Source organism: Mytilus trossulus, chromosome 3, assembly GCF_036588685.1.
Source record: "Mytilus trossulus isolate FHL-02 chromosome 3, PNRI_Mtr1.1.1.hap1, whole genome shotgun sequence".
NCBI lineage: Eukaryota > Metazoa > Mollusca > Bivalvia > Mytilida > Mytilidae > Mytilus > Mytilus trossulus.
In genome coordinates, this window is record NC_086375.1 from 84,713,906 (window position 1) to 84,774,853 (window position 60,948).

The 60,948-nt window shown below is 31.9% G+C and overlaps 1 protein-coding gene across 5 annotated transcripts; it reads left to right on the forward strand.

Annotated features, from left to right (window-relative positions):
* Positions 1-34,659: 34,659 nt before the first annotated feature.
* Positions 34,660-59,013, forward strand: LOC134712683 (monocarboxylate transporter 12-like). Of its 5 annotated transcripts, none has more exons than XM_063574462.1 (7): positions 34,660-34,830; positions 41,871-42,097; positions 42,833-42,976; positions 43,206-43,940; positions 45,527-45,577; positions 47,316-47,535; positions 56,842-59,013. In XM_063574462.1, exons 2-6 carry the CDS (start codon positions 41,878-41,880, stop codon positions 47,495-47,497), a joined length of 1,332 nt encoding a protein of 443 aa, XP_063430532.1. In that variant the 5' UTR covers positions 34,660-34,830; positions 41,871-41,877; the 3' UTR covers positions 47,498-47,535; positions 56,842-59,013. The 5 variants fall into 5 exon arrangements, with proteins under 5 accessions (XP_063430532.1, XP_063430527.1, XP_063430531.1 ...); XM_063574457.1 differs by having other exon boundaries at positions 47,316-47,493; XM_063574461.1 differs by lacking the exon at positions 34,660-34,830 and adding an exon at positions 34,877-34,986 and having other exon boundaries at positions 47,316-47,493.
* Positions 59,014-60,948: the final 1,935 nt, after the last annotated feature.

Consider the following 60,948-nt stretch of genomic DNA (forward strand, 5'->3'; position numbering starts at 1 on the left):
TTTGTACTGTGATTGTACAATCCAAGATGGCGGTATACCATCAATCTACCTTAATCAGATAAAAAATAGCCTATATGCAAATTTTCAAGAACTTGTAAATACAGGATCAAAACTGTATCGTATGCCCTTTTCTCTTACTTGTAAGACATTCGCCTTCAACTCCATTATATTAACAACAATGTGCATGTTACTTCGCTTATAACTAATATTATTTTTTGTATTTCAGTCTCCACTCTATAATTTGCGAAATATAACGTCTACGCGTTATTTAATTTCGTTTTATAAAAACAAGTCGAAAGTTCAACGAACGATCTAAAAGTGTATCAGAGACAAATTACATGTCATTAGAAAAAGTACTCCAGTTTCGTTTCAGTAACTGCCGGCATTCGTTTCAATTTTTCGCTAGGACATCTATCTGATAAGTATTCTAATTTCAAACTTAGATAAACTTAACTCTAATGCACTTAATATTTATTCTAGTATCTGATTATGTACAGAAAAATGCCAAACCTTACTGTTTTAATATACAAAAAAAATAAAATAACTGTATTAGTTTTGAATAAATAGTTATAAACATGAATTGTTAGTTACTCATTCTCGTCATGAGACGCATAAGCTTTTTATGTACCAGTTGTAGAACGCAATAGCTCCATCAATTTTGTAGTGTTTGTTTAATTCTCTGTATAAACAGATGTCTGTTGATTCTAACAATTCAATTACAAATCCAATATACTTCTCAATAGTGTACTTGACTCTTATTATAGCCTACTGATATTGATCTTAAATCATTCCAATGATAACTTCCTACCATATAAGTATGGGACATGTTTTTTTCCTTATTTTTAATTCAATAAGTCAGATACAAAAGGAAAATATGTACAAGTAAACGCATTTTGTCCAAATTTCACTATATGAACGCACTCTTCTTACAAAACTGCTAATTTACAAAATGATATGTATAAAAAAAAAGTGTAAACAAAAAAATGTGTTGATTTGGCCTTTAGCAACTGTGGCAATTTTTTGTAACAATAATAACGAATTTCTATTTTTTATACTATTTTTTATTGTATACAATACAGGTATCCATTAGTATTTAACTATCACAAAAACAAAGGTTCGACACTAGATTAGAGGGTGAAGTGAACTGATGTTCAAATTACATAAATCAACCAAGAAGATTCAAATTAAGGTAAACAAATAAAAAAATCAAATTAATTGAAACCTGATATGTCAACAGAACTGCAATCGTGTCTGATAGGAATGCGACTCAACACTTAATCAAAATGTGAGATCACCCCTAGTTTTAGGTGGGGTTCGTGTTATTTATAAAGTTGACCTATTCGCTTTTGTTTCTAGTAATTGAGATACAGACCTGAACACGAAAACTTAACCTTGATCATTGGTTCATAATCGATACATGCAATAGTAGCATGCCGCTGTTCGAAAGTCATAAATCGATTCAGAGAAAACTAATCCAGGTTACAAACTTAAATCGAAGGAAACACATGAACTATAAGAGTAGGGTAGAGGTACAGGTTAATTCTATTTGTTGGGTAAGCAGACCTTACAATATTCCTATTTGATAAACATAGCCAATCCATTACTCATAATAAGTGCATATTTTCGATATATATATATAAAAAAAAATATACATTTTTTTTTAAGCAGTTGCTGAAAAATGAAAACAAGATCAAGGACAATGTAAATCTGACAGACGGAAACTTCATGACATACAAAGTATAAAGAATCCGAGTGTTCTACCTTTTGAAAATTTTACTAAAAAAAATACGCTTCTTTCCACCAGATACCTATTCCTATGTGTCGCATTCTTTGACTTCCGTCGCAGGCGATACAATGTAAAAAACCCTAATAGAAATATAATTTTAATCATCCATCCGTTATAATGACAGGAGAATAATTCTTTTTGATAAATCCGAAATACTTGATCCATTGATAATGCATGTAGTTAACAGTTGTACAATTAGGCACATTGATCTAAGATATCTTATAAGGATCGTTAGGTGTATCATTAAACTGTTTACTTATTCCCTTCTCAGATAAATCATTTGTTATACTATTAATCAAGGAACACTTTCAAGATCAATCGAACTATATACTACTGTCGGCCTAATGTAGCCTTTTTCTGTGATTTCATTTCCAGGGTGACACCCTTTTCTAAACAAAAGCAACTGAAAGTATCACCTCGATAACTTTGATGATCGTCACTATGGATTTATTAGGGGTTATATCAAGTAAACACGAATGGAACCACTTTTCGTTTAACACCCAAATCAAAGTTATTACTAATGATATGTTTAATTGTTAAATCGATACGTTAAGGTATCGTCATGAAACAGTTTTAATATGTAAATCAAATTAAAAATAATCTAAATTAAAATTTATTAATTTCATAAATTGAAATGGCCCTGTCGGGCTTTTATTCTAATGTGTGGTGTTGTTTCTTTCAGCGTTGTAATACAGGTTGACCATTCTAGTCCGCTGTTGCGTGTGCAACATAAAGATGTCTGGTGCGTTTATTCAATCATGTAAGACAATTCAAAGTAAAAAAACGTTTTATTATCGTCTAGTCCCAAAAGTGAGTAAGTAAATATTACCTTTGGGTTTTCAAAATAATATAACCGTTAACATTGCAACATTATTTGGGCAAAAGGGATGTTCAACGTAAACTGATACAAAATATCGGTATTAAAAGTCAGGTCAGGGTCAAGTGATGGTATTAAAATCTGAACCTCTTTGGGGTATATTCTTTTCCAAAACAAGTTAGTCTTGTTTAATTGTCTTATTCCCTATTGTACCATTTTGACAGAGTTTGCATATCAAGAGATGCAGTCTGACGAGCACTTTGTCAGATTTGGAAATCAGTAAAATACTGCCGCCTTGATTAATTACACTAAATTTAGACTAGATAGACTATTGATTTTCATCTTTCTAATTTTTTCCTTCTAAAACTATAAATATTGTATCATTAAAGTCTGTCGGTACTGAATTGTATCTGCCTTTGGCAATTGAAAAAAAAAACAGCGTTGATATATAATCTTTTAATGATCATGCTGCTTTTTATAAGAGAAACGATTCATATTTAGAACTGTTTTCAATCTAAGCTTAAGTTACACTTAGTATGGAAGGTATTATAATTCAACATTATTGAGAAGAATGAAAGATGAACCGGAAATTCCTGTTGATTACTTTATCAATATATATTGTTCGTTCATAGTAATGTTTGCGCAATTTAAAATATGCCATTCCATGATTAATTACATTAATTTATTCAACATTTAAAATGTGTATGACTCCCGAGGTAAAATGGCCTCAAGATAACAATCTTAAAGTTTCGATTTCACTGTGGATTATTATGATGCGTCTAAATAGTATTCGTTAATTGTATGAAAACTAGGGGCAAAAAATGAACGAGCAAAAAATGTAGAAAAAAAATCCTATAAATATTGTCTCATTTCGGCATAACTCTTAAAGATAAATGATAACAAAATGGAAGTCTATCATCATTCGGATCGAGGATTGACAATAGGGAGGACATAGAAATGGGATTGATTCAATTGGAAATCGAATATATATCTAATATTGGTCTTTTTTTCAGACAATACACATCGTAAGACTCGGAGCATTATCAAACTTATCCTGCGTTTTACCTCATTTCTACTGGTTATCATTTCAAGTTTTAAAACAATAAATATTTCCAATGATAGTATGATTACAAAGTATATGAATGTGAAATCTGACAGTGCGTTTTCGTTAAAGCTTCCTTTTATGAGGCACCTCATTAAAAGTGTGAATAAAATAGTTCCTTAAAAATCATCAAATATACCAGGTTTAAAAGTACATCATAATGTTTGGTAAATACCAGTTACGGTGTTAAATAACATTACGTTATAGATAATGCATATTTTAAGGTTTTTCTTGTCATAGAACACCCCGAGGTGTGTTCTACGACAAGAAAAACCTTAAAATATGCATTATCTGACTTATATACCGTTAAAAAAATATTATTTTAATAAAGATTTGCAAAATTTAGTAATCTATATTACCGACAACACTAAGTGGGATATTCCTTTCTAATTTGTTCATGTTTTAATACGCCCTACGGCTCATTTAGAATGTGAAATAAAACTCACTAATAAATCTAGATATATACCTTTTAAAAAATATTATCCATACACATCCGATAACGGTTTTTGACAAATACAAGACACATTGTAAGTAATTTATTGTACCACTTAGTTCATGGAAAAGGGGGAGGGGTATGTTTTTTTTCCATTTGTATTGTCATATCTATCGCGAAAAAGTGGTTATTTTTTTAACGATTTTAATTGAATCGAATGAAAAATTCAGAAAGATTGTCTTTTGAATAGCAATACTTTTTATTAACAGATAAACAGGATATAATCATAAACCTTCCGCACCCGACCCTTTTCTGAGTTACGTTAATGTTATTCAATAGAATATACGATTATCTAGTTGACCATTTGATAGAGTAAAAGGTATACATAACTTTAAAAAAAAGTTGAGAACTGACACAAAGACGAATATAAATACATGTAGGTCACAGTATGATTTCCTATTTAGCGTTTATCGTCCTGAACATGAATGAAATATTTGCCACTGGACGTTAAGCAAGCAACCAAAAATCAACCAACCTATTCAGTGTGACTCATTTAAGATTTTCAAAATCTAACACACGAATATGTTAAATCTGGCTTTTCTTTATGAAAGTCTATATTAAAATTCATCTCACATATATGATAATGTTTCTTTCTCAGGAATAAAATTTTGAAGTAAATTATAGATTGCATTTTTATCAAGGAAAATAATGACCTTACACAGGTCACTATTTCATGCCTTTGAGCATATCTATACTATTAAACGAGAAGACCTCATTTTGGGTGTCGCTTCTCTTCTTTCCACAATAAATTAATCATCATGCCTCTGTATCCTATGGGTTCAGTGCATAATCGCATTTGTCATCCATTCATATGATTATTCAGATTGAGTTATTTTGGGTGAAAAAAGAGAAAAAAGACGTCCGGATATGTTTCCGTCATTGGGCGAAATTTTAAGTCAGATTAGACTTCCGGTTTGCGTTTTTCTGTATACTTTGAACATACATTAATACTACGAATACAGTGTATTTTCTGTCTTATATCCGTCATTGGACGAAATTTAAGTCAGATTAGACCTCCGGTTTGCGTTTTTCTTTTTACTTTGAAACAAATACATATACTACAAATAAAGTGTATTTTCTGTCTGATATCATTTTCAAGTTTACTATCCACAGCAGTCACAGGGTTTATTTAATAGGGAGGGTCTGAATAATATATCAATGACCACTGTGGATCAATTATTAAACTAAGAATTGACTGTAAAAAGAAAATACACTTTCAGGACGTCTGGAGCGGGTGTTTTTAAGATCGAAATTTCAGGATTGACCATTACAACACTTTACATCCTCTCAAATACGCTCGCGATTTCGCGGGTGTGTTCTAGTTTCATTGAAACATGGTATCGTCTAGGTTGATTCTGAAAAAGAATGACCTTTCGTTCTGAAAGAAAATAACTCCATATAGGTATATAAAATGCGATAGCTCTGTAAAAATCAGTTAAACGTTTCAATCGCGTTCTATTGTTAAGGATTTTTTTCAATCTTTGTCAAAGGGTTTAAGTGAATACTTTTATGCAATTAAAACGGGCAAAATAAATTTAGAGATAAGCCTGTTAAAATTGCATAATGTTTTATGCTGAGTGCAACATTTTAAAAGTGAAAGGACATATAGAACGAATGGCAAGGCAAATAACAAATATATTAAATTAAAGTTCATCGTTGTGAAATAGGACATCGGCCATGCAAAAGTTACTCTCAATTCCGTTCCATTTCTAAGGTAATGAAACATTTCTAAAAATTATTTGGGTTCATAATTGTACATAGAGTCAAATTTGATTTTGTGTAAATTAAACCATTAAAATACAATACAATTAATAGTTAATCTTCAATTTGGTTTGTACGTATATAAAACAAGTTAAAATATCAAATACTTTTTTTCAATATACCAATTATTAAATACGTATCAACTATAATCATAAATTTGGTATTTCATACACGCGATACATCCACAATGTTCACAAGACTTATCAATAGCACACTCATTATTAAAACCCTGCAGACGCATCAAATTTATAATGTGCGGTTTTCAGTTTTGTTTCATCAACCAGTAGGGAGTCCAAATCATATGCCTTTGAGTAGAAAAAAAAAAAGTATATCCAATATTTCAACATTTATAAAACCGTAGATCGTATCATTGATATATCATGTTAACAAAGACTTTTTGTTTGACTACTCATGTAATTATACCCTCGAAGACAAACAGTCGCATCAACAAAAAGTTAAAAGAAATCTTCAAAGATACCAGGCTTTACGTTTGGTATACCAGAGGCGCCTTCGTTCTAAAAGAGACATTCGTTATTTGCCATCGAATGAAAACGATTGAAGAGCCATATTACATATGGAGTCGGTTTATTCACAATGTGACAAGATGATGATATGTCGTATATTTCTGATTCCAACCAACTCTCACTTTTGATTTCTAGTAGACCTAGTTATAAAATTTAGAAAAGTCTTAGAAATTAAGCATTGCAGCTTGATTTGGTTATTTCTGCATATAACATAAGACTAAAGACCATTGTCAAACCGTTACAAGAAACAAGAGAACTTGTTATATGCTATTATGTGTATTTATAAAGTAATTATAGAAAATAGAAATGTTTAAAATGGCTATGTATAAAATAAGATAAGAAATAAGAGAACTGAACTAACATTTTTATTTTTTGGTAAGAAGTTTCAAATGCCTTGCATATATTATTTGCACTTGTACTTGTACAAAAAAGTTATAATTGTTTGTAATTTCCTTTAGGTAATGAGAAAGATAACCAAAAAAAAACCACATGTATGTTCAGGATACATTTTTATATTTCTAAACTTCGTTTGTCAAATCAAAAATTAATCAAAAACGTTCCAACAAAATTACCAAACTTTAAGGTAAACAAAAAGGAGAAGTCCATCAAAACTGACCAAATCGGACGTTCGACAATATTAACCAACGGAATGACTGGAAAACAACTGTAATATTCTTATCACAGACAAAGTTATACAACCAACAAATGCTCATTTTTTAGACAGGCCTCAAGAAACACAACATATAGCAGGAACACATGTTGATAGCAACAATGGGAAGGAACATCTAACAATAGCCTCCTATAACTGTAAAAACATCAAAACCTGTGGTCATGCAATCGATGAACTGAGAATATCAAATTATTTAACCTCTTTACAAGAACACTGGCTTTTTCCATCACAAATCAATATGTTATGCGATCTGCACTCAGAAATCAACTGTGTAGGAAAGGGAGTCGGTATTGATAACCCTTTACTTCGATGTATATGCCAAGAGGCTATGGCGGTGGTGCTATGATATGGCAAAAAAGTATAGATTATTTAATAAAACCATTACCCGAAGGACCAGAAAAGATGCAATGCATTGAAATAATAAACAATAGTGCACACAACTTGTTGCTTGTGTCAGTCTCTACCTACCGTCCAAAGGAATTCGAGACCATGTTGAAGAATTTCTGGAATGTATTGACCAACTCTACGAACTGTATCAAAACTATTATGAACCCACACGACATAATAATTGCCGGAGACCAAAATGATGACTTACACGATACTGCGACGTCAAGCAAAAGAAATAGATATCTGGGGAACTTTATCTCAAAGTGTAACTTGTCCTTTAACAATGCTGGAAAACACTTCATCAAAGCATCTGGGGTAGATCGTTCAGAACTTGACTATTTTTTTACACACTTTCAAAGATCAGACGTTATACACAAACAAAACAGTTCTACATTCCGTAAAACTTAATGCATCAGATCATCATCCAGTACAAATAACGTTCGTGCTCGATTTCACTCAAGTCACACTGAAGCAATGGAAGAGTAGCAATGTAGCCCCTAAAGTAAAATGGGTCAAAATGGACATGGACCTATATAAAAATATGGTCGACACATCACCAAAGGTGATATAGCCAATAATCAGATAGGACTGGAAGAATCTATTCAGACGTCTTGTGAGTAATGGCTAACTCAGCCATCAAATCTTCTAATATCAACCGTGTAATGCAAAACCGAAACTCAAAGTATGGACACATGCAATACAGGACACTCTTAAGGAGATGCAGAATAGCTACAATGCGTGGGTAAATTCTGGAAAACACGAAGATCTAAATAATATCTTTTTCTTTGAGAAACGACGTACACAACAACAATTTCGAAAAACAGTCCGAGTAGATATTGCAAAAAAAAGAAAGGAAAAATAGATCTGATCATGGAAACTAGAACCAGAAATATGAAACTATTTCATAGGCTAGTCAGAAATACCCGTAAAAAAGGCGAAGACATTATAATGGGCTTGAATGTGAATGAGCATGCTATACCGGAGACAAAAACTTACTAACTGGTTTCAAGGAATATTTCCGCACATTGGCAACTTACGATGAAACATTAACATTGTCCATGACTACCATGAAAATGTTGAACATGAAACTCGTATAATAAATGAGCTGGTCAAAGGCAATGACATTCCTGATCCGTCGAATGAAAAAAATTCAAACGCAATCAAAAATATGAACAAGGGTAAATCTGCTGACTATTATGGCATCACAATTGAACATATTGTTAATGTTGGAGAAAACATGGTCATCTTGCTTCCTACAAGGATAAGTGTCAGACTCCTCACTCAGGAAAGCTAGAAAAGTTCATACGGCCTATTTGATGAAAGATTTCATGGACATGATGGACTAGATCCAGTAGCAATGGTACATATGTTTAAAACATACATTAGCCCTGTGCTACTTTACGGAATAAAACTATTACTACCCAAAACAGCCACGCTACTTTAACAAGAAAAATTCCAGAAAAGGATACCACCGAAACAGTTGCTTTCACTTCATACATGAACACCAGACCCAGCGGTGTAACTACTATCAGGAATACTACCAGTCGAAGCGCAAATTGGCAAAAGAGAATTATTTAATAACATCTGTAACCAAGATGAGAGCCGCGAGGAAAAACAACTGGCGCTTAATGTACCACACTCATAAACCGAATTATCCCAAAACACTGAAATGACTCAATAAGAAGTATGGTCCCTTACTACAAAGGCTTACAACATTTTAATTACATGGAATTTACCAGGGAGACTACATCCCTTGCTTAAAATTAAATGTCAATCAGGTAGGGACTTAGGAAGAATTCCTTCAAAACTAAAAATGCTAACAGGCACATACATTCGGTAGTCAGACAGAATCAAAATGAATGAAAATGAAACAGACCCGATGTGTCTTATATGTCACCAAGGGGACGAAACGCTGTAACATTTCATCTTAGACTGAGATGGTCTATCCGATATCAGGAATCAAATTATGGATGAAGTTCTGAAGAGTTAAATAAATGTATACTTTCATGAGCAAAAATCAAAAGTAAAGATGCAAATTTTCTGGACATTACAACGCTGCGGGAAAATCTGAAACTGGACACAAAATTATAGTCCAAAATCTAATACTGTAGTCGCCGACTTCTCTTTTTGTTGCATACCACCAGATATAGTTTCCTGTCAAAAGGACGGGAAAAGGACAAGAAAACGCAAAGGTGTAATAACGCAACAATTATGATATAGAAAACGAACACTGTGTATATAACCTGTATATAAAGCAAAAATGCAATGATAATGGACAGTTACTGCACTATATATAAAGCACGCAGGTGTAGGATGTTTACCAGTAATCATACTGTTGCCTATGAGGACATTGGTGTGGTTCTCCTAAACAGGAGGTTAAAGATACAGAGATCAGGTCCGAACTACATGTATGTGCAAGCACTCTCAGAGGAAAATGATGAATATAAAGAAAGCTTAAACTCATTTGTTGGACAGTTGGTTTTACTGCAGTTATATTTACAAAGATAGATTAAAAAAACAAAACAGACACAATTATCAAATCTAATTTCGGCTTCATTTTTATCGTGCAAGAATGATATATTTTCACTACTTATCCCAAAAATTTGATGCAATACTAAATTCAAAATTATAATTGCGTATTCTTTCATTCCAAGTTCACATAGTCTAATAATAAATTCATTCTGCAATAGAAGTTTACCAATGCTTCAATATCATTAAACATGTGAAATATTCGTGCAAAATACCCAAATCAAAATATTTCTAAGTGGTAGATTTGTGATATATTTCTATTCCAATTTCTTTTATATATCACCATTTCGTATGATTCCCTTTGATTGTTTTTTAAGCTGATGGTCAAGTTAAAAAAAAGAAAACAACGAACATCTTTGGAGCCATCTAGCTCAGGAACTAATACGTCTTCAAAATTTAAAACTACGCCTACTGATGATATATATTAAACTTTATTATTGGTATCTGACAACTTTACTGAAAATCAAAACACACTTTAAAAAATTAAAAGATATCTATCAAACCTTTATGAATGTCTGCACGTATGACACAGGACACTCGTATATTATTCATCAGACACACTGGAAATTTAATATGTGCATACATCGACAGAACTATTAATCTATTTTTGTTCATATCACGATTTGAAATTTCAAAATGGGGTTTCTAAGTCTACAAAAAGCAGTAAAATCTTTCAATAAGAGCAATCGTAAGACAAACTGATTTTGTGTTTTCTCAGTATTGTTCAATCGTTGGTAATCTACCAATAAAACATAAACAGTAAGTTTCGTCAGTGAAACACAAACAGAAGCCTTATATAGCGCGAAAGGAAACATATTTGTTCAGATCATTGAGACGCATCTTTTCCATAAACGATTATATTTAATTATATTTATTTTTTTTATTTATTTTTTTTTTTTTTTGGGGGGGGGGGGACATATTGTTTGAAGTATCAAAATAAATAATGAAACAAAAATTTTTATTTGAACCAGACGCGTGTTTCGTCTACAAAACAAAAGACTCATCAGTGATGTTCGAATCAAAAAAGTAAAAAAGGTCAAATAAAGTACGAATTTGGAGATAAAACCAGGTTTTAATCCGACAATTTCTACATAACAAAATGCCTGTACCAAGTCAGGAATATGACAGTTGTTATCTATTCGTTTGATGTGTTTGAGCTTTGATTATGCCAATTGATAACGGACTTTCCGTTTCAAATTTTCCTTGGAGTTCGGCATTTGTGTTATTTTACTCTTTTTTTACTGAGAAAGGAAAACGAAACTATAAAGCATTTAACTATGCAGACGAATTTTTTTATCATTTCAATACGAACATTTGTTATCCAAATGGAAATTGTATGTACACTCTCGACAAACGATTGAGTGTTCTAATAAGTGACAATGAATGTCTTAATATATCAATAAACCTGTTAAATATCTGACATCACCATACTTTAGTTCCTTATCTTAAGATTATATAACTGATTTCTTTGGTACAGATATAAAAGAATAATAAATGTATTCGGTATTGTTTCAAACATTACTACTTTATAAACGTTTATTAACCATTATTTCAATCTTTAAAATGAATTTTATAGGCTTAATGTCTTTAACTATTCATACTTTCTATTTTACACTGAGAAATAATTAATTATGAAACCTTTTTTATTCTGCGCTTCCAATGCATTCAAATAGTTCCCATCTGTGAGTGTAACCTATACTGATTAAAGAATCATCATAGCACATACTTTAAATAGTATTTTCATTATAAGAAATGTTAAACATTTATTTAAACAACTTTCAGTATTTCAAAATATTCATATGCTTTTCTTGTTGTTAAACTTTTTTATTCAGTTTCTATATACCACTTAGTCTCGGTCGATAACAATTTTAGCAAATACCTTACTTCTAACTTTTTGAGAGACTCTTTTACTTTGTATGGTGGCTAGTTGCATACCGTACAAATATGTTACTTTTTGGATTTAAAAATTTTGAAGCACTATAGACGAGAAATTAAAGTCCGTCATTTGCAGTGGTATATTGATATAAGTTGTGTTTCAATTGTGAATTGTTACTTGCTCTATGTCAATTGCACTGCTTATCACCGAAGTCATCACGTGTCCGACATACACTTAGCTGTATCTGCTGGGTCGTGTTCAATGTCGAAGCGGCTACGTAGCTGCAACCAATATTCATAAATCGACGTAGCCCTGTGTAGCTGCTACAATATTGAACGCAACCCTGGTGGACCACAAGTCACGTGGTCAATAAAGTGTCACTAGTTTAGTGAACTAACGCTTTTCGAATTGAAACATAAATGCTGATCTTTGACAAATGTGTAATCAACTTTAGGTTACGATACGACTTTCAACCATGAAAAAGTTCATACCGTAATGTAAGCTCTAAAAATCCTCGGTATGACAAAGCAAAAGATTAAAGGTACCAAGGAAACATTCACAACTCCAAAGTAAAAAGAAACTGCAAAAGGCATGGGAAAAGAGACGACGAATAGACAAACAACATTGCATAGAAAACTAAATCAAACACCATTAAAACTAGGAATGAATTCATGCTTTAAGGTGGTATGGGAGTCTAAAAATAAAAATGATAGAATTTGTTCACACTTTGCCAAAACGTAGTATCTATTGATAAATGCTCTAAAATATAATAAAAATGATAGGTCACCTCGCATTTTCTCAAGCTACAGGACGTGACAAAATGATACATTTTGTATGGATTATACAGGAAAAAACACCATTTTGTGATTAGAAACTAAACAAATGATAGAATTGTTAAATACTTAAGAAAAAGATAGCTTTCAGACAATGTTTTGAGAATATCAAAAAAAAAAGATAGGGTCACAGTTCATTTTTTTCCGGCTAAAATACAAAATAGGAAAAATTCATGTAGAATCCTTCAGAAAATGCACTGTTTTAGAGTTACCTCCCCTTAAAGTGCAAATTGGTTTTTTTAAACAAACCAAAAATAATCAACATATGCAAAAATATTAATATGTAGAAGTTATAATCTTATAAATTGATTCTTTTAAATGAAATTTCACCTTAAATATCTGCATTCCTGCATCAAATTTTGCTAGCTTGATAGAACATATGGACCTTTGATTCTCTGTTTTTTACAATCCAAGATGGAGGAAGACACCCATACCACCTAAACTGTTGTCTTCGGATATTTTTCGGTAACACCTTTAGGTAATATGAACGGTTGTATGATGTCATACAACATTACTATAATAAGAAAATAAAAGATGTTTGAATGCGTCGATGAAATACGAACCAAAACGGATCAACAAAACTGTATACAGCTTTGAAAGTTCTAAATAGCCCAATCTCTGCAAAGGTATGGGTCAAGTTCTTAAAACGCCCGATGCTTTAAAAAAATATTTTTCAAGTTCTAAATCGCCTCTTGTCTACGAAAGTTATGCGTCAAGTTTTAAATCATGTGCAGTTTCACAACAATACCAATATTTCTGAAGGTGTACACTGGTAATTGTTATGATGCATGTTTAAATAGTTTAATGGCAAAATAATAAATATACGAGAGGACATACCGAAACGTTGTCCTAATCATGAAAAGTCATTTTGGATGAACAAAAACGGTTTCTCTGTTGTCCTGTGTAATAATCAGAACATTGATAGAACGCAAAAATGGTAAACTTGTCAATAAAGATTATCTGGTTGGATTAATCTGAATACTCAGAGGATTTCTGGGTAATAAATTCGTGCAATGAGAAGAATTCACCATTCAGTTATATTTCCGTTTCATTAAAATCAAAGTAATAATTTCTGAAGGAAAAAGTTCGAGAACTCCACCAATATATTAGCGTATTAACTTTCAAACAAATAAAGCAGACAACTGAAATTCTTTTGCGTAGATAAACCTCAGGGAGATTAACTTAAGCTAATGTGGTTATCTTTATATAATAAAGATTGTTCCATGATTAGCCTATAAATAGGCCTAGGGTTATCCCTTGTATAATATAGTGTTCAATGATTAGCGTATACAAAGGCTTAGGGTTATCCTTTTGTAGAACAATTGATCAATGGTAAGCTTATAAAATGTCTAGGGGCATCCTCTTGTATAAAAGGTTGTTCAATGAATGACTTATGAATAGGTCTAGAGTTATCCACTTGTAGAATATATTTGTTCCATGAACAGCTTATAAATAGGCCTATATTACCCTGTTGTAGAAAAGATTGTTCAGTGATTGGCTTATAAATAAACACAGGGTTTTCCTTTTGTAGAAAAGATATGTGAAGATTAACTTTGGCTGAAACGGGTTTTGGTTGGGTTTTATTTTCATTTCCTTTGTATGTAAAAGTGCATTATATATTCATCGTTTCAGCAATTGAACTTATTTTGTTTACTTGCATGAAGCTACGTTTTATTTGGAAAGCGATATCACGAAACATATTCCTAAAAAACGGGAATGAATTATGTTTCAAATAGGCGTCACATAAAATATTGATAGAATTTCTTAAGTGTGGGAGTGATGAGTACGATGCTAAGTAGAATGACACTTATTTTGTGATGTCTAAACACATATATCTAAATCGAAAACGAACGTAGTCCGATTTTCAGTGGTCAATGACCGATATCAATTGTCTAATCGAAAACAAACGTAGTCCGATTTTCAGTGGTCAATGACCGATATCAATTGTCTAATCGAAAACAAACGTAGTCCGATTTTCAGTGGTCAATGACCGATATCAATTGTCTAATCGAAAACAAACGTAGTCCGATTTTCAGTGGTCAATGACCGATATCAATTGTCTAATCGAAAACAAACGTAGTCCGATTTTCAGTGGTCAATGACCGATATCAATTGTCTAATCGAAAACAAACGTAGTCCGATTTTCAGTGGTCAATGACCGATATCAATTGTCTAATCGAAAACGAACGTAGTCCGATTTTCAGTGGTCAATGACCGATATCAATTGTCTAATCGAAATTTGTGTAACTTCAATCGTCAACGATGTGTTATACAGATCAAGTCTTACCAATATGTCTTACTTATAATATAAGATTACTCAATACTTTGTTTATGCATTGAACATAAACAAATGGCCATTTTTACACACATCAAAACCTTCAATACATGTTTTATAAGTTGAAATTACCATATCGTCAATGATTACATGTTAGGTTACAAAGAAATGTATACATGCTATATTTAAAAAATAATACTCTTACCTTTCCTTGGTACATATAAACTAAGCATCAGACAGTCTTCAGTTTGATGTAAGATATAACTCTCCATTCTTTTTAAATATTTCTTGTTATAACTCGAAGTATTTTTAGGTTGAGGACACACTCCACGATAACTTATATTTGAAACCACTCTATTTCCTAGCCATTTTTCTAATGAACTTGACGGAGGAATAAATCTTAACATTCGTTTTCTGGTTGATGCATATTGTAATCCGCTAAAGACTTCAACAGGTTGTAATAGTTCCTTGTTTTGCATTAACATCCCAATCAAATTTCCGTATCTTGTTGTGAATACTCGTGGTTCTAATACTTTCCTCTTACAATGGCATAATTTAAGAAGAAAAATAGTTTCTAAGAAAACTAATCCAAGAAATAGCTGATATTTAGAAAGGCAATCCATTTTGTCAGCTTTCTACTATGAACAATGTCATAATATAATTACATTGTATAAAGTGTGATCAATAAATTACTATCAGTAGCCATCTAAAATTATAGTTCGACACATGCTGATTTTTTCATTGTAGTTACTTTACTTCTTGATCCTAGTTTAAGAACCAATTAGTCCAACAATCAAAGTTATGGGATAAAAACAATAAACTGATTAACAGCAAAAACAATCTTCACTGATACTTTGCTTCTGCTAACATTGATTGATCAATAAAGTTTTCTGTCTTTTAAAGTATCACAATTTTACGTTATTGGAATATTTCTGTATTTAATTTAAATGAAGCCTCCCAATTTATCAACCATGTCATCCTATATGCATAAAACGGCAGATATGTACAGTGTTTAATTTCACTGGCGCAAAACAAACCAGAAGATAATTGAAAAGAACACAAGCAGAAAGGAATAGTTTCTTCAAACCGTGTACTCTGAATACACTTCTACATCTGCATAACAATTATTGCTCATTATTTTGTTCCTTTACTAAAAGACTTACTGAATATGTATTCAGAACATATGAATTACTGCAAACGCAAAGAAGTCTAGTTATTGATTTAGAGATCTTACTATAAATGAAGCAATGTAAATATTTGTTCTGGTATAGAGTTATCTGTTATTTCACGGCTATTCGGACATATAATTGATTGTTTCCTTACCTATATGTTAGCAGAAACAACCTCGTTTGCTATAATTGTTACGGTTTATCAGATTGTGTGTGTAACGTTGGTATTCTTCACACATGACGTCTACTAGTATGTGATATATCAAATGGGCTAAAACAAATGCTAGTGTTAAGATAGATGATTGGTCATAGATAATGAAAAAGACACTGTCTCCTCTTACGGGGATGACACACTACTCTAACACAGGGCAAAGCAGAAAATAGATTTGTCAATGTTGCCCTCTCGTGAAGACCAATAGTAATTTATGTACCAACTACTCATCTATGACGTATTATAAATATTTTTGTTAATATAAATATTTATCTTACCTCCTATACTTTTCCAGGAATATGATTGGTTAAATGCAACCGCATGGAGACCGTGCATATTCAATATTGGGTTAGTAAGGTTCCATGTTGGGTCATTCCAATGACGGAAAACAGTTTGAACAATTTGATCAAATCAACCGTAACAATTTGTTTTTGTTGTACTTCCGTGTTTCTGTTGTTTGCCTCTTATAGTTTGTATGTTTCCCTCGATGTTAGTTTCTTACCCGGATTTTTCTCTCTCAATCTCGTAATGACTTTCGAGCAGCATTATACTACTGTTGCCTTTATATAGAAGTGCTGTTATATCCCTTAATAAAAATAAACAAGGTGTTGAGGAAAAAATCTTAAGGTTTCCACAGTCGACAAAATTGATGATAAAAGATTGCAATAAATTCATCAAACAAATTTAAAGCTAACATTTGTTTTTGTATAGACCAAAGGAAGAATGTCCTTGATATTAGCGATTATAACGACTTGAACACTCTATGATAGGCCCTTATTCTAAATATCACAGGTTAAGGTAGTCGGGAAGAGAAAAGTGTGCTAATGACATGATTATGAAATAATTCCTTCATGTCATGCTCTATGCTCATTTTAACATGGGTAGGCATTATATTTGTCGATATTTTACACTGAGCGTTAGCGTAGAGCATGACATGAAGGAATTATTTCGATTCTAACATGACAAATACAATATATTCATAGGTCGAGGCGTACGAAAATACCGTAAGAATGTTTGGCTGTTCCCGTTTCCTCCCCGAGGAGTATTTTTTATTACATTTCATATTTTAAAAACTACGAGCAGGGTAAATATATGTTGTTTGATAAAAATATATAATAAAGTTTATGTTAGCTGCTAAAATGTAAATATTTCCAAAGGATAACGATGGAAATAACGTTAATATAAAAAGTTTGTGCGCATGTGTCAAACATATTTGTTGTGCTCATTAGAACACCGCTCTGTTAACAAACCCTAATAATGACGTCATATTAGAATACGATATATATGACAATATCGTGGTGATCAGTTTTTGTTGGTGGCAGAAGACGGAATGCACGGAGAGAACCATCAACCTTTGGCATGATAATCAAAATTGTCCTGTATCAATGTACCTATGTTTTACTTACACATACACGACACAGTGTACCTAAGATCTGTTTGTTCGTACTGCAATGTAAACCAGTATTGTGTTTGCTTTGCTCGATTTAAGCAATATGATGTTATTTCTTGGCAAAAGTCTAATCATCTTACTGCTATCAAAATAGACACAATAATTGGATACCGCTTGAAGTTTTTTTCTTTCAAATGACTCTTAATTGTTAATAAGGAGGACTCAAGGTTTCCTGAAAACATTTTTTCTGACTCACTCAACTACTTATTAACTGTATTTAAACTGTAATTGTTCTTATATAGTCATTTAATTAACCGTTTAATTTCTCAAAATCTTTCTTTATGTATAATTTCACATAAAAATGACATGCTTCGATAAACTTAGTAACAATTGCAGACACATTACAGTATCTCAAAGTTTACGTTCAAATATTGAAATAACAACGCGAGGAACAGTGTCGGGGGTAATATAATGTTTTACATCAATATTAATCTATATTTGCTAATAAGCGTTATTCAGGCAATTCCGATGTCAATCCAGTATTACAAAATTATCAATGTTAATATAAAACTTTTACAGTATACAACGAAAGACCACATTTATTCAATATGTTGTTACAATATATTTCTTTTAGTAGACTTTCTGACTTCCAAAATGGGATTACACAATTCTAACTTGATATTGCTCAGTTTTAACTTGACATCTTCAAGTTTAAGAGTTAACAATTTCCACTTTAAGAAACTTGACCGTTCTCAATTATTACTTGACATCTTCCAGCTCAAGAGTTGACAATTCTCACATAAAACTTGACCATTCTCAGTTTTAACTTAACATCTTCCAGTTCAGAGAAAACAATTCCCACTTCAAACTTCACCATTCTCAATTTTAACTTGACATCTTTCAGTTCAGAGACCACAGTTCTCAGCTCAGAGATCATAGTTCTCACTTCAAACTTAACATCTTCCATTTCAAGAGTTGACCATTCTCAGTTTTAATTTGAATCTTTCAGTCCAAGATGACAATTCTCACTTCAAACTTGACCATTCTCAATTTTAATTTGAATCTTTCAGTCCAAGAGGTGACAATTCTCGCTTCAAACTTGACCATATTCAGTTTTAACTTGACATCTTCCAGTTCAAGAGTCGACAATTCTCATTTCAAACTTGAACCCTCTCAGTTTTAACTCAGAGATGATAATTCCCACTACAAACTTGACCAGTTGCAGTTTCAATTATTAATTTGGAAGTACAAAATTTTAACAATTGAATGGGACTACAGGTCTTTCGTAGCGAAGCTACTATATTTGTTGTCTGAGTTTATGTATCAAAACAGAAATATCCAAATATCCAAAGGAACAACTCATTGTTTGATGATTTTTGTACATAAAAATGTTATTTTGATAAATTAACGACAAAAAGATTCAAAATTATTTCATGATTTTGGGAGAGGAATAAAATTTATTCAACGGTTTGGCCATTTATGATACAGATATCCTTTATTTGTGTAGGAAATAGTGTTTGCATACTCACTAAAATCCCCAATGATACTACACAAACGGATTGTACGCAAGACAATTAATATAAATTCTACGACAGAAGAAAATCAGAACATAAAAATAAGTACGGGAAACAGTGTGTTCCTGTTGTTCCTCTGCTTTCCTCCTTCAGTTGATGCATTTTCCTCGGTTTTGGTTTGTAACCTGGTTTTGTTTTCTCTCAATCGATTTAAGGTGGTACATAACACCTTAATTTTCTAAAAAAAATTGACAAAGTATTTAAATTGACCCTTTGACAAAAATATAAAAATTTCAAAACAATTGAACCAAGCGTTTTATCAGAAAAATTACACTGGTGACACAGCAGTTTGACACACACTTTTTTTATCATTGAGAAGCTTAACATTCCCGTAAGAACACAACGTCATTAAAACGATCTGCTGATTTTACAGAGTTATCTTCCTGTAGTCTTAGGCACCACCGTAATACTTTTGAACAGCGGTCAACTAATATTGTCTTTATTTATATCTATCGTGCCTTGAATAGGGAATGATGCTTCATAGCCTAGTTGTTATTCGTCATGAGAACAAAAATAGTTGTCCCTTCTGCAAACTCTTCCATTTGAAGGGGTTTCTAAAAATATATCAATTCAGTCGATTTCTTGATAACCAGAAGTCTTACAGCTTATTGGTATACAACACATTTTATATACAATATTAGGTCATTGTCATAAGAAAATAGACTTGTTTGTATGAGGCTGACAAACTAAGGAAAGGCGAGGTTGAACCGAGCCCTTGGATCCCCCCTAATGTTGTGCCGAATACAAAATTATTTTTTTTTTCGATCATGGACCTAATTTTGTTTTTATACTGCAGATTTAATAAATGCGTTGAAAGCTATTAGCAATTTTTACATAAATTTAAAACTTATTTAAGGCTTTTCTACCTCAGGCATAGATTACCTTAGCTGTATTTGGCAAAATTTTTAGGAATTTTGGTCCTCAATGCTCTTCAACTTCGTACTTTATTTGGTCTTTTTAACTTTTAGGGATTCGAGCGTCACTGATGAGTCTTTTGTAGACGAAACGCGCGTCTGACGTTTATACAAAATTTAGTCCTGGTATCTATGACGAGTGTATTTATATCCCTCTGATTGTGGAGAAAGTTATCCGTGATGGAATTGAAAATTGCTCAAAATATAGCTGTGTTACTATATATTTAAGATTAACAAGAGTGCACACGCTGAAATGTCTCGCCGTCTTTATTAATCATTGATATTATGTTGATAGTCCTAAATATAAAGCTTTTTAAAACTGTCACATAAACTTAACATGAACCAAGATAACTAAACATTGACCAATGAACCATGAAAATGAGGTCAAGGTTAGATGAACCATGCCAGACAGACATGTACAGCTTACAATTCTTCCATACAACAAATATAGTTGACCTATTGCTTATAGTTTAAGAAAAACAAACCAAAACACTAAAAGTCAACACTGAGCAATGAACCGTGAAAATGAGGTCAAGTTCAAATAAAACCTGCGCTACTGACAAATAGATCATAAAATATTTCCGTACACCAAATATAGTTGATTTATGGCATATAGTATTAGATAAAAACACCAAATCTCAAAAGCTTTACTTTGACCACCGAACCATGAAAATGAGGTCAAGGTCAGATGACATCTGCCCGCTAGACATGTACACCTCACAATCATTCCATACTACAATTATAGTAGACCTAGTGCATAAAGTATAAGAAAAACACACCAAAACACAAAAACCTAACTTAAACCACTGAACCATGAAAATGAGGTCAAGGTCAGATGACACCTGCCAGTTGGACATGTACACCTTACAGTCCTTCCATACACCGAATATACTAGACCTATTGCTTATAGTATCTCAGATATGACTTGGCCACCAAAACTTAACCTTGTTCACTGATCCCTGAAATGAGGTCGAGGTCAAGTGAAAACTGTCTGACGGGCATGAGGACCTTGCAAGGTACGCATATACCAAATAAAGTAATCCTATTACTAATAATAAGAAAGAATTTAACATTACAAAAAATTTGAACTTTTTTTTCAAGTGGTCACTGAACCATGAAAATGAGGTCAAGGATATTGGACATGTGACTGACGGAAACTTCGTTACATGCGGCATATATATACAAAGTATGAAGCATCCAATTAATTCTTCCACCTTCTAAAATATAAAGATTTAAAGAAGTTAGCTAACGCCGCCGACGCCGCCGCCGCCGCCGGATCACTATCCCTATGTCGAGCTTTCTGCAACAAAAGTTGAAGGCTCGACAAAAAAGTATGTGCGCACCCAAGAAACAACTTTAAATTTGGTGAGATAATGTCAATAGATATAATAAAGTTTCTGTCAATTTGTGTTGTTGCTTCTTGGCTGCGCACGATGTTTCCACAACCAAAATAAAGATGGAAAACTGCATAGATTCTGTATTATCGTTTTTGTGAAAACAGTACATATAATGACGTAATTGTACCGTCATCAGATAAAAATCTTGATGATTTTCATTTATATTTCTTGACCTTATGCATTTCTTAACTTTATGTGCCAATTTGAAACATTTATCAAACATTTTATTTTCTTGGGCCAAAACCAGGCCGTAATACCCCTACTCCTTTTAAATGTATTGCCTTATCGGAAGGAGCTCACAAATTCTAATAAAAAAAAGATTACCTGACCTTACCTAGTTTTCGATTACTAGTATACAGGCAGTTTCATAATCAACACTCTCACAAAGATTTACGACATAAGAGAAGATTTTTCAATCTCAATTGTTAATTTTGCCTATCAATTTCATATCAGCAGATAAAGAATTCAGTGAAAAGTAAAACCTACCAAAATGTCCACAAACTTTTAAAACATCAGCAATTAAAAAATGTCACATGCATCCATTTCTGATCGGCATTTCTTATAAATAAAAAAATATTGTAAGTATAAACTGCTAAAATATAGCAGCTTAACTAATGTGATATCATACACCCTTACTCTTAGTCATTTCCAGAGATAATTTCACAACCAAGAAAACTGTTAACTTTGACATTACCAGTAACAGCCAACTTTGTTTACATTTTTCAACAAGGTCATATTCATCCTTGGAATGCAACTTCAGTAATGCTATAATAACAGTATATCAACCAATTTTTGCCAGGGTGTAAGTCTTTTATGTTGTTTTTATTCTAACAAATTTGCGATACATCAGTTCGACATTCTTATGATGGTATAAATCATGTGATTTTCAATTAGGTATGCTTTTTTCACATTCTGTACATTGTATATCAAATCAACCGTAAACTCGGATTGACAACTTGTCATTCGGCTATTCTCTAATTAAAATTAATGTTAAAATGGCTTCGTATTAGCTGTTTGATAAATAACTCGTGATCAAAGGAGACAAATAATTCATTTATCTAGAAACTCAAAACTGCACTGTTAAATTTTGTACAATATGAATCACGAAAAATTTAGGAAAAATTATATGCATATTTAGATGCAACTATGACATCAATATAAAACTAGATAAAACCATGGGGATATGGGTATTATGTCATGGAGGCAATAGAATACCGTTAGTCTGTGAAAGACAGACAGTATCCTGAATAAAAGGAAGATGACAAAATGACAAACAGCTTTCAACAAAAATAATTTACTGAATGCTGAAAATTAAGTAACACGAGCCTTAGCTCGTATCGAAGCATTTGCGTTGACCTCGGGTGATATGGAAAGGTTCGCAATTATTACTTAACTAAAAGCACATGATGTGTCACTTATGTTTATAACAAAAAGTTCAGCTTTGAAGTTTTCTTTTAAATTACTCTTCGTACGATATACATGTTTATAAAAAAGAATATGTGGTATGATTGCCAATGGGACCACTCTTCACAAGAGACCAAATGATACAGTTATTAACACATATGGAACACCATACTGCCTTCAACATTGAGCGAAGCTCATACCGTATCGTCAGCTATAAAACTGAGGCACCAAAATCACAAAATGTAAAATGATTCAAAACTTGCAATGTAATTAATGTATAAGAAAGCTGATGAAAAACAAATTTGTAAAACAGCATCATACGAAAACCACTCAGGCTCCTGACTTGGGACAGGCACATACATACACCATGTTAGCGGGATCCTAACACTCCCCTGAACCTTGGACAGTGGTGTAACAGTACAAAAAAAGAACGGACTATACAAATCAGTTAAAAACAGTTTGATTCATCAGATATATACAAATATAAATGCATCTAACAAAAACACAGAGTGGATGTGGCTGAGTACTTTTACATCCTAACATCAAAAAGATACAAGTACAGATCTAAAGGTACTCACAGTTACTGACAGCTAGTTGAAGCTAACAACAACTTATTAAAAAATCAAGCATCTTACACTCAATTGTCAATCAATACACATCCAACATCCAATGGATTTAGTGTAAAGATGTCGTTAAGAGAAAGAAATTCATGTAGGTGCATATGTATCTAACAACAATATTTAGTTTGCAATTAATTTACTGATAGCAAAATCAATATTATTACCAATAAAAACAATATTCAAAGATATAGTTATACTGTTGATTTTGAAACCTTTTAGAATAAATTTATTTACAGGATCGATAAGTTTACCAGGATTGTTTCTTAAAGTTCGAGCACGATAAACAACATCTCCGTAAAAATGAGGATGCGCTATACCGTTTGAAATAAGTCCAACCTGAAAACTAAACCTTTACATCTATTGAAGAATTTAGTAAAATTTTAAGTAATTTGTGGTAACGAAATACCTGATTTAATGACTTGTCAGGTATACATGGATTGCGTTCTTTAAAATACAAAACGTCACAACAGACATGGGCATACTTTGGTATACCTTTCGTATGGCATTCCTTTATTTACTCTTCCTGTAGTATACCTTGGTTTTCCCTTCGAATGGTATACCTTGATTTACCCTTCGTATGGTATACCTTGATTTAACCTTCGTATAGTATACTAGGACCTTGATTTACTCTTCGTATGGTATACCTTGATTTACTCTCCGTACGGTATACCTTGATTTCCAATTCGTATGGTATATCTTGATTTACTCTCCGTACGGTATACCTTGATTTACCTTCGTACAGTATACTAGTACCTTGATTTACTCTCCGTACGATATACCTTGATTTACTCTTAGTACGGTATACCTTGATCTACTCTTCGTATGGTATACCTTGATTTACTCTTCGTATACTAGTAGTTTACCTTGATTTACCCTTCGTATTGTATATCTTAATTAACTCTTCGTGTTGTGTATCTTAATTTACTCATCGTAGGGTATACCTTGATTTACCTTTCGGACGCTATACCTTGATTCACACTGACAATGCGTGTTCGTCTTGAAAGTACATTTTTGTTTAAACATGTTGCTGGGTTGTTGAGTCATTTACAAATATTCCTTCTTTGCTTGTCTTTTTATATAAGGACTTTTAATCTCGTTATTTATACATTTCAAAATGACAAATAAAAGGACACACAGACATCAAAAAGACATTAAGAGGTCAACATACATTTGTCTTCGATTTTAATCAGACGTCTGTATATAGAAGTTAATCAGAAGTCGTTAAGTCTGAATATATAGCTTACCTTTGACCTTTTGATGGAACGAACAACACTAATCACCTCAATGATATCATTTAAACTTTCTTTGAATCTTTCAGACGTTTAAGTCAACTAATAGAAAATGTATTGCTGTTTTATTAATGGAAGATATAAACCATAGATGTATAGTCCTATAATATAAGCCTGCGTAGTAAATTCAATCAACGCCTATCAAAAAAATATAACATCAATGCTGAACCGGTGAACCGGTGATTGCATAAAAAATGTCCGATAAAACCGGTTCAGCTTTGTTAAGGAAAAAAATGTCCGCTAAAAACCCGGTTAAGCAATTAAAGAAAAAAGATCGAAAAAAGTTAACGTTAAAGACAAACGGTATGAACCTACGAAGCCTTATATTATTTAACTAGCTCGACCTGGCACACTCAAAGTGTGTCATCATTTGGAAGGAACAATTCCACTAGATATATAGATACAAACTAATTAATTATATATTAAATTACACAAGAAGTACAATTGTGGAAATTTGTAAATAGACAAATAACAGTTTAATTGTCTGTCATAATTGAATAATTCATTTATGAGTGGCCGTTCATGTCATTTGCGCGATTATATACGCGTATATAATTTTCAACGCGTATATATACGCGTATATTGTGGTTTTCAACGCGTATATTGTGGTTTTCAACGCGTATATTGTGGTTTTCAACGCGTATATTATCGTTTTATACGCGTATATTGTTAAAATAAACACGTTTATACTTTATTCCAATTTATTTATCATATACGCGTTAATATACGCGTTGAAAACCACAATATACGCGTATATATACGCGTTGAAAATTATATTATGAGTGGCCGTTCATGTCATTTGCGCGATTATATACGCGTATATAATTTTCAACGCGTATATATACGCGTATATTGTGGTTTTCAACGCGTATATTGTGGTTTTCAACGCGTATATTGTGGTTTTCAACGCGTATATTGTGGTTTTCAACGCGTATATTATCGTTTTATACGCGTATATTGTTAAAATAAACACGTTTATACTTTATTCCAATTTATTTATCATATACGCGTTAATATACGCGTTATTTGCATAAATATACGCGTTAATATACGCGTTAATATACGCGTTAATATACGCGTTATTTGTGTTAATATACGCGTATGAAATCGTTAATAAACATTCGTTTGTCTTATTGTTTTAACCAATGAAAGCTGCGTTCTTAAACTGGTTTGCATGTGACAATTGTATAACGGTCCGTGTAACACTTATCAAATCAAAGTTTTAAAAAGTTTTGAAATTTTAGATTTTTGGAATTTTGATCCAAGTTTTAAAATATCAAAATTTCAAATTGTGTTAAAGTTTTGAAATTTTGAAATTTTAACCAAATTATTAAAATATCAAAATTCTTAATATCGTTTATAAATTTGATAGTTTAGAAATTTGATCAAACTTCTAAAATACTAAATCTAACGCGCAATTTTAATTATTTCACTTTTTGAAAGTTTGATTTTTCAAATGTTTGCTTAAAATATCAAAATAGAAAAGGGGCAATAAGAGGGATACCTGTAAAAAGCGAAAGGAAATAAAAGCGGAACGATAAGAAACAATATGAATTAAAAACATACTGATACTTAAAAGTTTATGTATGAAATAAAACGGACAGTTGTAAGCGGTGAAAAAATAATGACAAAATTAATATTTCTTCAAAGAAGATACCAGACGTACGGCTCTGATATTGACCATTTTACCTGCTGGTTTTTCTAGCACCCATATTTTTGGAGAAACAGGAGTAACAGTAAAAACTGAACAACTCGCAGTAGTTCATATAGTATGGTTATGTTGAGCATGTATATATACATTTTCTACTAAACTCTTAAGCAATAAAAAAGCCCAATACACGATGTATTACTTCTTTTGATTTCATTTTTTTTTCTGTTTTGCTTTACGACTTCTTACTTTCTGCAATCATGTTGGCTAAAGAATATGTCATTTCATGTACAGAATGAACGATCATCTTAAACGTTTTTATCTATTCTTTGTAAGTTGTTTGCCCTAAATATTCAGCTTTAAGCGTTCCGTAAGAAGGTTGGTCAAGAAAAGCGCTTCATGATACTGAATGCACGGTGTCCTAATTAAGGTTGTGCTAGTCCACAACGTGGGAGGTTTTTAATATAATCTTATTTACGCTGAAATTAAGACGGTACTAAGATCCAATATCACAAAATTGGAGCCAAGATATTGTTACAAGGTATCTACAAAAACTCATCATAGATTGATACCAGGTTATAAATTTTGCCGCTTTTTGCGCCAGACGCGCGTTTCGTCTACAAAAGACTTATCATTGACACTCGAACCAAATTAAGTTAAAAAGGCAAATAAAGTCAAATGAAATTGAAAAGGCCAAATAAAGTAAACTTTTAAATCCAACGTATAGCTCTGGTTTTGTAAAAGTTGAAACCTTTCATATCATATATAAATGTATACCATAAACATTATTTTCACGAGCATTTATATTTATGTAATAGTTACCGCTGTACTACATTTAGCACCCAACCGTTTCATTCATGTTTATGTAATATTTGCCGCTGTACTACATTAAGCACCCATCTATCCAGTTGTAGGTGTTGGCATTTTGAAAGTTGAAAATTGTTTTCAAAGTTTATATCAGCGATAAATAGTAATCTTCTGGGAAACCAATATTTAGATAGTCACTATTTGTCACTATGTAATAATAATATTCTGTGCCAGCAGAGGACAAAAGAAAAATTCTCCATGCCTTTAATGTTAGATATGAACCAGATAAGTTGATTAATAGCGATGAAAAACTTTAAAAAAAGTTAGCGCTTCGACACATTTAAAAAATAAAACTTTCAAAAAGTGAAATTATCAAAATTGCACGTTATGTTTAGTATTTTAAAAGTTTGATCAAGTTTCTCAACTATCAAATTTATAAACGATATTTAGCATTTTGATATTTTAATAATTTGGTTAAAATTTCAAAATTTCAAAACTTTAACACAATTTGAAATTTTGATATTTTAAAACTTGGATCAAAATTCCAAAAATCTAAAATTTCAAAACTTTTTAAAGCTTTGATTTGATAAGTGTTACACGGACCGTTATACAATTGTCACATGCAAACCAGTTTAAGAACGCAGCTTTCATTGGTTAAAACAATAAGACAAACGAATGTTTATTAACGCGTATATAATGATTTCATACGCGTATATTAACACAAATAACGCGTATATTAACGCGTATATTAACGCGTATATTAACGCGTATATTTATGCAAATAACGCGTATATTAACGCGTATATGATAAATAAATTGGAATAAAGTATAAACGTGTTTATTTTAACAATATACGCGTATAAAACGATAATATACGCGTTGAAAACCACAATATACGCGTTGAAAACCACAATATACGCGTATATATACGCGTTGAAAATTATATACGCGTATATAATCGCGCAAATGACATGAACGGCCACTCATAATATAATTTTCAACGCGTATATATACGCGTATATTGTGGTTTTCAACGCGTATATTAACGCGTATATGATAAATAAATTGGAATAAAGTATAAACGTGTTTATTTTAACAATATACGCGTATAAAACGATAATATACGCGTTGAAAACCACAATATACGCGTTGAAAACCACAATATACGCGTTGAAAACCACAATATACGCGTATATATACGCGTTGAAAATTATATACGCGTATATAATCGCGCAAATGACATGAACGGCCACTCATATTCATTCTCCGTGATATAGTGTCTGGCGGTTCATGGTGAAAATGACCCAATATTTCAAATATGCTGAATATGTCGGAATATGATACAAAATAAAACTTTTCCCCTGGCTACATTGTAAGACTCAACAGCCTTGTCATTGATCAAGTCAAGAACAGAGATGTTAGGCCATATAAAGTGCCAAAGAAGAAGACGAAATGCATTGTATTCTAAAATGTCAATTGTATTACAAAACATGATACATGTTAGAATAAATCATTAATTATTGATCTTTAATTCGCCTAATGTAACAGGACAGTGCAAACCTTGAAAATGTATATTTCGTCCGTTTAAACAACAAAATTATCGCATAGTTAGTATACTGTCTGTCTTATTTTGATCATGTAAAAATCAGAATGTCAAAAAGACAACACCCCAACAAAAGAGCAGACAACAGCTGAGGGCTACCAATGGTTCTTCAACGAAGCGAGAAAATCCCGCACCCGGAAGTCTAGCCTCTAATATACTAGTCTAGTTCAGTGATAATGGACGTCATTATTAACTCTGAGATATATAAATAGTTGAATTAAGACAAAAAAACATACAAGAATAACAAAGGTCAGAGGCTCCTGATTTGGGACAGGTGCAAAAGTTCGGCGAGTTCAAACATGTTTTTTTTTATACCCCCCCCCCCCCCCCCCCCTTTATACATGTAGCCAATGTAGAATAAAGAATGAAATTGAGAATGGAAATTAGGATTGTGTCATAGAGACACAATATGTTTTGGAGTTTCGTATGACGTCCATTTTTACTGAAGCAGTACACGTTTAAAGAAATGCACAGAAATACGCACAGTTAAACTCATTTAAGAGTCCGATGTCAGAAAAGGTAACAAAAGAAACTAAGCAAAATGACAAGGATGCATAAATTAACAAAGGACTACTAGCAGTAACTGATATGCCAGCTCCAGACCTCAATTAGTCTGATTGAAAGATTAATGTATGTGCTTTTAAATTTTCATAATGTGATGTATACCAGCAAGCTATAATGCTTCTGGTTATCAATGAATCAACTGAATTGTTATTCTATTTAGAACACGCACTCATAAACGGGAGAGTTTGCTAAAGAAATCACTTTGTTCTCATGACAAATAAAAGAAAGTCTATTTATATTAAGGCGGGATTTACCATTCAAGGCACGATACTATTTCCACTGGTGCTAAAGGACATATATTTGATGTAATTGCTGACTTAATGACGCTCTATGTTGTCTTCCCTCTCAATGTTTACGCAATAAAAGGATCAATGTGGCTACCATCATGACAATGCCCAGAACACAAAACAGACAAAGTATAAACGAAATTACATTTAAACTTGGTTATTTATTTATAAAATTGTCCAGACTTGAAAACAATCGTGTATTCAACATCACATTCAAAATTCTCATTATGACCACTAAGCCTTTAAATTAATTAAAACCACATTTAAAGAAACATATTTAAAACACTTCATTTTAATATTTTAATTGTTGATCTCTTCTGGCGGTCTTCATAATAAAACAAAATCAAAGTGAATATAATTATCAAAACGAATTATTAAAGATACATGTTATTTTGTATACACACCACATGAAAACGTCGTTCATAGCATATATATTTATTATTTCAAGTCATTCGATGTAAAATGGTGATTTTGAGGCAATAGATCTGTTCTGTCCGATCCCGGAGGTGACAGTTAGTTTAACCGCTTGAATCCAACATGTACATGTATCTAAAAGTTCTTCAATCACATCTTTATTGGATGTCAAAAAGTAAAAACTACAAAAGATTAAATAAAAACAACCTTCAGTAATCTAACAAACAGTTACACATACATAGTCAAAAAATTGTTAACAAATATTTATGACACAAAAATTTAACAGAAAAAGGGGACACTTTACAGAGCAAAAAATACTAATTTTAAAGGGCGATACAGGCCAAATACTTACACAAAAAGGGGATTGCACTACTATAAAAATGTATTTAACTTGCTTAAATGCCCGAAAAATGATACAATGTATGATAATCAAAATCTGATGTTTGCAAAGGCTTTTACATGAAATTACTTCAAATAGTTATAGAAATCATTATGGAACTAGCGGTACATATACAAATATTCAACATAATAATACAAAAATAGCATAACTAACAGTGTGGTGGACACCAAAAATTGATCCAAAGTTCTGAAGCGAGCATACACGAATTGTGTTGATAAAGGGAGATAATCACATAAAAAGTATGTATGGAAGATCAAATCCGATTTCTATACTGTACAGATATCCCACAGACGCTTTTGTCTAAGAATGTCCTAACCAATGGAGGTTCAACAATACGTTACTTTCAATTGTGTATATAAACAATGAAATTACCCATGATCATCCATATTTCTTTGAATAAACATAGCATTGGTTTACGGTCCAGTGTATAGCAAAATGTTTTATCAAAGTTTAACAATAAACATCAGATATAGATTGTATACCTTTATTTCTGGACATGTTTTAAGCAGACAGTCTGGTCCTCTTCCTTCTACTTTGTCGTTATGTTCGTATGAGACAAAACTAATACAGGATCTTCTCGAGAAAAATAGAAAGGATAAAGGAACGAGTCGGTAAGACGAGTATTACAGTCAGTTTTAATAGCTATGACGACTGTATGTTAAAAACATATCCACAAAACATAACAAATATGTTGGCATTTAAAAGTTCAATATATTATACCGAATATTTCAAAAGTTCAGTACTTTAAAATTGAAGAAACAACAAATATATGTAAGTCCTAAAATCTTGATTAACATGTAGATATCAATAATGATGGTTGTTTTAACTTTAAGTGAGATGATTTCCATTTTTTCCGTGATATAAATAGCAGTGCTAGTGTTTCCTATCATTATTTCTTCGGCAGCGCGTTGCCACTTTGAACAAAGTGCTTTTGTATGGTAACCACACGGGGAAAGGGGGGCACCTCCTATATACCAGGTGATAGGACGTGTCGCTGGAATAGGAAAATTCAACCTTAAAAATATGTGAATTAGTCGGGGAATCTTTCAGAAATATTAATAAGGTCAAAAAGTTCTCAAAACTGTTTCTTCTGATATCTTTCTTAGTGTTTCCGGCTGTGTTTTATCAGCATTTTTTTTCTCTTTTGACACTGTGGTATTTGAAAGTTTTCTCGTCGTAATTGTGATTTGGTCGATCATATGGGATATTAGTATATCATTTTTATGTTATTTTGTGAATTAGTCAAATTACAATGGAAACCTAACTGAGCACCGCCACATGTTTCTCGTAATATTTTGGTGGCTTTCCATGGGAAATGAGTTTATTCCTTCTTCTTTTTGGCTATCTTTTGTCTCTTTTTCTTTTTTGTATATATGGAGAATAAAGTTTTGATAGCAACTTTTTATTTGTTTCGGTTAAATTTATTTATAGAAATTGTGTCATTTTGCACTCTATTATCAGCCTCTGTACTTCAGAGCAGATTAAATATAACAGTGTCCTGAACACTCATCAATAGAATATTCTTATGAAAGCCTAAATTGAATGATTGTCAAAAATAATTTTATATAAAGAAAAAAAGCAATAAACATACAATATGCTGAGCGAAATTCTGCTAAAAGTGGTATAACTCAATTTGACTTTAACTATATACATTGTTTATAGATTTACATCTCTATTTTTCGTGTCTGTGTTTGATGGTGGGTAGGGAAAAATTGTCAATTGCATTTATCTTTCAAATGTTTATATTTTGATATGCTTTTGGCAATCAAGATAAGATGAATAATAATTGGTTAAAAATTTGGATGCATACATATTTTGAATCCAAAACATAAACGTGTTTGTGTGAATTTAGTGTAAACATGATATATTTGACAATCTTTAAAATTTCAAATGGAGTCTTTTCTTTTTTACTTACTCACTGGTGTAAAAACTTGTGCGGAACAAAACGAAACGAAACTATGGATAATGCACGAAGTCATGTCCTCCTACAGGTATTGATCTGCATTGTAACTTTTTGTTGTTAAGGATAGTGCCAAAAAAACAAATGTAGATTGTGTTGTTCATAAATCACCGCATACGTAGTAAAAGTCATATTCCACTCTACTCAGTCTGTCCGTCATTATGTATGTTCTAATCAGGTCTACATGAGTTAGTGTAGTCGTCTCACCCCTTCCTGTTGGTTTTATTTTACTTTTATCACGAGGATTTAATTTTCGGACACCAGGACAGGGTTGTATATTTAGTAATAACTTGCTGTGATGGGATGGGATATATTTAACGATTATAGAAGGGTGGCTCCTCCTCTTTAATACAGTCCCTCACAATCGATAATTTGCCAAAAGAGATAAAAGAGGGACGAAAGACACCAAAGGGACAGTCAAACTCGCAAATCTAAAATAAACTGACAACGCCATGGCTAAAAATGAAAAAGACAAACAGAAAAACAATAGTACACATGACACAACATAGAAAACTAAAGAATAAACAACACGAACCCCACCAAAAACTAGGGGTGATCTCAGGTGCTCAGATAAAATACGCAGAAAAGCAACCAGATTTATATATTGAAGTTCAGTGAAAATTCCGACCAATTTACATGTAAATAGTTGAATGCAAAATCATAACTTGTTCATATATTTATCAATTATCCATAGGAGGATTTAGGGGGACCAGGGGACTCCCTTTTTGGAAAAAAATGGTTGCTTATATAGGGAATCGCTGAAGTGTGACTGGCGCGGGCCCCCTCTTAGGTCAGTCAGTGGGCCCCCATTGATGAACATTTCTGCATGGATCCGCCACTGTTAAAAAATATCATACATAAATTATGCGACAACAATGATGAAAATTATCTGGCAAAATCCTTCATATATTGCGGGGTAAAATTAAGTAATTTTACGTTTGTAATTCAATCGAATATCGAGTGCAAATAGTATTTATAAAAGATTTGAAGATGTATATAAACATCCACTGAAAATTTTACCAGTACAAAGTCACTGCCATAGCTACCGCTCTGATGAAGCTAGCGCTTAAATAGCAAATCTAACAGTCTTTTGTTTTCCACACTAGTTTTATGGGATATGTTTTTGTTTCAACATATAACATGTATAACGTTTAGGTAATGTACGAGTCTATAATTGTTTTAAAAAAAAAATCGCAACATGATGTCATCAAATATAAAACCACGCATATATCTTGTCCCACATATAAACAAGTACAGTCTATGGGGAAAAATCACACGCTGCTGTACAAGACGCATTAATGGACGTTAATTTCTGAAAGACCCTGTTACTGTCAATTTCACCCTGTTACTGTCAATTTCAAAACAAATTGTCCATAGCAGACTTGCAAGACTGTTTCGTTGTTAAATGTATACTGTATAAATCGATTCGGCAAATTACATATGTAACTTTGTTAAAATAAGATTTACTGACGATTTGTATGCTTTTTTCTTTTCCCAGTAGACATCAACCGCTTTCACAAAATATATAGCCTGAGGTTTATAGTGTTTGTTATTAAATCTTTTTTCACCAACCTTCCTACTGATTTGTTATTCTTTTGTTGTCATTATCATCTAGTCTGAAAACCTCATTCAGACCCTCATTCACATATCCAGTGACCAGTCCACTTATATTTTTCATACTGAAAGTACTTCAGTTACAGTTTGTGTATTCATGATATATTAAACTTGTTATAGATCTTGCGATTTTTAAAATTCTAAAAAGACTAACATTACTCCTATAGAGCTAAAATATTACCGTTCCATCTTCATACGTCTTCTAGACTGGAATCTGTTTCTTTTGAAACTACAATGTCCCACAATGAGTCAAACAAAGTGCAGAAAGCAACTGAGAAACGTTTTCATATTTTCCCGCAATACATAATTTCCGAATCGATTACGAACTCGGCATTATCATGTGATCCGGAAATAAATAAAATCCATACACGTTGTTAGAAAAAATTCGCAGTGCCAGCAGCGATCATGTATAATTAATCAATAACAGCTAATACACATGTGTAGATAGTTTTGTTTTGATCGCCATTTTGTGTTTTAATTCAACAATTTTCAAAGGAAAAATGACATAAAAGGTAAAGTTATATATTTTATTAGTGTCACGCTGCTTGAAATTAACAACACAAAGACAATTAAACGTCTAACGGTATTAAACCAGACCGACACCTGGTATATCCAGTAAAACATAAACATACATCCTTGAACATATATTTTGTATACATAAGTTTTAGGTAAGTGTGGTAACTGTGGAATATATTCTCAGTGGTATTACTTAAAGTTAACTAATATAATGTCACAAGCTGTTAGGAATGTTTTATTATGGTTTACTGAGGCTACATGTATTTACTGAGGTATTTCACCTATACAATAACATATGTATTACATCATATATCGTATTCATAAAATTGTGTATTGTGTCACATTAGATCGTAAAGTACATTGAAGGCCGGAAGTTAGTGTTCGTAGAAATATATTTAATTAATATTGACAACAAACTGGAAACCCCATTAATCATCTTAAAGGTCATTTAGGTCACTTTATGGACCATAACGCGGTTTGGGTAAATATCGGAGATCTTGGTAAATATAATGAGATTTACTGGGAATACAAGAAAGGTCGAAGAATGGTATTCCAACTTTGCAGAGTCGGGGTGACTCGCATTTAGGGTGTGGAATATATTCACTTTGTATTAAGGGGGTCAAAACAGTGGGACCAGGGAATGAGTGGAAAGTGGAGAAAAATTCCAAAATAGCGGGATCTAAAAAATGAGTTACCCCGAATCACCCCTTCTTTGTTTGAAGAACGAGATTCCGTATGTCATGAAATGAATGTAACCATTTCGACAAAAAAAGCTTTCAACTATGTTTTGTTTCTTTTTCCTATTTTGCACTCCCATGTATATCACATCGTCATTATTTTTTTTATAATATATTGTATTATTATTTTTTTATTTTTTTTAATTTTATTTGATAAAGACAGAAATCTAAGAAAGTGCCATTTGCATTGATCGGTTAGACATTGTATTCAAATTGATTTATAATCTATATAGGTGTTGAAGGAAGACATGGATGTACATTCACCAAGTGTAACACCTGACACGAGGAAAATTATCAATAAACCAATAAAAAATTTAAAAAAACTTGTTGTTAAAACCACACTGTCAATGCTTGGGTAGTAAAATATAAACCTCAATATCTAAGAGCTCGATATGACCTCAAAATTTGCTTTTTTTTTTATTTTCCGCTGATTTTGAATCAGCCGGTTCGTTGCTTTTTATATAAACTTGAGGAATTTCCTTAAAAAATTATTTCTATTCGCAGGTGTATATTGATTTTGTATAGTTGAGATTTATAATTTTAAACCATTCTTTTTACTATAAATGTTGGATAGATTGTTATCGAGTCAGTTTTTGACGTACATTTATATATACCAAGAATTGTTTATTTCCGTAACAATTTTCAAGTAGTTTAAAGTGATTCTGTTAAATAATTCTTATGGTAGGCATATTTTATAGCTCTGGCATTGTTCCTAATCATGACACGAACAATAATACAACAATGACAACTTTTACAGATCAGTAACGACGAATTTACTTGACGGTTTGTAATATGTAGAGCAGGTCATTTATAATAACTATGAGTTTATATACATACATGTGTGTTTAAACTGTTTGATACAGTACTTAGTTCTTTATTGAGGTATTTTTTTTCTTTTACAATGTAGGAGAATATCTATTGTCCGGGAGAGATCCGTTTGCGCCAAAAATGCGTCCTTTTGCGCCACACCTTTTTTCTCAAATGCTACGTTTGCGCCACATGTTTTAAAATTCGATGGTGTCATTTGCGCCAAATATAAAACATACGATTGCGCCAGTTAAAAGAAAAATTACTTCCTTACACCTTTATTCGGACTTGGAACCGGCAGTGTAACACGGCACATGTTTCCTTTTCTGAAACATACGTTTTTATTACTGCTGCTGCATGGGTATTTCCGAATTTAAATGTATGTAGTAGCTTTTAACTTCTAAGTTTATTGTCCAAAAACACAAACATAGAAGGATGAAATCCATAAAATAATTAATAATAGTTCATAGTAATAATAGAGCTCCTACGTATGGTGGGAACAAAGCTCTGTGTCATCAACACATGTGGTTAAAACATAAAGAGCAAACATTCCTATTTTCTATATTGGCATATCGTCGTTAAGCAAAGCAATAAGTTTCTTCTCTCTCTGTACATTGACTGCATGTCTAATGCTGCTTAAGTCATTTAATTCTTTTCAGAAACTCGTCTTTATGGTGAAATATCTCCTAACATATGATACCTTTTGAGGCAAAAATAAGAATAAATATATAGTTATCATTAATGTTTATGATAGATATGTGTACACTAACAGGTAAATTGGCGCAAATGAGTTCCAAATATTGGCGCAATTGATACATTTTCAAAATAAAATTTGGCGCAAATGATACCCCTGAAAAACAGTAATTGGCGCAAAAGGACTGCTGCCTATTGTCCCTTGTGGAAAATAAAATCCTGTATATAATGATCTTGATTTAATTACGATTTATAACATACGTATATTTAGGTGTTTGTGATTGTTTCACATCAGCATTGTTTTTACTTAAATTCCTAATCGCTCATAATCGTTGGTAGTTTACCATCATCGGATAAAAATTATAAAGTGAAAATAACTAATCATTATCTTATTTAGAAAAAATATACATACAATTTTCTGATAATACCCCATATTAATACCGACACTGATTATGATCATTTTCTCTACAGGCCCTGGTTAGAATACATATTAAGTTAAAAACGTAGTGATCGTCATATAACTACTCTAAATATCAGCACAACAATATAATTAGATCTGCAAATTTGGTTCCATTTGCGGAACAAAATTTTTGTTGTTCTCTTGCCGAGATTACTCCTGAGAAAACACCGCCTGCATTGTGTCCAACGCTCCAGACTACCCAGCAACCTAGACAGGACTAATAATTCGGCTTTCGGTGGCCTAGCAGTGTTCCCTTTCCAGTTGTGGTTGTAACACAATACATGACGTACATGATATATATAAGGCATAAAGATTTCAGATTGCAGATAAATTGAATGTTCATATAAATAAAGATAACTGCATCGTTATATATGTATGAATTGATGGTCAGCATTGTTCCTAGAATATATATATAGATCATGATAAAATATCCGAAGACTCATATCTCTCCCGTATTTCATTCTGACTTTAATGATCAGATCTAAATATAGATATGCCTGTAAACAAAGAAATCACGTGGGGAAGTAAAGTTATGGACTTGACCTACTTAAAATCAGCTGATTTTTGTTTTGATGGGCGAAAAAGGAGAACTCTGAACAAGACTGCATTACATTATATTTACATTATATTAATGTTGAAAAGAATAGAGCAATATTGGATACATTTTTTCAAGAAAACAACAAATGTAAACATGATTACAGGTAAGACACTTTTTTCTATCTCACCACAGCTGACATCAGGTGATTTAATTACAACACCTGTACGAAATCCCAAGTTTCACAGGAGAAAATCTTCTCAGATTAATTACAAACTCTACTGCAATTATTTACAATATCATACTATTTATTGGATTGAAAATCAGATAAATATGGCACTAAAAGTGCAGCCACGGTAATGAACCCCTCCCGAGCCCCTCATCCAGACCCTTTTTGGCATTGCTCATGTCCATAGTTATTAAAATCGGTTGTCATTGGCATATATTTAGTCATTTTGTCCACATCATTTACAATAAGTATTAAACCAGAGTTGACATATTTTAAAGACATTTGGCTATATTAGAAAAAGAATATTCAATTTATTTTCCAAGTAAAGGGCTTTTACAAAGAGCTTTTATCACATTACATACACATACATAAGATAAGACATGCATTGAGAGAAAATAAAGAACACCTGAACACCGTTTTACAATAACTGTTATTTAAAGTCAGGACAGAACGAGATAAAACTAATAACATCTATAAAATATACCACTCAAAAAAATGTACACTGGTTACGTGCAGCTACATGTAATTTGCATTTATCATCTTTGGAATTCTCCTTATCTCCACATTTTTTGGGTAAATACTTTTTGAGATATTTAAATACATCTTAATTTTCTATTTTAAATATTTGAAATAGTCATCAAAGATTGTCTAGACAGTGGAGAATCCAGGGGGTCTTTGGACGACCAATGCATTTGAATAGGGACATTTGGTTGGACCCCCCCTTTTTTTCTTCTTTTTTTTTCGAAAATGGCTGGATCCGCACCTAATAAAAAAATATTTCAGGTTCAAAAAATTTCAGTAAAAAAGTCATTAATGATGCCCATCGGATGTATTTTGCTAATTTTATCAGTAGGTTAGCATCTCACTAAGGCCTTGATCATGATGTCAATTAAAATATGATATTACTTGAAAGACTTAATGAGAAAATAAATTATGAATATATGTACATGTACGCAAAATCTAATAAATGAGCAACAAGACTCGCGCCTCTCAAAAAAATCCAGATGAACTGGGGCATCTACTACACATATTACTTTGTCGGAATACAATGTGCACAGACAGTCCTTCACTTTCTGGCAAATTTAACATTTTATAAATGCAGTGATGATCTAGTGAGTCGAAATAATTATGAAGTCTTGAAATGCCATTTCAATATTTTGGTTATATATGCAGTAATTACCAACATTGTTGTCGATAAAGATATCCGTATCTTGGATATACCACCCGCTTTATAAGCTATTATTACGTGTTGTTAACATGGACGTGTGATTATTAGCCCAACGACTCGGTTTAAGTTGTAAATCTTATCAAACTATTCTCATTAACAAACATTATAACATGAAATCAAATACAAATTCATTAGATTTTTCTTGATATTAAGTGCGAAAATGATTCTTACAAATGTTGTTATCATATTCAAAGGAATTAAATGCCATGAAAATATAATGTTATATAACTTAATTTAATGTATTCTGTGCAGTCTTAGATCTGTTTATCCTTTTTTGATTAAAGTTCATGTAGATGGATAGTGCCAAATAGGTTTTATTCGGGACGTACATGTATCTTGTGACAGCCATTCGACAATTACTAAATGGGCTTTTTTTTTTTAAATGTATTAGATTTGTTAAATGGAAGGTCTAATTTTAAAAAAAAATAAAAAAAATATTCATATACTTTGGGTATATGTAGTTTACATAAAGCTTATTTTTTTTCGTAATATCACAAGGGTACTAACATACTGAGCAATTTCCGAGCTGCATATTGTGCAAAATGTCAGATTTTGTATAAAATATTTAATTTGAATGATGGAGGATAGCTCTTCAATGTTACCATATGGCTAAATTTGAAAAAAGTCATAAATCATTTGGCATTTAAAAGAGACCGATTTACAACCTGTGATGAAGGAAGACATCCGATCTTTTTAAAGTTAGAAGATAACATAATTAACAATAGATGACAAGAACTATATAGAAAACTACATTTTGGAAAGTAACTTAGTAAATTAAATGTTGAAGAGTTGAAGTTGAAATTTTAAAACTCTTTTATAAATATTGTGAATAAGGGGTAGCCGAGTACACGTGTTTGATGATAACATCAGTTGTATATTTACATGTAGATGTTGTTGATGTAATATATTACTCGTTGTTGGCTAAGGTGAATACATATCTACATGTAGTCAGCTGACATCCACCAGGAGAACTGTCGTGTAGAATGTCTCCATTTGAATCATGAAATTATGTTGTATTCAAACGTTTTGTAATTTGGACCTCATTGTTTTGGGCTTAAACTTTGTATTCAGTAGCCATTCGAATATTGTAACGGTGCGCAAAATGTATAAAACCTAACTTTTATAATATCATTCATATACCGATATTGTTGCAGATTATTTTTACGCTGACTTTAACCTCAAATGAGGTCCTTGTGATAAAAATATAAGTATAGTTGTTGTATCAGTTAAGGGATTGTGACACTTATGACATATATATTTATTTTCAGATAAGACTGATAATTATATTGATAATTTCTGTATAAATTTTAGTATATTATATAGGAAGAGGAACGGTATTCCATTACAATGTACACCTTATTTAACATTTAAATATGTTATCTACTTTCAATTATATCTACTTTGTCCTTTACAATAACTGATTATAATTGTACTGTGTTATTCAACCTTTCGTGATTGTCCAAATGTGATGTCAACGGGAGCAATGGTAAGAATTGTTGAATATAGATAGTTTTAAAAAAAAATTACAAATGTATACTAAATATATTCAATAAACCAATAAAATACCTGATATTTTAACTATTTTAGTTCGGCAATCAATTTTTTCTTTAATTTAATCTGAAAATTTTTGTTTAGATTTGTTCCTTTTATAGATATCTTTATTCTCACAAACCATTTCTATACTACATAAACATAATTGAGGCATATGAACGATCTGAATCAGATCTTTATTCTTTTTGATCATTACGAACTGCATATTACATGTAGATTTCAAGTCCGAATAATAATTGCCAGGTCCAACTGAGATTCTCAATGTATATGGAAGAACACGTGTCAAATAATGTGACGGGAGCCCAGAACGTTTACTCTTCGTCTTAACCATTTCGCCTAGAATATTATTTTATTGTTTACTAGCAGTTTGAACATCAGGAACGGTAAAACAGATACTACTTACGGTCCTTTCTTTGGAAATAGTGTTGTTTGTCCCTGCCGTGGCAGAGGGGTCATTAAGTTTTACCCTTGTTCGCATATACGTCCCGAAATTAGTTTCCCTTCTCTTACTTTAATTTACTTCCTTCAACCAATTGTTATAAAATTCATAAATGCTCATAACATTAACAACAAAACACAGACCATGTTTAAATTTGGGTGGCGTCACTTTTATCATTCAAGAGTTAGCTAGGCCTATTAACAGCTAAACAATGCTGAAATTTTCGATTCTGTTCTCCAACTTAAGTTTGCATCTGCCCAATGTTGTAAATCTTATACAAAATGTTTTTCAGTATTGACTATTGCTTTTTATATAACTACCATGTAAATAAAAACGTTGTATGTAATTCCTTTTTAGGATATAGATGATCGTCATCGCCGCCAAGGGTGATTCGAACATGGTGGAAGAGACGGGAGATTGGAAATGGGCTGTGGTTGTGGCATCATTCTTCGTTCAGTTTATTATATGTGGGATATCCTATAGTATTGGAATATTCCATATCGTTTTCAAAGACATTTTTGAACATGATCATTTTGACACCTCATGGGTTGGATCTATATTACTGTATGTTACAGCGTTAACTAGTAAGACATTATTATTTATTTTACTGTTGTTTTATTCAAATGCAAAATGTTTTTAACATAATACTACAAAGCTGTGATTTTAACCAGTACAGATCCATTCATTCTGTTTGACAATGCAATTATTAAGATAAACAACAGAAATAGGTTCATCCTTTAATTCAGCACTGCATGGCCTTCCTACTCAGTAATAGTATCCGATTGTCACTAACCTAAGATGTAAAGATCACAAATAATTCAAGTGGCTATTTAAGTATTTGGACCCACTTCAGTAGTAGATCAGTAGATCAGACAACTTGTGGTTAACAATTTTGCATCTTGTTATTGACCACTTGTATATAAAATTACGCCTTAGTTATTGATTTATTACATACATACATGTATTTTTTCACTGTATTGGCTGAAAAACATTTTATTTATTATTCATTTAATTGTTCTATTCGAGAGAATCTGCTTCACTCTTTAACTCATTACTAATTCCAAAATTAAAGCTTCTTGGTGTTTAGTTTCTTTTGATTTAACATTAAAAGTAAATTGACAAAGCTTTGTTTTACAATAAATACATATACATTTTAATAGAATTACTGAATGTTGAATGGTTTTACCTTGGACATTTGGTCATTCTGTCGAACAGATCAAATCTGAAACTAATACCTTATAGATATAAATGTTGAAATTTAAAAACAGCAAAAGCATGTGCATGCTGACGGTCTTCATACATAATTGTCTATATTACAGGTATCGTTTTAAGATGCTTTATGTCCCAGTATGGGTATCGGATCAGTGTGATGCTAGGCGGAGTGATCTCCTCTATAGGTCTAGGACTGGGAATGTTTGTGACGGACTTGTATCAGGTTTACCTCACATTTGGGGTTATAACAGGTACGTATGCAAGAAGATGATAATTGTAATATTATACAATTAATATGTAATAAAAATGTGAAACATAAACAAATTTTACACTTGACATATAATACGAATGATTGGAGGTATGAAAGACGTACAGTTACTCATCCAAGTTTGAATTCTGTAAAAGTAGGAAAATTAAAATTGACATTATAAACATATAGTGAACGAAATATAACATGTGATTGCTTTGATTATTTTACAGGTATTGGATTTGGACTCGCATGTACACCATCTATAATGGCTGTTGAGCAGTATTTCAATCATAAAAGATTTCAAGCGTTATCTATTGTTATGGGCGGCATTGGAGCCGGTATAATTACATTCCCAGTAGTAATAAAATACCTCCTAGAATACGCTGCATGGAGGGGCACTTTACTAACATTATCAGGAATATCACTTAACCTGTGTGTTTGTGGCGCCGTCATGTTCCCTGTTGCCAAAGGGAGGCAAGTTCGTCTCATGCCTCTACTGTCATGTCTACCTCTCCGTAATATTGTCTTTCATGGCATGTGCATTGCTAATTTATTCTGGAGTTTTGGATCTACAATCATATATATTTATTTACCTTCTTATGCTATGGAATTTGGAACAGACTTCGGCACTGCCTCGTTCTTGATTTCTTGTATCGGCATGTCAGCCTTTACAGCCCGGATGGTATTTGCTTTCATGGGACATAACAGTGCATTAGATGATATAACATCTTTATTGTGCTCAGTAGGTTTAGGTGTTGTTGTGACTGGTATCTGCCCTCTATTGATAGATGATTATGCAGGGCAGATAGGATATTGTATTTTGTATGGATTTTACAGTGGCTATTGGACAACATTTTTACAACAAGCCTCACGTGAACTAGTCGGACCAGAATATATTGCTATGGGCAATGGTTATTTATCTTTCATGATAGCTCTTGGCTCTTTACTTGGAGGACCAGCAGCAGGTAAGATGTTCATTATCTTTAATGAGAGTGTTGTGGTAAACATTCCTATTTTTTATTCGTAATAGAAGGGGTGCATTTGATGCCGAAAGTTGAGCCAAATAATATTTAATATAATTCAAACCGAATATGACGCAATTTTTAAAATCCCTCCACATTGAAAACCAAATGCAATACCAGGATGACTTATTCTTCAATTGCATTCATCATTCATTATGTGATTTAAAATCATACTCAGTACAAAGTTCCATAGTCAGCAACTTGGAAATGACAGGTGGATAATACTGGCCATGTGGAATTTTTAACCAAGTAAACAATTGTCTGTTAAGATGGAAAACAGATACACACAATGTTAAGATGGTAACCATTTGTGAAATTATAATTTCAGCTAAATTCCATTGAAAAACTGTTGTAGTGGAATTAACACAACTATTTGTGAAATGAACAAATGATATATCTTAACAACTGAATAAACTGCCACAGACAGGAATGAAATCGATAATTGAAATTGGGAATAGCTCAAAGAGACATAAACCCGACCAAAGAGCAGATAACAGCCGATGACCATGCACCAATGGCTCTTCAACGCAGTGAGAAAATGCCGCACCCGGAGGTGGTCCTCATCTGGCCCCTAACCTAATTGTGTTCTTGTTCAGTTACAATGGACGTCACACTAAACTCTAAAACAAATAAATGAACTAGAATAATAATTTTAAAAAACACATGTACAAGACTAACAATAGCCAGTGGCTCCTGAGTTGGAACAAATGCAAAAATGCGGCGAGGTTTCAATCCTGGTATCTATGCTGAGTTTATTTAAACATGTCTTGTGAGATCTTCCCCGCCCCACCCCAACCTATACCTCTAGCCAATGTAGATACTAGTATCTGTTATGATTAATCAAGAATAAGAGGTGAACTTTTAGAAACTGCTAGTCAGTTCTCTTATATCGGTAGTCGGTCTCTTTTCAGTTACATATTTTTATCTTTAACTGTTGTCTGACTTTTAATGTTTATTTTGTTGTATTGCTTTGTTATATATCAGGCTGTTGGTGCTTTCGTTTGAATTGTTTCACATTTTGTCATGCCGGAGCTTTAATAGTTTACTTTACGATGTTGGATTCAATAAATTGGTGGAGGCAATACTGTTAACTATCTCCCCCTTTTACAATGGCAATAAGAAAACTGTAATCAATTACTAGTACCTTAATTTCAGTTAAGGACTATTAAGATTGTTTTTCTACTTGCACACTAGACTGTAATTTTTATATAAAAGAGTCTGGTTCTTACGAGAACAAGAACGAGATTGCTATCAGGGGTGTACGATTAGTTAACATTAAAATGGGGATGGGAAACAAAACGAGGTGTAGCCTTGAGAAGTTCAATATTGGACTATTTTGTGTTAAAAGATTGAGGTCAGACAATTTCTGTAAGTTATGCCACAGATATATCAGCTACGATATTCTGCCGTGATAGTAGCGATATTGATTTCACAATTATTTTTTTAAAACATAATATAGATTTTAAATCTTATTTCAATGACAATATAACTAATGAACATTATGTAATATATTATGTTTTTGTTTAAAGGTCTGTTGATTCAAGAAGAGACGGAATTTGAGTACGCTTTTTATCTAGCAGGTATGTAATTTGATATCTATGAAGTATGTGCCATTATTATTTTTCTCTCACACTGTTTAAAAATAGTGTCCCACAAGGTTCGTTTCCTTTCAACTAGTACCATTGATTACCCTTCAGACGGGATAATCAGATCTAGCTTAATAAAATCTTGGTAAGGACAAGGAGACGTTTTTTTCATTCAATTTTGTAACCTGTGTTTGTGAACCGAATACGTCAAACGTCACCAGACATAATTAATTCCTCTTAATGATAAGGCTATAAACTGTAACAAATAGTTGTCTTGATTTTTTTCTCGTGTTTATCCATTGTAAACCTTCATTTCATGTGCTCAGTCCTATTCTGTAAATTAAAATTACTGTTAAAAGAACCTAGGCTTCGATGTAGATCCAAAAAATCAAATTATTATTCATCGATTTTTATTCAGAATGTGATTCAAATGTGTATTGGCATGTAAACTTTAAACAATACGTTCGTAAAAGCGGAATTTATATTTTGATATTGTTGAATTTTGTCAAAATAAGCTCAAAAACGTTACTTATTTATTTTCTGCTGGAAAGTCAATTCTTCAACCTTAATTGCATCCAGACTCATGCTACCTTCGGATCAAACTTTCAATTTGTCACCTGATAAAAAATTAAACCAGAAAAGGCAGCAATGGGAACTTAATTCGTTGATTTAGTAGACCCACAAAAATCAATCTCATACATGTTTAACATATTATTTATATATTTTATTTGTCAATGAGATAAAAAAAAAAAAAATAATTGAAGAATATTGACTTTTTCTGTTACAAGCGCCAGTTTAAAGATTTTACGGTCGCAAATGCCGTTATACAGGCGACACGAAACAGGGCCTGTAAAACGGATGATTGCGACTGAACAATCCAAAGTTAACGGTGGAAAATGTTTTAATACAGTTCTGTTCTTCCTATGTTGATTCCAAAGTCCTAAAATTTTGACAATTAAACCTTCAAATATCCCGTATGCGTCGACTGCCTGACGTCATCCAACAACAATTGTTTTATAATTTAAAACCCGATTTAACATAGCCCCATTGCTTTCTATGTTAAATTCTGCAATTTCAAACATCATAGACTACTTTGTTTTAGTTCAAATAAAGTAGCAGCTGTTCATCTGTTCATGTCATAAGTATATTTATCAGGACTTCTGCTAAAAAAAATGAGAGAAATGAACAAACGACAACCACTGAACTAAAGACGCCTGACTTTGCAACATGCCTTTCATTGCATACTAGTATTAGAGCATTTGAAAAAATGTATAAAATAATGCCGCTTAAACTAGTCTTTGCCGTTTTATTTCATAAATCTTACGACCATGCATTATTCATCATATAATGTGTATTTATATTGATTATTTACTATTACATTACATTTTATCTTGAGTCATGACATTTTAGTATTCCACTTGTCATAATGCAATACTAGTACTTAGTACATGGTAAATATATTAATAATCATATTACTTAGTGTGAATGTGTATTCATGTTTTTAGTTTAAATGTACAGTAATCATTCTGATCATTCTAATCATTAACTTTGCTTTATTTTGTTATTCATTTTATTGTATATCTCAAATTTTGGACACCATGATTGTTTGATAAAATTATCTTATCATGCTTATGCTATCTTATTATTTTGTCCCTTTTATATTGGTCGGGGAATTTGTTCTTTAGATATTTGTTAGGTATGAAGTTTTGTCATTATTTCACTTTTTCTTTAGGTGCCAGTTTGTTATGGAGTTCCGTTATTATGTTGATGTTTAAGTATCAACAGTGTGGTACAGACAGTTATCCAGAGGACCACAGCATCAAAGAACAAAAGAAGCCATTGGTCAATCATATACATGACGAATTCAAACCTTCCTTTAATGCGATGAAAGACGGTGATCGTATCATCGTGTAAGTCAATTCTCATTGGAATGTTGTGTGTTTTTCACCAAGGTAAGAGACCATCCGAGCACCATGGGAGATTGGTAACCCTAATCATTATATCAAAAAATGGCTATCCTAGCAAATATATATAAAAAAAAACTCACACATCCTGCCCATATAGTGCCCACTTAACTGCATGGCTAATATAGAGTTGTTTTGGATAATAATATGGAAACTAATAAAATGTAATAGTCCTTTTGTCTATTTTTTCCCCCTTTTTAAATAATAATTTAATGTTTTTTTTCATTGCGACATGTACGGTACATAGTTTACAATGTTCGTTTTCAATATAAGAAAAATTTCTGTTTCATTTGGTCTCTTGTGGAGAGTTGTATCATTGGGAATCATACCACATCTTCTTTTCTATAAGATGTTAAAATTAATTGAAATAAATTTTAATCCCCAGAAATTATGCATGTCATTTTGATTTTTGTATTTTGGTAGTTTTCATATTAATTCATTTATATGATATGTTATTACATGTATATAAATGAAAATATAGCAGGTAGTCATTAGTTTAAACGACTTTCTTACTAATTATTTTAAGGACTAGTTGAGAGGTTAATCTTCACACCTGCTGTTGTCTTTTTTTCACTGAAAGTTGGTCATACAATTGATTACATAGTTTAAAATATAGTTTCAAATATTTAACCTCAATGTTATTTTCATGCTATTAGAATTGATTTTGAGTGACAAAAGTGAACATTGTACCATATATCAAGTTAATCTGTCGTGGATAATACATGTCAATATGACTTACATATTTCTCAATGACAGTAATACTAACCTTATTAAGTTATTATCTATTTAATATTAAGATAAAACAACTCATTTCATTTCCCCTATTTCAGATATGATATTATTTTTTTTTAAAACACTGACTAAACCAAACTTTAGACTAGGCATTTAGTGTGATAAAACATTTAACCAAAGCAATAAATAATAACAAATAACTAATGTGAAGTGTTATGTTTAACTGTTAGATGCTTTAAAATCATTATCTATATTTTATACACACTAAGTACGAATTTTGATATTATCAATTAGACATAATTGGTAATAAATATCTTGGATCAGGCTTTCATGAGAAACAAAAAACAAAAAAATCCATTAACGTAGAAATATAGCGTAAATTATTAATGATATGAAGTACAGTTGTAGTAATGGAATAACGTTAGTAATCCTTTTTTAGTGGAAGAAGACGTCAAGTCTTCTGAAGACTTAAGGGGCCGACCCTTGGCATTGAGTCTCTGTATGCCGCATTCATTTCGTATATTACAATTTCAAAACAACTTAGATTCCTGACACCGATTTTTACACATGATTAGGCATCTGAATCATTTAATTTGTAAATTATGATTGTAAAACAATCGCTATCGTAAATATGACCCTTTTATTTATGTAAATTATTAGATTTCATCTCATCCACATGTACGTTATTTGTTTACTTGTAACAGGATGTTTTAACTGTAGATATTTGTATTACGCATGCGTGAATTTGCTATCGGGACAACTCGCCCTGTTTACAAGTTCGCCCTTGAAGTTACGAATTAACAATCCTGCAGACAAGAAGATTTTATTTTTATATAAAGAAAAAGGATATATAAAGTGTTGTCTTTATTCATGGTTTTCCTTTGTCATGTGAATTAGATGCCCTTCGTAATACCATACATGTGAACCTCCCGGCGGGAGACAAAACTCCCGTTTTCAGGGGTCTCCTCCCGTCCTCCCGTTTAGGAGAAAAAACTCCCGTGTATGAAATATTTCATGAATGAAAATTTTCAGACGCCATATTTAATCATTTCTTACTACTGCACGGGTCTAATTGACACCTGTGTTAAATTTTACCTGAACATCAAAGAAGATGAATAATTATATGGCTTCACTTGACAGCTTGGGTGTCAAACATACTGGTAATCAACGATGTTTACCTCCGGCTAACTGCCGTTGTGTTTTCAAAACGATGTGTATTGGGAATATTGAAATACTTTTTTGTTACTTCCCTTTGTTTTAGCCGGTTTTCAGTTATTTTGCTTTTGAAAATGTAAATTGTAAAAAGACTATAAATGATTAACATTTTAATCAATTAATCATAAAATAATGTTAATTAAATGAATTTAAATGATTTTGGACAAATAAAAAAATTAAAATTTATAAATTATTGCAGCAATCTAGACCTCCTTTCAAGGATTACATTAAAGTGTATATTATACATTTGTTTCAAATTGAGTAGAAGTCAACATACAATTTGTGCAACTAGACTACGAAAAGGTCTAGTAGTCAAATTTATTCCTAGTAAAATCTTGAAATTTAAATCTGTAAATGTTAGTTTATATTAGATTTTATTGTGTAAGCTAATTAGAAATAGCAAGACATTTTACACGGTTTTTAAGTCTTTTTAAGCTTTCTACAAATATGACTTTCATAATGCTTAAAATCCATGCAGTACTAGTGTTAGTGTATGTTATTTTTTTAATTAATTTACGATGTTGCAAATATACATGTGGAGCTTATTTCTTTCTTATTTGTCTAAACATTTACAAATGATAAGGAGATGGAGACATTTCTTTCTTATTTGTCTAAACATTTACAAATGATAAGGAGATGGAGACATGAACAAAAATATATACAGATAAGATATATAAATATAATGATTCATTTGCAAGCAGTGAACAATCATTTGTCAAAAACAAAACAAAACAAGAAACAGATTCTTCTTATTATTTTATTTTATTCAAATAGAGGCAATAAGGGAACTATAAACATTACAATTTGATGGAAATTTGAAGAAAAAACACAATTTCTACATCATTTGGTTACATTTACGACAAAATTTATGTCGATAAAAAAACATGATGTTTTGACCATTCAGTACTTAATAGATGCATAGTTCTTGGGGAAGTTTTATCAAATAATATGAATATAAATGACTTTTTTTTGTGCTCATTTTTTACAGTGGGTTGTGATGATCTTCCAGTTAGGTTACCCTCATTTGGAGTGTTGTTCCCAACCTGTTCAGGTCCATCTTTGTGCATTATTCAAAATTGGAAATTTCAACAAGCATCTAATATTCTTAATCTGGAAAATAAACCCTGGTCTGCTAGCTTCATGTATATTTTTTCTACCGATTTAATATATAACTAGAATCATGCAAACAGACTTAAGGAAAGGGCATGTAAGTTCATCATACAAATATAACACTTTTCTAGACAATCCAGATCTTGCAAAATACGTCGCTAAAATTGTAACCTTTAAAATTGTTGTTGTGCAGTAAAAACCCATATGGGAACTTTCAAAAGTTGGCGGGTATGTAACAAGTCTTACTATTTTTATGCTCCATTTATGGGCAATATGTTTTCTAGTCTGTCCGTCCGCTTCTGGTTATAAAGTTTATGGTCGAGGTAGTTTTTGATGAAATTGAAATCCAATCAACTTGAAACCTCCTCTTGGTATGATCTTCTTAATTTTACTGCCAAATTAAAGATTTTACCTAATTTTCATAGTCAACTGAACATAGAAAGAGATTGTACGGATGGGAAATCCATGTACTTATGACCTTTTCTTGTTTGAAGAAAAAAATACATTTTAACAATATAAATGGAACAAAGCAGCCTGGGTAAGTGGGGCTGCTTTTATGGTAATTCAAGTTACTTTTTATTCACCTTCTTCCACTTCAGAGCTATCAGCTCTTTGATTTTATGTTCGTAACAAATATATTGACAAAAATTTCAAACTCTAGGGTAAATTTAAAAAATGGAAGTTCATAGAATCTAACAAAACCAGACGCTCATCCGTATCAACGGACGGAACGACTGGAAAATAACTAACAAATTCCAGACTAAGAATATGTGTTTTTACATCTAAATAAACCTCCCACATATAATGACACTTGTAAATGTCAGCTTGTCTTTGAATTCACCACCTTGAACACTCCCATGGTAGCGTACAATTGGTCTCTTAAGCTTGCATGTAGTATATAGTGCACGCTTTTTATTCCCTACAACAGCTTTTAATTAACTTTCAGGCTCAGTGTAAATATAATGTGTATGTTGTTTAATAAGCTTTGATTAGTTTAAAGAATCAATGTCTGACTTTGAAATGATGCCAGCATCTTTCTACAAACGTAGTATGTTAAGAGTGGCGTTCTTTCTTAATTATTTATGTTAAAGTCTTAGTTAAATCTTCTGCTGTGCAGATGAACATAAAATGTCTGTGAAAAATGTTCTCTGAACATTTTAAGAATGAGTAAGTAACATATGTTTGTCTAGTCTATGTTGTACTTTAGTTTGTTATTTTATTCTGTATTTGAAATCAATAAAGTATTAAGATAGCTGAAGTGTTCAGTACACCATGTACATGCTAAAATGTAAAATAACAAAAATACCGAACTCCAAGGAAAATTCAAAATGGACATTCCGGTAATCAAATGGCAAAAGCAAAATCTCAAATACATCAAACACTTTTAGCTCTTATCAGAAAAATAAGATTTGCCTCCTTATTTTACGTTTTTTCTGCGACTGCATAAATTTAAAAAAAAAATTGGTCGTATATTGGTATCAAATTGTCGTCCTCGTCGTCGTCAGCGTCGTCCGAAGACGGATGGTTTCCGGATAATAACTGTAGTATAAGTAAATAGAAATCAATAAAATTAAAACATGAGGTTTATAACTACTAAAGGAAGGTTGGGATTGTTTTGGGGGTTTTTGGTCCCAACAGTTTAGGAACAAGGGGCCCGAAAGGGGTCAAAACAAGTTTTTTTAGAGTTTCGAAACAAAAATTTGTGTGGATCTTCTGATATTGAACCACAAGGTTCCATTCCAAAAAAGGAAGGTTGGAACTGATTTACGGGGTTATGGCCCAAATTGTTTAGGAATTAGAGGCCAAAATGGGGCAAAAAAAATGGGGCACATGAGTTCCGAAGGGTCCAAAATTAAACTTTGTTCGATTTCATCAAAAATTGAATTATTGAGGTTCTTTGATATGCCGAATCTAACCGTGTATTTAGATTTTGAGTTTTTGGTCCCGTTTTCAATTGGTCTACATTATGGTCCAAAGTGTCAAAAATAATAGTTTGATTTAAACAAAAAAATGAATTCTTGGGGTTCATTGCTATGCTGAATCTAAACATGTATTTAGATTTTTCAATATGGGCCCAGTTTTCAAGTTGGTCCAAATTTGGATTCAAAATTTAACTTTGTTTCATTTCATCGAAAATCGAATTCTTGGAATTCTTTGATATGCTGAATCAGTCCATGGCCATGTATTTAGATTTTGGATATTGGACCATATCGGTAAATTTGATTTTTTTAAGTTCATTAAACAACATTCATTCTGTGTCAGAAATCTATGCTGTTTCAAGTGTTTAATCACAATTCAAATGCAGAGCTATACGAAGCTTGAATGTTGTGTCCATACTTGTCCCATTTGTATAGGGTTCGAATTATGTGGTCGTATAAAGCTGCGCACTTCGGAGATGCTAGTTTATTAAGTTTTACCCTTGTCCATCTGTACGTTAGTCCGTCGGTCGTACGTCCCAAAATTGGTTTCTGTTCTCTAACTTTAGTTTGCTTCATCAAAATATAATGAAAACAAATGGAAACATTGCTGAATTTATCGTTTCCGTTCTCTAACATAAGTTTGCTTCAAACAAGTTTTTGTGAAACTTTATACACAATGTTTGAATTTTGGTGGCGTCACTTTAACCGTTCTAGAGTTATTCCCCTTTTTGAATGGAAAAATTGCAAAATCTGTAGTTGATATATACAATGCTAATTACCACAAAATACAGATCAAGTTTGAATTTTGGTAGCGTCACTCTAACTGTTCTAGAATTATGCTCCATTATTAATTGAAAAGTTACAAAATCTTTACTTTAGTTTCCGTTCTCTAACTTAGATTTATATCAACTCAATGTTTATGAAACTTATACACAATGTTTAACACCACGAATTACATATCTGGTTTGAATATTGGTGGGGTAACTCTAAACATTCTCGAGTAATGCTCCTATATAAATGGAAGAACAAATTATTAGTTTCTATTCTCTAACTTAAGTTGCCCCAACCAAATTTTATGAAACTTATTCACAATACTTATTACAACAAAACACAGGTTAAGTTGAGTTTTGGTGGCGTCACTTTAACAATTATCGAGTTCTGCACCTTTATAAATCGTTGCAAATTTTAGTTTCCGTTCTGTAACTCACGTTTGCCCCAACCAAATCTATACACACTACTTATTACCACAAACCTCAGATCAGGAACAAATTTGTGTAGCGACACTTAAATCGTTCTTGAGGTATGTCCAATTTTTAAGGTTGTATGCAAGTGGGAGCATCATCTGTGTCCATGGGGACATATTATCCATTTATTCTTCTGTATTTTCTAACTTCAGTTAGCCTCAAGCAAATGTTATGAAACTCATACACACTACTTCCTACAACAAACTCAGATCAAGTTCAAATTTGGGTAGCGTCACTTTTACCGTTATATCCCTTTATAATTTTAAATGATATGCAATCAGGGCCATCATCTGTGTCCCATGGACACAGTCCCCAATTATTTTTTTGTCATTAAATAATTAAGTAAGGACTACAGAGAATTCTGCATGATAATACTTTGTTAAATTACTTCAAGGTAATATGTACATCAACGACTGCCAGATAAAAAAGATACTAAAATAGTTCATCATCTGAAAAAGAAAAATACAATTCACGAAAATCCTTGAACGTATTTTACTGCGCTTTCATTTTATCTTGATGTGTTGGTGTATCAATTAATCTTGTAGTATTGGCGTACTATTTATGGCAATTAGAAAACGTAATGTATAGTTGTTTAGTTCATTTTCGTTGTTTTGAATAATATTAACGAAATATTTGTTCGACCCTTAATGTCAGTGTATTCTATCCTCAAATGTTATTGTTTGTAACAGTTTAACATAGTCAATGTGATTTCATTGCTAAAATCTTTAAATGTCGCCGTTAAAAATATGATGACGTAACAAGGATAATATATACTTAATACATGTATCAGATGTTTTTAATTGCTATAAGGTTCAGTTATTGTAACGCTTTATACCTAAGTTTAATATTGATATGGATGTGTGAATGTCCACGAGGGGAAATAAAGATCTGCTTATTTTGATATTATGCCAGTTGTAATCTTTCTGATGAATCAACATTATTTCGAGCGAATCGTCCGCAAAGACAAAAATATTGTCAAACTATACTATATAAAGTTTTAATATGCAGGGTTTCCGCTGGCGGTCGCCATTTTCGCAATTTGCGAAAAAATAATAATTGTGGCGATAAAAATTCGTCATTTGCGAAAGAATTTGGCGAAAGAAATATATAGAACGATTTATTTTCCTCCATCTTGTTTATTTACTTTTTTCGAGTTTCTCGGACTTTACCCGATCAGACAATACTCGGAAATCACCTTGACCTCATTAACGTCTGGACAGAAAATGAATCAGCTGATTGCATTTTATTTCTATCGACAACAAAGGACTATATTAATAAAGGTGTTGATTGAATTGTTTGACAAAATGATATGGTTAAATGGCTTCTGCTAAATGTCACATATAGAATTTGTTTACCACTTTGCGACGCACGTGTTTGAAGCAAACTTTTGACGTCTCCTCCGCTTTTAAAGATAGTTTAGAAAAGAAAGCTGTTGTTGTGACGAAAAATGTCCAAAAGCAAGAAAAATTTCGGATTTAAAACTTTAATTATCCTTTGACTTAAATATCGGTAATTGATTAGGAAGACGTTTTTAAAGTCGTTTGAGTGACACACTTGTTTCAGGCCTAGTTTTACGTCTCAACTTTTTCATTTACGATGGTCAAGAAAAAAAAGAAAACTGTCGTTATGAAGAAATCTATCCAAAAGGTTGGCTCGATTGAGAGTAGCCCTTCAATGTAATGACTTCACATGAAACGAGCGATCAGTTTCATGTGATAAAAGCGTTTGATTTGTTGTAAAAAAAACTTCTTATTACGAAAGGGAACATCAGTATTTTTCTTTTAAAGAAACTTTCCCTACGAACTATACTGGTATTATATAATCAAAACATGTCCAATAATTTTGTTATATTCCAGGACGTATATCTTCTTTATTATTAAAAGTAAAGTGGCCCAATCAATAGACCACTTTCGAGTTCATCCGTCACCGGAAAAAACTTGTCAATTATACGCGCCTTTATCATCGTCATTTGTGCGTTTAGGGGCGTCGTCACTTCCTTCCAATGTTGAGCGAGTGGTTGGAAAACTATAATTCTATATTGTACGAATTATTCGGCAAATTGAATTCTCAAAATTGACAATCAACACTGCTGTCATTAGGGAAATGTCAGTAAGTACCTACAGAGCAACCATTATTTCTAGTTTATCCTGCACAAAGACGATCACTAAGACGCTTGATGAACGTAAATAGTGCAGGGATACAGGCAAGCCCCTCTATCTGGTAAATGACGTCATAAAGGCGGGTATAATTGACGAGTTTTTGCCGGTGACGGATGAACTCGAAAGTGGTCTATTAGAAAAGTTGTTTAAAATACAATGAATAGTGTTCCCTTAAATTAAAAAAATCTGTTGTTTTAAAGTAAATGTTTTAGTGTTTATTCATTAACATGTAAACTCTAAAATAAGGTTGAGAGCATAATCATAGACACAATGGGCAAAATCATCTTATTTAAGGGAAAGGGGGAAGGGGGGGGGAGAAAAAAATGCAAATTTTAAACAAAAAATATAGTAATGTTATTTGGCGAAAAAAATAATAATGTGGCGAAAAATATATTGTTTTGGCGAAAGAGGTGGCGAAAAAAATAATAGACCCAAGGGAAACCCTGAATATGTCATCATTTTAAACTACCTGGATTTATTCAAAGAGTACCAAATAGTGTACTAATTTGACAAGATACATTATACCTCACATAAAATCAGAAACAACTTTATTACATGAACGTTTATATCTGTTTATTTGTTTACTTTGAAATTTTATTTTTACACCGATGAACTGATAACTTAAGTCAAGGTAATAAAAACATTGAGATTTCTACCAGGAACATGCTTGTAATCATCTTTAACATTGATCAAAAGTAGTAATATAATTCTCGATCTTACTATTTATTACTCATAGTTTCATATACTTTAAGCATCACAATATTGTGATTATGGAGAAACATAACAGAATTGAGAGAATGGTAGTATTTTAACCAAAACATATTTAAAGGTTCTGTAATCGTCTTTATAATTGATTAAAATCAGACATGAAAATCTTTCAGAGCCTTATATATTTATAAACATTTTCTATTTCAGTGAGGCAGCTTCATCTGTGTGTTAGGACGTACATTCCTTACAGTGCAGATTATGAAAACTGACCAAATCCATTACAGCATAGCACAGAAAGACGTTATTGTCTCTCCAAAGATAGTACTCAATATTGTGCTGACATTTTGTGGTTTAACATTTCAAGTTTTAGGATGCGGTGAATCATGCTTAAATAACATTTAATATTAAATTTATTTTATCATAGGGAAGCGTACACTTGTTTTGACATTTTGTCATAGAGAAGCGTAAACTGGTTTGGACATTTTATCATAGGGGAGCGTATACTTGTTTGGACATTTTATCATAGGGGAGCGTATAATTGTTTGGACATTTTATCATCAGGAAACGCATACTTGTTTGGAAATTAAAGGTTTTAAAGATGACAACATTTAAATTCTGTTGAATTACCATTTTATTTTTGTTGTATAAGCACGATTCAATAATTCAGCCTTGGGTTCTCTGGTGATCACAAGATCCAATGGTTCAGCTTTAGGTTCTCTTTTGATCACAAGATCCAATGGTTCAGCTCTAGGTTCTCTTGTGATCACAAGATCCAATGGTTCAGCTTTAGGTTCTCTTGTGATCACAGGTTTCAATAGTTCAGCTTTGGCTTTTCTGGTGATCATAAGTTTAATGATGTGCAATTATATACAGTTCATGAATCTCTGTTTACGTGTGTGAATGTGTATACATGCTTATTTCATATTGATAGTACAGCTTAGTTTATGTTACTGAAAAAAAAAAAAATTAAATGTCAGCGACGGATTAAATGGTTCCACTTGACTTCCCATAATTGACACCAATAATACGTTAAGGTTTCAATAAAGAATCAAATAATACTATGATTGTGTTACATTAGGAAATTCTTTATTACTTTTTAATATAATAGCCTGATATACTTCTATGAACAAACATGAGTACAAACATATCTATAAGTATCAAAAGTTTGTATAGTGTAAAACTTAAATAAGAAAAACAGTACATCACAACTAAATAAAAAGATTCGACTTTAATATTAAGATGATTGAAATGTGTCTAGTATTTTGCCTCACATGAAGTTTTGTGAATAACATTGAAGTGACAAAGTTGATTTTCAAATTATGTGTGTCTGCTTCATTTAAGTGTTTAAAAAAATGTAAACTGATCATTAAATGTTCTTGTAAAAGTTATTTTTTGTTTACTAAATCATTAAATATTTCCACAGTCATCAAAATAAAAGAAACATTCTAATGCACACATCAATGCAATGATTTAAAGCATGGGCATTGTAGATATGTAAACAAATTCTGTTTTATGTTATAAAGTAATTATTCATTTAATCATACCTTCTTGATTTTCATTATAACATTGTAATGCAGTACTCAAACTTTGATACATTAATTACCATTGTTAATTCTCTTTAAAATATTACCATACGAATTTTTAAAAAACAACTGGGCAAGCTGAAGTTGTATTAAAGTAAGAAAAGAAAAATGTTATAGGTGTTAATCTAAACATTTAGACTCATATGTACAAAGTGCTTTAACTTATTTTGTCAAGCTGCACAATTTGATTATCCTGATTTTGTATGTTTTTCATAATAATTTTTAGAATAACTAAGATTTGCACTTCCATTTCAAAGTATTTGTATGTATAAATGTAAATATTTTAAACTTTTTGAGAACCATCGGGTTTTTCTCATATTATTATACTAATCAGTTGACATGTGTGATAGCTGCATGGACATAACATAACTAAGGAAACTTTTTAAAGCAAGCAATGCACTAAAATTATGATTTACTCTTCTTCAAACCTTCAAAAGTTTCTTGTTTTATTAAGTTTCCAAAATCTTTTATATTAATATATATCGTTCATAAGCTGAATCTTGAGGATTTTAGCCAATATAAAAAGTGGCCACTGCAAACGATAAAGCTGAAGGTAAAACCTTGTGAGAAACTGATTACATGTGCTATTGGAGAGATTAAATACAAACAGTTTTGTTAACCATGCTTTGTGTACATATTGCTGTTTAAAATAGTATGAAAGGAAGATGAATTATTTTTTGAACTGTTGATTGTTATGTTTTTTTCAATGTTTTATTCTTCTATGGATGACTGATTACAATATTAAACTAGACAATGGAAAATAAGTTGTTCTATTTTGTTAAATTATTTTTCATTTTCTTAGTCCTGCTTTGTTTTGCATGAATCACATGACAAGGATGCACATCAGATATTATGCGGGAACATTGCATATGCGCAATTTAAAAAAAAAAGCAGTTTTTCATTTGCTCCTTCGGTATGTATTCAATTTGCACTAAAAAGATAATAAATACTTCTTTTGTGCCAATTTATATGTAGTTTCCGCTATATTTTAATATTACTCCTGGATACGTGCTCGTATATTAGAAATTTTGTAAAGTATCTATTCGATGTAAGTTAATATGTGCACGCAAAACTGAGTCATTTTAAGGTTTAAACATATACAGTATAAAGTGGTCGTGAAAGAGACATTATTCAGGAGAAAATAAGTCCGACTATAAAAGACCGGCGAAAGATACCAGAGGATTTATAGGCTGCTAGATGTCAATTGCGAGTGCTCTAAGATATGTTAATGCTTATGCAACTGCATATCAAATATCATTGAGTGAACTGCAAAAGTTTTAAAAGCAAAATACAAAAATGAGGGGGCAAGGCCAAAAAAAATCTTTCAAATGAGAACAGAGCTGTTCAGATTCTATAACAACTGCACACAAAATATCATTATTAAACCTTTAGTGGTTCCCCCTAAAAATGATCTATACACAAAGCCTTAACAATTGGCTCACGGCAACGATGCAAGAAAATCACACATTCTTACCGTTATTATAGTTTCCGGGATCAAACCAATAACCCAAAAAAGATGTAAAAATGGTTAGAAGGAGTTGACTAACGATTTCTGCAATACTGATCATGGAAATTTGTAATTTTTGATTCGTGGATAAATTTGACTTGTTGTAGTTACTATATTATTATAGAAACAAACTTACTAATCTAAAACATAAAATTGGTTAAAATTGTCTTTTCAATGCAATAAGGACAACAGTAGTATACTGCTGTTCAATAGACATACATCGATTAAGCGACAACTTTTTTTTGTATTTTTGTATTTTTTAAATAAAGACAGAAAACAAACAAGCAACATTACACACATGTTCATTTCAGACCAGTTATTAAATATTTAAATCACCCAGGACAGATTTTAATGGCAACCATTTTTTTTATCTATATATTCTTTTGGTGTATGGGCGATAAGAAATTTACTGTAGGGTGTTCTATTTTTATACAGTAATTTTTTTTTATGCAATACTACCTTTCCCAGAAGTTTTTTCTCCTGAATTTTTACAGCTATAAATATATTTTTTTTTATCAACATTATATGTTGTACTTCATTATATATATGGGTAAAAAATGTTCCCAATACCTAAAATAACATCTTTGTTAAGGCTAAATCCAAATTTGGATATTAAATCTTGAAGTGCTATCCAAATGTATTTTTGCTGTGTATACATTCCCCAAAAATATGCATTAAGCTTTCTTTGTTTTCCTGACTTGGTGCAGTGTATTTTAAGAAAGAAAAATGTGGGTTGAACCTTGTTTTATTGCTATCCAAACCTCCCGCTTAATTATATAGCAATATTTAAAACACGACAGAATGACAACACTCAGTGACATGAATACAGTATAAATAAATGGAAAAAAACTCCGGGCAAAAAAATACATAAATATATAATAAGATAGTGCATTATAACATGTAATTCGGATAGCAACGGACACCTCCACTGAGTTTACGACAGTTTACACGAACATCACGAACGAAGTATAACTGTGCGTCACATAAATGCATCAACGCTACCAAAAGTGATGTATTCTTTTAAGACGTCCATATTACCACAGGTAAATTTCAAAAACAGATCATGATTGTATGCATAGACACCTACAAGAATAACAAATTCCCATGGAGTTTGTAGTTGTGTTTTTTCTAATCATGTCAGTTTTTCTTCTAATCAAAACTGAGTATAATAAAAAATAAAATAAAAAAACTTTGCCTATATTTTCTCAATTTTGAAAACGAACA

Coding starts and splice junctions, on each gene's coding strand:
- LOC134712683 (XM_063574457.1), top strand. CDS start 41,878: ATGATCGTCATCGCCGCCAAGGGTGATTCGAACATGGTGGAAGAGACG. Junction 42,098..42,832: donor GTATGTTACAGCGTTAACTA/GTAAGACATTAT, acceptor TCTATATTACAG/GTATCGTTTTAAGATGCTTT. Junction 47,494..56,841: donor GACGGTGATCGTATCATCGT/GTAAGTCAATTC, acceptor TTTCTATTTCAG/TGAGGCAGCTTCATCTGTGT.